The sequence below is a fragment of the Coturnix japonica genome, chromosome 18, assembly GCF_001577835.2.
Source record: "Coturnix japonica isolate 7356 chromosome 18, Coturnix japonica 2.1, whole genome shotgun sequence".
NCBI lineage: Eukaryota > Metazoa > Chordata > Aves > Galliformes > Phasianidae > Coturnix > Coturnix japonica.
Genome location: NC_029533.1, coordinates 2962841 through 3031743, shown reverse-complemented (window position 1 = coordinate 3031743; position 68903 = coordinate 2962841). Strand labels below are relative to the sequence as shown.

The window sequence follows — 68903 nt, the reverse complement described above, 5'->3', positions numbered from 1 at the left end:
CCTATGCTTTACAGCCCCCCAGTAAAAAAAAAACCAACGTTCCTATTGTGATAATCACATAAGACTGTCTTTATCACCTAGCATCTCTTGGATAACAGATGCCAAATAGGAGTGATAAAATAGTTTACATTTCAGATAACATGATCTGAGAACTCAGGCAAACAGTTCTCTGTTTGCAGGGCTGAAGCTGGGTTTCAGCCACCAACTCCTCAAGCAGGAAGGGAAATGCAGTGCTGCCACCATCTGATTCCACTTACACCATCAAGATCAGCCTGACATTGGTGATACATCTAAACCACATCTGCGGTTTTGGACTTCAAACATCTTAGTTCTCAGTGATTACTACTCTGACCTTCAAGTTCAGTTCAGTGTCTGAACCCATCACAAAGGATAACCCACCCCCATCTTGCACTATACAGAAAATACCACACTTTGTAGTTGATTCAGCAGTCACTGAAATTTTTTTACCGATATAAAGCAAAATCCTCTTCTGTGAAGATGTCTTGTATTTTGTCCCCAAAGTACCTGGAAAATTAAATAACAATCTAAAATAGCTGTTACTGAACCAAACTGCCCAGCAAACCATGCTGTATACTCTCCCCATCTGTCCATGTGTAAAGACACAACACTAAAATCCCACAAAGGCTCGAGTGCGAAATTCCCAAAGCATTGCTCAAAGATCAAATGCTAAAAGATTAAAGGATCAAGATACAGCAACTGATAATGGAATTCGCAAGGCATGAAAAATGTCCCCTCCCACAACATGAAATAAGTGTTAAAGAACTCCTATATCTATGCTATTTCATCCGCTGCCAATCAAATATGGGATGCAACTGTGGAAGTGGGGAGGGGAAAAAAAACACTAAAAAAATCCCCCAAACTATCATTTGCTGGTGCATGAACTCTAGATATAAAGATAAGCCCAGTTCAAGAAGAGATAAAGCTGGTTTTCCAGCCACAGCAGCTTGTCAGCTAGCTGTGGAAAATGTGGTAAATCTAAGCAATTCTACAGCTGGCAATGCCAAATCTTTCAGCCCCTGAGGACTGAATACTGAAGGTGTAGGATTACAGGAGGGACAGCAAGTCAAAGGCTCACATTACCTGTACAGATTAACAAACTGCTTCCCTAGTGAAAGAGCTCCAGAGTGCAAGTCCAAAATCGATGCCTGGGAAAGGAAAAAAAAAGTCTGAGAAGGTTTTATCATTATTTAGCAAACTTCAATAATTGTCCTGTTGGCTTTCACTTGCCTTACCCTCCCAAGTATTAGTTTCTAGCTTCACATCCAAAATATTAATGCTTATTTTACAACAAGCCTCCTCCAGTTTGTACTATAAATGATCCTAAGATTAAGGCACCATATGGATAAATCACGAAAGTACTATTCCTGAGACTCAAATCCAACATACAGAACTGCCAGAGCCTTCCTCCAGACTGAAGGTTAGACACTGAGTTCCTGGACCCTTCTTAAAAACATTCCCCTTTCACATAAAGATGACTCATTTTCCAATATTTGTGAAGTGCTCAAATAGCAACACTAATATTTAACTTGCTCAACGTTTGTTATTAAGATTTCTTCACCGTGTGTTGCTGTGTACTTTTCGTGTTTAAAACAGAGAAAAGTTTGCTTTAATGAACAATTACAATTCCAAGGCTTGCCAGAACCACTTTGTTATTCCAATTTCTAAACTGCTGCAAACTGTATGAGCAAACCAAAGAGTGAAAAGATTTTACATATGGAAAAAAAATAGATCAATCCATTTCTCCATTTGACTCAAGCCAAATACTACTGCTGAGCTCCAGACCAAGCCAAAAAGATCAGTATTCAGATATGCTATATAGAAAGCTACCTCTCAGGGTTCTTAAATACTTTCCTAAGCTGAAGGAAGTACACCGTTGGATGTCCTTTGCTGTCCAGAAAATACATGGTTTTTCCCTGTAATTTAAACAGCAATTAAAAATAGGCCTAATTCATAGTTGCCTTCCTTGCTGCACTGAAAACATCAAGTAGCCGCACTGAATTACCCTGACTGACACCAACATTATAATGACATCTTTGAGGTACAGTATCCCGGAAAAAGCATTCTCATCTTGGATGAGCATAAGTTTTACTCAGGCTTCAGAAGTAATATTTTAACTTCATTGATTTCTGGTTCTGTACAATAATCTAAGTTACATCTGGAACAAGTAAAACTGCTCCCTTCTAGCTTCAAAAATACGCTTGTGGCCACGCCAAGGTAGATTATAAGGGGAAGCAGCAGGACATATCTGAAAAGGGAACTTTAATTTAAGAACAAATTGCTTTCCAAAAACATCCAGCACATGTTCCAAATGCACACATCCTCACACTGCAGATGATCACAGCTACGTGGTAAAGATCAGAATGGCCAAGCGGATCAATACAAGGCAGTCCCAAGAATTGGTGACATTCATAGCTGAAAAGGCAATAGCTACAATATGAAGCCAGACAAATATAAATGAAAAATAGAGTCTAGATAAGATATAATATTCCTCACAGTTGTTTCAGACAGGAGAAAATGACTCAGTGACAAACGTAGACAGGGACTTGTTTACGAACACAGAGCAATTTCTTTAACAGCTAAATGGGAAAGAAGCTGAAACATTTAATTTAGTCTCTACGATTCCCAAGTGTTTAATATTTTCTGCACCACTTTTATACTCAGAAGAGTATACCATGGTAAAGAACTGTGTCAACACCATTACTTCCAGTTCAGCTGGCTGACAAAGGTTCATTAGTCTGCACTTCAGATCAATGCTCTCAGTCTGAAAGCTCTACAGAGTTTATCTAAAGATGGCAGGAGCAGTGCAAACATATCCACATGTACCCACGTTTGACAGCTCACTAGATGATCCTGGGGGTCTTTTCCAACCTTAATGATTTTATGAGATGATCCATTTATGAGACATGGTTTAACAGAAGTGCTATAGAGAAGAAATTAAACTTTCCTTAAAAAAAAAAAAAAAAGGGAAAGGAAAGGTTCCTTTGAAACTTAAGTGTAGTTAGTATCACATTTTCCACCCTCTTGCTGCAAAAAAGATTCAGAAAGGCCACATAAATAGTCACCTTTTACAGCATATGGCAAAAAGGACCAATTTCACTACCTCACAGGGCAAGACACATTGCCCAGTATAAACTGACAGCTGTCTCAAAGTGCCTGCTGGTTGCCAGGCAAGAAAAAACGAAGGTATGGGGTCTCAGCAGATGTACATGATAAAGTAAATACTATGCAGAGGCTTTATATTCTCCCTGGAAAAATCAGGACAGCGTTTTAAAAACTCTAGAGTTTGGTTAGTAGGGCTGAAAGCAGAACAAGGAATGATATTACCTGCAGAAATACCATTCCACGCATGGGTGTGTGTGCCTACATCAGAAACCTGTTTGGCATCACAGCCACACATCGTTTGCTTCGTTCAGTCATTAGAACCGTAAATTTCCCTGCAAGGAGGAGGTTTAGGAAGCTACTAATGTCATCTATGCAGCAGTATAGGAAATGAAGTGCCACAGCTGACTACTGCACCAGGGGGTTTCTTTTCCTAGGCTTCAAAATGCCAAACCTTTGATAGTAAATGAGTCAAGTTACATTTATGATGGATGTTCTGACGGCAGCACCTGCAAAGATGCGAGTGAGTCAAACTGGTAACGTAAGCAGGGATCGCATGCAAGAAAATATTAGGTAGAGAAGAAAGAGAAAGGTCATGAGTTTTAAGATGAAAAAACATAAAGTTGAGAAGCACCAAGAGAACCAGCACAAGTGATGTTGTAGAAAGAGAAAGAACACAGTGAAGAAGTTATTTTGCAGTGACCTACAAGGGGAAGCAGTACAGTGGTGCAGAAGGTGCCCCTGTTTAGATACTGCTGGTTTTCTGCTAGATTACATGTCCTCTTCTAGTTCAGTGTGTGTGCACGCACGTGAATGGGCATGTGGGCAAATATACTAATCTAGGAGCACTGATAACAGAATATGGGACAGAAAGCTCAGCACAACTGGGGTACGACTCCTGGGACACTTCAGTAATTCAATGTCAGACAGAATCTTCTCAAAACAAAAGGATGGAGAGGAAAACCAGTTTTTGTGCAACACTTCAGTCCCCCAAGGAAGCAGAAAGGACAGCAAACAGGGAGAGAACTGAAGGAGTTGCAAGTTTAGCTCTTTAAATTATTAAGTTACACACAGCCTCATGCACAAATCTACTTCTATGAACTCAAAATGCAAATAAGACTAGCAAAGATGCTACTTAAAATTGGAGTTAGGAGAAAATTAGAATGAAAATACAGTCCAACACACAGGAGTAATATGAGGAAGTTTCACTTGGAACCGTGGAGATAAAGTCAACTAAGGGGAAAAAAAGAATCAAGAGGAGAAGTGAAGAATTATAGAAGGAATTTCTAAGGAAAAATTTAGTCTTAGAACAATGAACATAACTGGATGGACCCTGAAGTCTCAGATGCATAAAGCAAAGCAGCAGATCTCAGCCAACAGAGTGGCCAGGTGAAGAAAGAGCTGAAGCATTTTGTATGCTATGTAGATCAGAGGTTTGAAAAGAGGACAGAAGGCTTCAGTGAAGAAAGAAGTTTCATCCACACATCATCAGCACAAATCAGTCATTATTTAATGAGATTTGGGAGCAAGGGTTTCAATATCAGGAGCAGATTCACTTCAGGACACCAGGAATCCAAGAACACATATTGAATAAGAAAGAAATAAATGCAAAATGGAAATAACAACAAAAAAAGCAGAGGCTAAGAAGAATAAGGTAAGGGGACTACATTCAAAGGGCTGTCCTGAACAGTATCCTCTAGAAATACTTTTCAGCTCATCTTTTCAGCATCTTTCAGTGCTTACCCACAGTTCTGGGTGAGGTTTCAAAGCAACACTACAGCTCTTTTTGCACCTTCCCCTAAGAAGTCACAGCGTGCAACAGCTTTCCCACATTCACACACTGCAAGGAACCTGAAAGGATGCTGATCACAGACTACAGTTCCGAGAACAATACAGTTTTACTACAGGAGAGTCATTATCCCCCATTTCTCCTCTCCTTTAAAAGATCTCAAAATATTCTTTTGTAGATCTTCCTAAGCAGTCCCAGGAGCAATTACATAAATAGTCTTTTTTCTTTTCTTCCATCACAACTTCTCTCCCTCCTTACAACAAACATCCCAACTCAGCAGAGGGGATATAACACCATCAGAAGCATTAATAGGACATAAAATAAATTTCCAGACAGTTTCCCCAAATCTGTTAACTTCTCTTGCCCCAAAAATGCTTTCATCGTCCCAATGATCTCCTTGAAGTAAGAGAATGTAAAAAGTAAGAGGATGCTGCTCACCCCTCCATCTGATCCTCCCAAGGACAGTCCCCTCTCTGCTATTCTGCAGGCAAAACAAAAACCTCAGATGAGAACTGAAGTCTTGATTACTTTGTTCTTCAATGTCATTACATAAAATACACAACCTTCCAGTAAGAGTTATTTACTGCATCAAACACAACCCAGTTAAGCAGAAAAGAGAAGCTACCTTTTATTTGAAACCCTGAACTATGCACTTTGTCGTGAAAATAAAGTATCTACACATTGCAGAACGTTTCTGGATAAGACCAATAAAACCCCAACAACCTGTTGGCTTTCAGATTCAATCTGGCCAAAATTAAACATAAGCAAAACAAGCAAGTACAAAAACCACCACACATTTTCTAATTGCAGAGTATGACAGTCCTGTGCTATTTCATTAAAACTGATCACTGTGCACATAGAGAACTACAGGGTCAGCGCCAGATCGTAGTTGCCCAGAAAGCAACTCAGCTGAATGGAGATTTATGTTTGGTTTTATTGTTGCCTGCAGGCTCTCTGTTACACCTGAAACGTGGTGCACCATCAGTATGGCAGATAGAAATGTAAAAGGAAGAAGAATTACCTACGGATTCTTTCTGCTTCCTCCCTGGTGATCACCGCATCACTCACACCTCTTCCACACCTCCTGGGAGTGCACCCTGAAACACAAAAGGAAAGACCACCTTCCCAAAAAGCTCCCAACCAGATCCACATTAATGTCCTCCTACTCCCCTTTCAGATTAACAACTGTCAGAAATTACATTGGGAGCCACAGAATATTTTTACACATATCCCTGTGTAGGGTTAAAACAGACTTAGTGATGCTGCTGTGCATATCTAGCACTTGGGGCCAAAGAAGATGCCCCTTGGTTAGTCCTGCTCTGCTGGAGACATCTGTATATATGCATGTGTAAAGAGTCAGATGGAAAGAAGGGCAACATGACTGCATCTAAGTGCAGCAGTATAAACAAGTGTTCTGAATTATATAACTAGTCTCTGAAAGGAAGATGATCTTTGATTTCCCCTTACCTGCTCTGTTTTAGTCTCCAGCCAGTGCAAGAGACAGGAAGTTCAGAAGAACCACATGGATCCCTTCATCTCAGTCTCAGTTCAAAATCAGGCAGCATTTCTACCAACTAAAACCACTTAACAGCAAATATCTGCAAAGGGTTCTTCTTTACAGTATAAGCAAACATTCAAGCAATGGACAGAGATCCAGTGCACACCACTTGCAAAAGGAAGAGTCAAAAGAGGGCAGATCATATCCTGAATGTGGTATCTCCACAAACAGACCTCAAAGGGCAACTTTTTATAACAGACCTTGCATTAAAGAGACCTACAATAAAAGAATTCATTTAAAATTCATTGCAGAGTAACCTAGCATTTGATATTAAAAGCTCGTGGAAAAGGATCAGCAGCAAGATGTGTGAAGAATAGATGAAATTTCTCTTAAAACTACAAGTCTAGTGCACAACAGCCTTTGGGCAAGAACAAGAAATAAGATCATTTCCAAGTCTAATGCAACATCCCAAGGTCTGTATCGACACTTTCCTGGGGAAACTCTATTTATAGCTATGAAGTAATGGAAAAACCTGAACGAAGGTTCAATTTCTGACATTCGCCAACACACTTTCCTGTTGCTGAGCTCCTCTTCAAAGAGTTGTTCCTCAGAACAAAGGAGAGGGCACAAAGCACTGCCACAAGAGGAAAAGAATTCCATTCATCCATGCAAGGCAGAAGCATCCGTCTGCTCTGATCAAAAGCAACTGATGATAACAATAAGCACAGAGTGACAAAAAGAAATCTTGCCACAGCACAAGTGCTCTGCAGGACTTCACACAGGCGCACTGGACTCACTTTGGCTGTTTCAGACACACTGCAAAATCCTGCAATTACAGCAGCACCTTGAGAAGAAAGAGAAGCCATGAGATGTGGGTGAAAAACCTGAGTGCTGGCAACATGTCCCAACTGCACGCTTCTCTTAGAAAAAGTCACTTATTTGATGTGTATTTAAACTGGAGACACCAAGGGCAACCCCAGCAAGCATCTGAGAACCCAGCTATTCTGAAAAGCAAATTTCCCACAGGTATGAAATTCAACTGATGAGGGTTTTCCATGTGGAAAAGTTGTGTTAAGCTACGAACTGGGGAGGGGGAGGGGGAAGGAAGAGAGGGGGAGTTCTGTACCACATCTGAGAATTGTAACTGTCCCCCCCTCTGCAATCTGAAAGGCAGGACAATGTCTTCATGGAAATCCTAGAATCAGTTTCTCAATCTAAAAGACAATTTTCCAATAAAATACTGCAAGCAAGCACTGAAAATGCTATATTCCTTTGTAGCATATAACCTAGCAGTCATGAATGGCAATGAGCAGCAGCCAGTAAACACTGCCAACTATTTCTAATCCCTCCTAAAGCCCATAAAGGTTCCATCGTGTGTGCAGCAGTAGATTAAAAACTGGCTCTTCACTTTTGAATGCCAGGCTGAAAAGCATCTCATGGCAAGGATGAAACATCTCTGCCACCACACTAGAAAACGTTCATCCCTACAATGGGACAAATGGATGAGGAAGAAACAGCTTTCATCAATTTAACACTCACAGGTGTACAGAAACAGCCAAAAAAGGAACCAATTTGGGTTGCCAGAACTGAGAACACTTACGAGACATTCCATTAGGAACCACAAGATCCATTCACCAAAGACATGCAGAATTATTACCATCAATCCCAAATCACACGCCTTGTGTTCCACACCTTATCTAACATTCTATGGGTATAAAGATGCCAACAAATTCATAAAGCACATTCAGAAAGCAACAGTACACATTATTATTCTGTTACAAAACAGGATTTAAAAAAAAAAAAAGACTGAGATAACAGACTGACACAAAAATGAGATTCTGAGACGTTCAGGAGAAAGCTGAGCACAGAAAACCAATGAAGTTGTCTTGACTGATAGATGCAAAAGAGCAGAATGACCTTCCTTTTGCCACTGAAAAGGACTCTTTGATGCAAGAATGGCAAAGAAAACTCTTAGAGAAAAGGGAAAGCACGTGTTCAAGGAGACATGTGGGGAAAAAGGAAATTCAAAGGAGAAATTCAATACTCCAGAGCAACTCATCTGAACAGAATCTTTTTTGCATGACTCCCCTGAAAGGACACTAGCAAAGATTTCCTATTTCAGAATAGATTTGTGTTCTATAATTCTGGTTGCAAACAACAGAACAGGACTACTTACCTTTCTGGGAAGGCTGCTACTGGAGTCAGGATTTAGCAGAACTAGCTTTAGAGAGGATGAAGGTTACACTGTGTAGCAGTTGGATATATCTGCACTCATGAGAATATAGGCCGGCATTACAGAGTAGCCAGTAGCTTCTGCAAAGCTGTGCCTAGCAAACAAAATCACTCAACTTATCTAATAAACTACTCAGCTCTGGATGCAGGAGTACAGAAATAAGGCTGTTTGACACCAACCACTGCTATCTACTGAAGCAAACCAGATGCTCTGTCAGACTGGATCGAGGGGCAGCAGGGGCAGGTGCATAAAAAGCTCATTTGAACTATGGACAGACACCAAGTGGTGATGGCAATGTGCCTCCTGACCCAGCACCAGCAGCTGTGAACGCCACAACAGAGTAAAGATGGAATAAAAGCTCTTCAGTAATAAAAAGCTGTTTTCAACGAAGCGATTAAAGCTGCGGACAGCCTCCCCAAGCTTTAATGCACGCAGCAGGCGGCTCACGGGCACACTCTGGTGGGCACGGACCGAATGCAAATGCACTGAGCACAAACACATCCAATGCGACCTCCCCATGTGTCTCCAGCACATCCCCGCATTGGATATGCAGTCAAGAGAGGGCACACTTGTTCCTTTCACACTGCAAGAACACAGAACACATCCATTCATTCCTCAGCCCTTGAAGTTCCTGCATGAAGAATGGCTACTGGGGCTGCCAAGAACACAAGCCCCCCTTGTGTTTTGTTATCAACTTTTGGGCCAACAGCACCAGGACCAGGACCAGGCAGTTTCCCCTTCCACCCCCCATCCTTGGGGCAGCACAGCCAGGCTGCAGGCTGATGACTGCACTGGAAGAGCTGTTCTGCCCCAAGCAGCTCACTCCAGCTCACACACACCTCCAGCTTCGTGTCAGTAAGCTTTTGTCAGCCACATAACAAACCAGATAAGGGAACAGGTTTGTCTAAGAGCTAAAGAGGAAATAGATTTAGATAACAGCTTTCAAGCAAAGGGCAACTGAGGCACTGAGGAACACAGTTCAGCAGGTGCAGTGGGGCAGGTTGATGGTTGGACTGGATAATCTTAGATGTCATTTCTAACCTAAATGACCCTGTGATTCAAATATTAGGAAATAAAGGCTTTTTTCCCAGGATGGAACAGTTCACCTCCCACTTAACACAAAGCCAGACTTCCAGGCAGGTTGAAACAAGAGCTGAGCTGCTCTTTCACAGGAGGAGTGCTTTGAAGTGGTTCTTAAGATAAGACTCTGCAAATCGGGAAGAGAAATTGAGTGTAGTTGATCCCCAAGAGCACCAATGGGGCTCTCACTGCACTCTGTGACCACAGAAGAGAACGGCAGGCTGAGGGTCAGACCCACGGGAGGCACGGGATGGAGATGAGCTGTGCATGCAGCGCTGCCAGCTGCTCACACACTCTCCATCCCCAAATACCTTCAAACCTGCGGTACCCATCGTAGTCCCCGGAGCACGGCACCTCCACGAACTTGTCGAGCAGCGTCTCCCCGCGTCGGGCCAACACTTCGGCGACTCCATCCTCAGCGCTGCGGGAGCTCCACGCCAGGAGACCGCCGGACAATGCGACCACAGCGGCGGCGACGAAGCACACAGCCCACAGCCGCCCACTGCGCTCCCCCTGCGGGTCCGCGTTCCTCAGTGCGCTGCGGGGAGCGGAACAACCATCACACAACCGTCACACAGCCATCGCACAGCCATCAGACGGCCATCATTCACCCGCTGCCCCTCATCCCTCCCTCCCGTACCTGCCCTGCTGCCGCCTCCTCCTCCTCACCGCCGCGGCCGCCATGACGGAGCGATGCGCTCGACGTGCCGCGCTCAGGCTGCCGGGTTAGAGCGCAGGGAGGAGCGAGAGCGGCCGGAGCCATCGAGCGCGATGCGGCAGCGCCTGGTGCACCTGGACATGAAGGGCGCTCCGCCCCGCGCCGCGTACCTGGCCGAGGTGAGGGGAGACGGGAGGATGGAGCGCTCAACCCGGCTCGGTTCGGCCCGCGCTCACCGCCCGTCCGCTGCCCCCCGTCAGGTGCTGCCGCTGCTCCGCGCTATGGGCGCCACCGGGCTGCTGCTGGAGTACGAGGACGCGTTTCCCTACGCGGCGCCGCTGGAGGCGCTGAGCGCCCCGCACGCCTACAGGTAACATGGGGCGGGGATGGAGGGCACGGCTCTCGGCACGGAACTCACCGCTTCTCCTCACAGCTGGACCGAGCTGACGGAGCTGCTGGGCCGCGCCGCGGAGCTGGGGCTGGAGGTGGTGCCGCTGGTGCAGAGCTTCGGGCACATGGAGGTGAGCGGACCCACCCCACCAGCTTCATCCCAGTGCCATGGCTCCATCCCGCTGCCATGGCTTCGTCCTGCCATGGCTCCGGCCCAGTGCTATGGCTTCGTCCCTCCGTAGTTCGCACTGAAGCACGAGCAGTTCGCGCATCTCCGCGAGGTGAAGATGTTCCCCAACGCCCTCAACCCGCACAAGGAGGAGGCGCGGGCTCTTGTCCGAGCCATGATCGACCGCGTCATGGAGCTGCACCGGGACCTGAGGTGGTTCCACATCGGCTGCGATGAGGTGAGGTGCGGGACGGGGAGCTGCTGTGAGAGAGGAGTGGTGGGATCTTAATAAATCGTAATTCCTCTATGAAACTTCCCTTCTGTAACATCTTCAGTCCTGCGGGTCGATACTTGCAATGTTTCCAGCACCCAAAGGCACTTTGAAATGTGTCTGCTCAGTGTGTTACAGCTGTGATAGTTTTTGATTACTGTATTACTGCATGACACTGTATCAAATGTGTTCCCCCTATTCCTATACAGGAGGTCAGGGTTATTTGCTTGATGTTTCAGGTCTACTACCTTGGTGAAGGAGAGGAGTCCAAGCAGTGGCTGCAACAAGAAGGGAACACGCCAGAGAAGCTGTGCTTATCCCATATAAAAGCAGTTGCAAGTTATGTGGCTTCATCTTACCCCACTGTGACTCCCATCGTGTGGGATGACATGCTGAGAGGGATCAGCGAGGAAACATTGGCAGGTGTGTCAGCTGTGATGGAGTGAGTCACTTTTAACTGTTCTTTTTCTATGATTTAAAAGAAACTCTGCTCCTTTTAGAATCCGGGGTTCCTCAGCTGGTGCAGCCTATGATATGGGACTATGCAGCAGACCTGGATGTGGAGGGCAAAGGTTTGTACTTTTCTAAGCTGCTTGGAAGAGCTCTGTTACCTGATTGATTATTTACTATCATTTTAAGCTTTTTTTGAAGGTTTCCAATGTGTGCCATATTGGGAACAACAACAACAAAAGTCTGATCAGTGCTGATCCCTGAAGGGAGGAGGGAAAAGAAAGTGTTACACAGGCAGAGTGCAGCCCTTATTATGTGAGAATTCTTGTGAACTACTCCTTCAAGGCAGCAAAGGTCCTCCAATGAAAGAACAGCAGCTAATTTTTGAGACAAGTGGAGATTTACCCTCCTCTTATTAAATTGTATGATGCATTTAGTACGTGTGTATTACCAGCAGAAATGCCCCAGATCCTTCCATGCCAGTAGAACTCATGGCTCCCTCTCTAACAGAAACGTTCAGAGCCCAGAGTTCTCATTAACTGGAGCATTGCAGACATGGCTGAAAATTGGAGAAAAACATGTCCTACAGGTATTCTTTTGTGTCTTATTTCAGTGCTTCTTATAGAAAAGTATCGCAGATGTGGCTTCTCCAAGGTGTGGTTTGCTAGTGCTTTTAAAGGAGCTACAGGAGTGAATCAGTCTCTAACACTTATTGGACACCATTTAAAAAACAACCTTCAGTGGCTGAAAGTGGCAAGCAGCATCCCTGCTGATGTGCTCCAAGGTATCGCACTGACTGGATGGCAAAGGTAAGGAACATCTTTGAACATGAAGCTGACTTCCACCCAAGCCTCCCTGAGATGCACAAGGAACATGAAGCTTTAGAAAGGAACATGACAACGCTGGAATTCTTCCTGTCAGTTACTGCTCCACTTCACCCAGCTGGCATGTCTAATTAGTGAATGTTTTCTTTTTTAGGTATGATCACTTCTCTGTTTTGTGTGAGCTTTTCCCCGTGGCAATTCCATCATTGGCTGTATGTCTGCAAGCACTGGAGAATGGTACAATGGCAACTTTATTCTCTCTGAGCTAAAGCCTAACACAGCAGTGAAATGACCTTGTCCTAAGGTTAGCACAGGCTTCTTACATTTTGAGGTGGTTTCACTATCTGATCATGACCCGAATTACAAACCATAGATTATGCATCTCACCTGCCTGCAGTGTGGCAGCAGGGAAGCCTCTCTGCCTACACACTTAAAAATAGCTATGGTATTCCAATCATGTTATGTTTAATCTGTAAATCAACACAAAACTCATACTGGAAAGAATTAAGAATTGCTTTCTTCATAATTAATTTCAAACTTTGCTGGTTCGTGAGACTAATTACATTTAGATGTTATGTACATGTAGAAATTAACTAATGCATTTTCTTTAAGTGCGTCAAGGAAGTAACATGTTCTGTAAAATCCTCCTGTTGTTTCTGGCTTCTTCAAAGGCAGCTGCCAATCAAGCTGTTATTTCTGTCTGTCTGCAGTTCTTTTCAGAACATTAAAACACAACCTGCTTATGCTTAACTAAGACACTGAAAGTCCCTTTTTGAGCACTTGTGTTAAGAAGGCTCTTTTGTCTTATTTCTGATGTCTTCTGCCCAGGTGGCTATTCTGAAAGGGTTAAAGAAAACGTGGAAAAGCTCCTGGGAATGTCCAATCTGGAATTGGATACTTTTATGAGGTAAAATTGCAGCTGCTGGACTCAGACACTTCACAGCACATGGTAACTGCAGAAACTAATGATCTCTTTGGACAGCACAAGCACAGGGACCTTTCCTGGCAGCAATATTCTTACCCTCGTGACAGAAGTTAGCTTCTACCTCAAGTCATCAGTGGATGAACTTCTGGAGAGGAACAGGTACTAAGGTTTACATTGATTTTTCTGTCCACAGGAGCGTGGGGGCTGCATCACCTAGAAATGGACCACAAATGAAGGGAACTCCAAGTCACTTAAACATTAGGCACTATATTTCAGGCATTGCACCCTGTATACTGACATCTCAGCAGAACTTAATATCTGAATTCAGCTCAATTCCTGAACTGTACGTGCTGTTTTATTTCAGCAGTCAGATTATTTGTTGAATTAGAACTTAAAGTGAATATTTTGACTTGTATGGTTACCAAAAAACAAACTTGAAGTGAAACTTAAATTGCAGCAGGTGATCGGTTGTTATTGTCTGCCACAAAGTCTTCTACAAGCCAGTTCCAAAGATACATAGCCCTAAATTTACTTACTCCTTAGTCATTCTCCATTTGTGAGATAAAGCTAAAGCTCAGTCATGTCCCTCTGTCTACAAATACACTATTGCTGTTTCACAGACTGTTCACACTAACATACATTTTCAGGTATGTCACAGGCTGGTTCAGTCCCTACCACAGAAAAAGGAAGATTATTCATCCCATAATAATGCATCACTTTCAGCCAGACGCAGTAAGGTAACGCCATCTATTTTATAGAGGAAGAAGTCTGTCATTTTTCAGGCTGGCAAATTCCTACAGCTTTGAGCCCTCGCCTCTTTACATACTTTACTCAGAAGGATCAGTTAAAAATCAATCAGTGCAATGTGTTCAGAGTGCACATTTAAATAGAAGAGCAGGCTTATTTTTATCTGCCTTCTGTTGAATAAATTTAGCAAGTACAAGTACAGATTCTTTGGAAGACCCTCCCTTGTATATGGAATGACTCCTGCATCTCAAAGTTGTGTGCCTCAGTGTGGGAAAACAGCAGGGGCCAGGATCCAGGCAGAGCTTGGGATAAAACCAGACCCCTTTCCTCTGTCACTGTGTGTGCTTTCCAAAAAAGACTTGCTAGGATTTACAGTACTTAAACACATCAATGCTTTGCCGTTTGTGCTAAGGCCTTTCTTACAGATGCTGCTTCTGCAAATCATCTGAAGGACTGTATCCTCTTTGTAGCCCCTTGAAAAGCCCTAGTAAGCTTGTCCCCTCTTGAGACAAAACTCGCCTGCAAATGTGATCATTTTCTCCTTTCTTCCTTGATTTTGGTCAGTCTCCTGTCCAAGTGGAACACTGTGGTGCAAGACCTGCAGGCAGCCATGGAGCAAGTCTTCCACAAGTGTACTATAGAGGAGTGGATGGAGGAGAATGTCCACCCCAGCTTAGAAAAGCTGCAGCAAGTGGTGGATGATTTAGATAAAGCAATAAAAGCACAAAATTAGACATGTTTTAATTTGTCTGTCTTACTCAGTGGGAAACATGGCTAGTGGACATGCACAAGTAGTCACATAACTAGAGTTTGTCATCTTATGAGTTACCAACAACTGTGATTAAACAAGTGACCTGAGGGCTGACAGGAATTTATCAAGGTAATAGGCTTTGAGTCTATAATAACTGTCCTCTAACACTGCTGAGCCCTGAGTCACCTGCCCTGTAACATTTGCTCTCCTTGCACAATGAAGATCAGGAGTCAGAATTCAGCTGTTATTTACAAGGCAGAAAACATTTCCCCCCCAAACACAGTAAATCTGACAGCAGCTTTGTCTAAATTTTAAGCATGATCAAAGTCTACTGAATACAAGGGAAAAATGCTAAGTTACTTTGTTTTTATCTTGAACCTCCAGAAATGTATAGGAAGATATTTTAGGACTTAACTGGAACGTGAAGATAATCAACACAAGGAAAACAATTCAAAAGTCATGTAGTTAAGAATACTGTATCGTGAATCTTCAAAATATCCTTTACCTCTTTGCTTCATTTACTGCTTCCTTGCAAGTCTTCCCTTGGAAGCACAGGTACCGATATGTTCTTGAACTGTTAGAAACACAAGCATAGCTCTGAAAAGAAAGCATGATCAGGATCAGTGATTGCCCTGCCCACCCGCCTCATATCTCCAGGCGCTTGGTGCCAGATGGTACTTCAGGCAGCCATCAACACTAATATAACTAAAATCAACAATAAGAAAATATTAGCAACACCGAACACGTTAACGTTGATTTTATCAATGGAGATTTTAATTAGAAAAGAGACACACAAGGCCTTGCTGAAATCCTGCTTCCATTCTGAAGCAGCAAAGCTATTTCTAATATTTTCCAGACATGTTTTTGCCTCCCAGCAATCTACTAGTGTCAGAACTAGCACTTTTCATGCAATACATAAGCCAGCGTGGCTTACCTGTGCAAATGCAAGCCATTTTGCCATTTGTGCAGCACTCCTCTCTCCTGCCTGCCTGCTCTTAGCAGGATACTGAGAGGGAGGCATGCACCTATGCATCTAAAAGGAACTGATCATTGGACGTCAACTAAAAACACAACTTATCCCACAAAACATTGCTCACAGAACTCAAGCCATCTAATACCTTTCTGTAGGTCCTTCACCCTCCTAGGTCTCCTTACATTTTGGTTTAGTCCATATAATGGTATTGCATGACATGTATGTACATCATGCTAATGTCAAGAACATACAGAAGGTTGATGAAAAGCTCAGCTGAAGCAGGACACGGTTTAAAATCAATGTAAATACTTATATAAAAAACTGATTTTTAACTGAAAAACCACAGCATTATTTGTATCTTCCCCACGACGAGGCAGAGACTGAAAGCAACGTAATCAGAAAACTTGGAGTACTTCAAGAGCACATCTGCAGATAGAGGTCTGTTTTGATACCTGACACGATTACAAGTTCTTATTTAATACTAACACACCTGGTTCGGTGCCACAGTCAGGCTGCATCAAGAGCAGCTCCCCATTACACTTGGATGAGCCTTTCAAACCAGCAGTAAGAGCGTGTTGGTCTCACAAATGGCTGGAAGTGAGATCAACCTGTTCTTTGGTCAGATAAACGTACACAGTTTCTGTTACCAATGGAACACACGACTGAAATCGTTTCGTAACTTTCACTTCTTTAGAGGTAGAGTGTTTTTTAATAGGAATGTGGGTTAAGTCCTGAAGAAACAGAGGCCAACAGACATTTAACTGCTGGCATGGAGGCAGATTGCTCCATCACCTTGCAGGCTATTCAGACCTCCCAGAGGAAACTATCAGTATTTTCTAATTCAGGTCTTAACTCCATACAACTCCTAACACAAGTTGGTAAACTCGAGTATAAGCAGTTCTAGCACAGGAAAGGAACTTCTAGCTCTTACAATTTCTGTACTTGTAGTACCAGCAAGTTGATAGAGGCACAATGACATTTCAGCTCAAGACAGAACATGTTGACTAAAAGAGGTAGCTTTTACTTCATAGAGTACCTTGGAAAATTCATCATTTTAACCATTTATGAAAACAGTGGTCAGAACAGAGGCAGTACACACAGAGTAGCACACGGGCCCAAGCCAAACACTGAGCCCAGCTATCTTAAAAGCAATGCCTAAGTTACTATTTACTTCCTCATTACTACAGCAAAATACTAAACAAACATAGGCTGCCATGGTGTCTGACATCAGTCTTTTCCCTACCTGAAGGAATGTCTATTTTCTTCCTTCCTAAATACACAGTTAAAATAGTAAACATTTAAGTCTAGAATAAGGCTATTCTTTGGGTAGTCTATTCCCAGAAGTTAAACAGAACATAAAGGCATTGAATGACCAACATGATCATTTGTTGGTTCTTAGTTATGGCTCCTTATTAATTCTAAGTCAGATAAGTTGAGCAACCTGATGTTTAAAAATCCAGACTATCACTCATGATTTCCATTGCTAATGGCAAGTCAGTAGTAGAGAATATAAAAGTGCCACTACCTTGCATCACCTTAGTGCATATATTAAGCTGCTTAAGACCAATTTAGCATTATATTCACTCATTTACAGGATTTCAAAAAACCTCAAAGCACTGTGTTCTGAGTTAAATTCAGCTATTCTGCATTTCATATACTGTACCTGCAGATCTTTGCATTAAGTGGAAGCTTACATCTATAGCTCCAATTCATTAATGGGAAAGTACATTTTTAAACCTGTACAATAATAAATAACTACTCCTAGGCAATTGTGACGAGCTGACAAAGTTCAAAAGACAGCAGTGTCCACATCCAGGAACTAAGATAGAATTTGCTTTCAATTCTACAATTGGGAGCACAGCTCTTGAAGCAGTTTAGCACTAATGAAGGTGCCCTAAGACAGACTGCTCCCACTGTAAGTGCACGTGTGGAGAAATGCCCAAGTCAAGACTGAAGAATTTTATAATGAAGAACAACCGATCTGTCATTTCCAGATCTTTGAATGTCTCCGCTTTCTTCAGCTCATGACTATTAATATTCATCTTGGGGTTCATCAGCATCACTAGGCTCTGTTTCGCTGCTCTCATAGACATCTCCTTGGCTCTCTGCTCTGTCCAATTCCAGAAAACTGGTGACAAGCTTGGCAACTGCTTCCACATCACTGTGGGAAAGAGAAAACAGTGTAGGAGTTAATAGAACTGTGCTGATGAAACTATAACACGTACATTAATTTCTTCTCCAAAAGAGAGGTCAGGTGCTGGAATGGGCTGCCCAGGGAGACGGCTGAGTCTCCATTCCTGGAGGTGTTCAAGAATTACTGAAGTTCTGCACTAAGGGACGTGGTTTAGTGAAAAATAGTGGTGATGGGTGGATGGACTAGGTGAACTTGGTGGTATTTCCCAACCTTGGTCATTCTATGACTCTTGAGAACAATCCTTTAAAGGGCCAGCTGATATGACAGAGCACGACTGACAGCATCCTACATACAGATGCACATCAAGCCAAGCAATTCTTTGTCAGAACACATTAATCCTCTTTTCACAGTTCCTGCTGCAAGTGGTTTGAAAAAGTTACACCAAATAATAATCATATCAGCAGTTCCATATCATCAAGCGGTTCCATGGTGTAATGGTTAGCACTCTGGACTCTGAATCCAGCGATCCGAGTTCAAATCTCGGTGGAACCTAAGAGTTTTGTCAGGGACATTGCTGGGAGACTTCCCAGTCTGATCTGCCCTTCTGTCTACTATCCCCTGCTGATAGTTCAGGCTGGCAGTGAAGAAGTTAGTAAAAAAAGCCTGAAGGCTATCAAAGATGATTTCAGGGGACTGGGGCGGGTAATCGAAGGAACAGGTGTGCAGGTGGTTATTGCATCTGTACCTTCAGTGGCAGGGAGGGATACTGAGTTGGACCTAAAAACCCACCTCTTAAACAAATGGTTAAAGAGTTGGTGCAGACATAGGAGTCTTGGTTTTTTTGATCATGGGGCAATTTATTTGGCTCCTGGCATGACAGCTGCAGACGGAAGCGGCCTGTCTCAAAGGGGTAAGAGGGTTCTAGCCGAGGAACTGTCAGGACTTATTGACAGGTGTTTAAACTAGGTAGGATGGGGGAAGGGGACAAAACGAGGGCCGCTGGGTCTGAGGCGGCAGTTCAAGACTCAAAGCAGAGCTCGCTGGGTGCAGACAATGGAGTTAAAAGGCACGGAGAGGGGTGGGGAGATGCTGCCTCTCTCAAGTGCCTGTATACCAATGCACAAAGCATGGGGAATAAACAGGAAGAATTGGAGTTCTGCGTGCGGTCACGTGGCCATGATCTCATTGCGATCACGGAGACGTGGTGGGACAGCTCGCATGACTGGAATGACAACATGGAGGGCTACGTGCTTTTTAGGAAAGATCAGCTGGCAAGGCGGGGTGGTGGAGCTGCTCTTTATGTGAGAGAGCAGCTAGAATGTATTGAACTCCACCTGGGGGAGAGTGATGTAGAAGTCCAGACCTTGTGGGTGAGAATCAAGGGCCAGGCTGGCAAAGGTGACACTGTTATGGGCGTGTACTACAGGCCCCCTGATCAGGAGGAGGAGGTTGATAAGGCCTTCCATAAGCAACTGGAAGTAGCAGCACACTCCCAGGCACTGCTACTTATGGGGGATTTCAATTATTCAGATATTTGCTGGATGACCAACATGGTACGGTCTTGTTCAACATCTTCATCAACAGCCTTGATGAGGGGATAGTGACCACCCTCAGCAAGTTTGCTGAAGACACGAAGTTGGGAGGATTGGCTGACACGCCTGAAGGCTGTGCTGCCATTCAGTGAGACCTGGACAGGCTGGAGAGCTGAGGCAATAAAGAACCAGGATGAGGTTTAACAAAAGCAAGTGTTAGAGTCTTGCACCTGAGAGAAATAATTGCATGTGCACCAGCTACAGGCTGGTGGGAAGAGCTGTGAGAGAGGAGCTCTGCTAGAGGTAAGATCTGGGCGTCGCAGTGACGACAGAGTTGCATGAGCCACGTGTGACGTAGTACCAAAAAAGCCAATGGAATACTGGGGTCATTAAAAAAGAGCGTGTCCAGCAGTCAGGAGTTGACCCTCCCCCTCCTCATTCTGCACTGGTTGAGGCTCATCTGGAATATCTGTGTCCAGTTTTGGGCCCTCAGTACAAAAAAGACAGGAGATCTCTTGGAAATGAGTCCAGTGGAGGGCACTAAATGGTGAAGGCCTGGAGAGTCTCCCTATCGAGGAGAGAGCTTAGGGAACTGGCGTCTTGTTAGCCCTTGGGAAAGAAGGCTGTAGATGTATAGATTGATGTTATAAATACCTGAAGGCTGTGGGAGCCATAGTGGTTGAGTCATGGGTCTTTTTCCAGTACGTTGCGTGGGGGATAGCCGTAGGGGTAAGGGGCCATTGAAAGTTACAGCATAGGAAGTTCCGACGAATGTGCAGAAGAAACTTCTTTACAGTGAGGGTGACGGAGCACTGGAACAGGCTGCCCCAGGGAGGTGGTGGAATCTCCTTCTCTTGAGATATTCAAGACCCACCTGGACGCCGGCGTGTGCAATGTGGTGTAGGGAGCCAGCTTTGGCAGGGGGGTTGGACTCGATCTCTAGAGGTCCTTTCCAACCCCTACAATTCTGTGATTCTGTGATATCAGCACCTAAGAATGGTGCTAAAATGATTTGTTCAATAGCTGGAAATTAGTGATCCACATGACTGGTTTTCCATTTTACAAGTTGTAATTAAAAAGGAAAATAGGTCCACACTTCACCTTCTGCAGCCCAGCACAGCACTCTGAGTCAGTGGGTGTGAAAATCCAGTGCTAAATCGTAGCACAACCAGGTAACCCTTCCCAAAATATCGCACGGTCTCCTCTTCCACATTCACATCTCTGATCTCATGCAGTAGGGCAACAACTGTAAGCAGATGTGGAAAACAAAGCCATCTACTATTAGCATTTCAGTAAACTCCTAGGGAGCAGTCCTAGTCACTGTATGGTGGGATTCGGTGCTTTTGAGGTGCTCTGACCTCACACAACTACCTAGTCTTATAATACTGAAGAACTGCTAAAGCAATGGACCAAAACAAACAAATAATACAGTACATACAAGCTGGTAAAGCCCTAAGGAACAACGTACATCGCCTCCTAAGAAATGGAGACCATTAGTTTCTTACATGGTCACACTTTAAAGATTTTCAGCTCTTTCTGTACAGAGTAGGTAAACAGCTGAAAAAAAGCAACCAGACCCTAAAGGGCAAATTATGACTTTAGCTATTTGTGAACAAAACAGACCTGGAAACAAGTGTGCCTAACTTGAATACGGAATTCCTGAGGGAAAACAAAACAGAAAAACAAACAGTAAACTCTTGGTGTTTTTTCTGCCTGCCAATCACAGCTGCTATCACAGGTACTGCTCTCTCACCTTGTTCACTGCCTCCTTTTGAGAAGGTCAGTATCTTTTTGTAAAGGTTGAATGTTTTTAGGCAGACTGTCCCCTTCTTCTTGTCAAATACAGCTTCCTGTAAAATTGAAAAATTAAAAAAACGTATTAAAAACAATCAATATTCTCTATGTATACAGCTATTTTAATTCTGAGACCAAGCTATTTTAATTGGTGACTTTTGGCTATTACTGGACCATGAAAACGGTAATCTTGCACATGGTTTCACAGACTTTACCATATCTCTTATGTTACTTCTAGAAGGAAGATAAACTGGTTTCCCTGCCTCTCCTGCCACATACTTCACGTAATAAGAGCAAAGCTTGGAATCAAATCTGAACCCTTCCGTGCTGCTCCTGTAACTCTCTTACAGACTTTAAAAAGTCTCATAAAGTCATCATAACGATCAGAAACAAGCCTTGCAAGCAATTTCTTCCTAATTGAAAACAGCCTGAGTAGCCTGGAAGGCAGAACCACCCTATTCAATGGTCACTTATCATTAGGAGTAAGTGGACAAATCAGGAGAACAGCTAAACAAGAATTTTTTTTTCATTCATTTACATGAGGAGAAAAAACCACAAAGAGCAGATCTGCCTGCATGTCTGCCACAAAGGGCAGGTCTCCCCTTTAAAAAATGTGTTCTGTTTACCTTCGTGTCCTAGCATAAGAATTTTGAAGAGTTTCCTAAAAACCAGCACCATAAATTGCCTGTTTCAACTGCATAATAGTAAAGTATATCAGACAGCTGAAATCAACACCTGACAACCATTTTGGGGCTAGCACGATAACCTCATTTCCTGTGCTGAACATCTTACCTCCCACTGCTCCAGATTCTGTGCTGCCACAAAGAAGCATCCAGCTACGTAGAAGAGCTTCCATGCCAAGCTGTCTGAACAACACAAAAGGTAAACAAAGTTAGAACTTCTTTCCTTCTTTCATATTCAAACCAGTTTTGCATGCTTCTTATGAAGGCAAGAAGGAAATAAGTGGTTTCTCTGATGCAGCAGCATTTTTACCATTAACTCCAATGTACATTATTTCAGGGTTAAGGGACAATGCAAATAATTCACTGGAGCTTCACAAAAGGAAGCAGTCAGCCCTTTTAACAAGGCAATGTTTCTATTTTCTGTCCTGGAAAGGTTTACACCTAGCAGCCTATCTAAACAATTTGCTTACTTGAGCTCTTACTGAAAGAAAAATAGAACTGTGCTCAGTACTGTTGCAAGAAAAACCCCCTAGGTGTCTGATACAGGCGGTGTTTTAAGCAGCTTTCACTGAACTTTGCTCTTCAAATAAATACGGACTGTAATGGCAATAAGTTCTTATATGCTAGTAAACTTAGCTCAACAGGATGCTGCAGGAGAATCACAGAACAGCTTGAAAAATAAATTCCATGGGTGGAAAAATACCTATCACGTGGTGCATTCTGCTCTACTGGGGGCAAGCAGCACCAGCTGCCTGCTCTCAAAAGGTGCTTTTCTATGAGTAATCTCTGCCAGTGATGATCTAACTGTTTCCAGAGAAACGGAGCACTCGTATCAAAGTCAAAGTAATAATTTCATTATGGGGACAGATGATCCTGGTACATCCTTCCAGGAGAGCTGTGGGGAGCAGCTAATCACATTCAGCATACTGAAAGCACAAAATGCTACAGGACTAAGTGTTATTACTTAAGATACTCTTGCAAATGAGCAGGGAGACTAAGAAATGCAGCATTCAAGCATGAGTCACGCAGAGGGGAAAATTATTATTGGATTCTAATATGCATATCACAAAGCATGACAGGTACATACACTGCCTTTGTGAGGCTGCACAGAGCCACATAAAGGAGTCAACAGGAAAAACAATTCTTGAAAAATGATAGGCCATTACCTGCACTGTAATAAGCAGCAGCCAAACCTATGGAGGCTATTCCTAGAATAAGAGGAGAGAATTAGAATGAGGAACTCAAACCTCCAAAAACTCCCTGAAAATACTGAGCACTCATAAATTAAAGCCACAAGGTCTTGTGATTGCAACACTCTACAGAAGACAATTATATTTCTTTGAACTCAGTATTAAAAAAAACAATAATAATCTCCTACACTGAATATAAAGAAATTAAATAGCAAAGGGAACCAAAGTCAGAAATAAAAGGTAGTGACAGAACTTTAGAGAAACTCAGTCTAACCATTACATTATACTTCCCCTCAAGCACAGTACAACTTCGAGCACTTATGCTTATCACGTTTACATGATCAAGATTATTTTCCCCCTCTAACTGCTGTGGAGCCACAGTACAATTTGTGCAACAAATTGTGTCAGAAGCCACCAACTGCCTTCCTCCATTCAGGAGGAAGCTGTGGCAGCGTGACTCTGCAACTGAGCGTTGCTACAGTGCAGATTTTGCCATTTCTGAGAACCCAGACTTCTTTTCAATACAAATGTGGACCTGTATGCTGCCTGGCATAAAGCATAAGTTGTTTCCCAGCCCTTTTGGGACTTCCTGAGAATTCAGTCTATGAGTCTGAGGTTCTGCAGATGACAGACTGAAAAATTATCAGTCCCACTGTGAAACTACTGCAGTGAAGAGCAAGTATCAGGTCATTTAGGGGCTCTACAAAAGGAGGAGCTCAAGTCACGATTCTTCTTCCTCAAAGAAAATGCCAGAAAGAATCACAGAATTCTCAGGTTGGAAAAGATCTTAAAGATCATTGAGTCCAACCACAACCCAACCACACTACCCTAACTCTAACAGCCCTCTGCTAAATCATGGCCCTGAGCACCGCAACCAACCCCACTCTCAGTGCAATCACCTTTCAGGTACTGGAAGAGAGCAGTAAGGTCTCCCTCAGCCTTCTCTTCCTCGGACTAAGCAGCCCCAGTTCCCTCAGTCTCTCCTCATAGGCTATATTCTCCATTCCTGATACAAGCCAGGATGCCACTGGCCTTCTCAGCCACCTGGGCACACTGCTTGGCTCATATTCAGCCAGCTGTCCATCAACATAACAAGGTCCCCTTCTGTCAGGCAGCTTTCTTCCCACTCCTCCCCAAGCCCATCCTCACTCCTCCCTCTTAGCACAAGCTCTGAAATAAAAATGAAGAACACTACCAACAAAAAATTTAATGAGCATGGGGGACTGAAGTCAGAAATAAAAGGCAGTGGTGAGAACAGAGTGACTCAGCCTTTCATACAATACTTACCAACAAAAACAGACCAAGACCTGATGCCAGGTGACCTCATCAGATGAAGAAGGGAACTCGTGCGGGTTTCAATCAACATGTACATCTTCAGGAGCAGCTCCCCACAGCCCAGTCTGACTCATGTAACCTTGCTGGAACAAAACAAAAATAGAAAGTAGAATTGTTGCTGACTCCAACACTCTCCCTTCCTACCATGTTCTAACTTCTTACCAAGCTTTTATCTGGACTATATTGGCACCCAGAGCAGGAACATGACCTTTTTCTCACAAGAAGAATAGCACGCACATTTGTAAAAGGGCAGACAAACAAAAACAGTCATGAGGAGGAGACTTGCACAACAGGAACCTGATCTATTTTCCAAGAAACTCTGCATTTTGGGAATAAAGCCTCTATTTGTTTCTACCACAACCCACTTGCAAAAGTCAAAAACAAGAACCTGAAACAACATTAGAGATGCATTAATTAGCAATTCTTCAGACTAGTAAAACAGCAAGTGTAATGCAAAGACATTTGATGGCATTTTTGTGCTGCGTGCAGCAGCAGCCACAGACTGTGCTGGCAGCTGAAGCAGGACATCACAGCCTTGTGCACCACAGAAACTGGGTCCTTCATTCTCCAGGCCAGAACAGCAGGGTTACAGCCTCAGCAATCTGACAGCAATGTGTCAGATAAAGCCGTATACGGCAATCCAAGCTTCCCAGCCTATTTCAGAATAGCAACATGAATTTCCAGCAATGCTCCACTCCCCCCAGCAACACCAATGCCTTCCACCTAGACAGTAACAACAGACAGCAAGAAAACAAATGCCCATCTAAAGACAGTTAAAAGCTGGATAATTTCATGTAGTATTTAGAGCATCCATTTACACTCCACAGCATGAGACAGTTTTAACTCTGACATGACTGAGAGCTCTAGTGCAAATACATCCTACCTAACACTATCTTCACAAACTAAGAACAGATGTGTACCAGGTGCAAGTGCCATAGGAACCAGCTGGGCTCCTCAGAACTGCCCTAGAGAAAGGATTGCTGCTTCTCTAGCAGTAAGTAGAGATGCTTGCTGTTGTTGTTAAGGAGACTACAGTCCAGGAAAAGCTGAGAAGGGCCCAAACAAACACACAAAGTGCTGCACAACCCAGGCTGCGTTTCACAAAGACATACATTTAGGTGAAAGCAAAACTCAGTCCCGTTGAGAGAAATCCATCCACCCCGCGCTCCTTCAGCCAAGTCCCGCTATTCAAACCGATGAGGGACATCGAATACAACAGCACAACCACACAGATGGGTGAGTGGGGGTACAGAAAGCACAGAACCCCCAGCAGGGAAACCCACCCCTCGCTCCTCACAGAGCCCCGGCTGCTGAGGTGCCATGGGATGCAGGGAGCGCCTCAGCTGCCGCCCGGGGCAGCCAACCCAAAGAGAGCTGCGCCTCAGCCCGCAGCCCGACCTGCCCGCTCCGAGAGATGCCCGCTGCCGCCGCTCCCCGCTGATTGCCTCACTCGCCCTAATAACGGAGCGCACCGAACGCCGTGCTTACCGAGGACAACCACAGCACTGAACTCACCTGCCCGCCCCGGGATCGCTCCCTTTGTAAGGGAAAGGAAGAGCCTCACCCAAGATGGCGGCGCGCCACCCGCGTTCAAGATGGTGGCGGATCCTGGGCGTTGTGTTGCCTAAAAGTCATTATTTCCTGAGGCTGTGTGGCTTAATGCGTTCAGAAAGGAGCAGGGAAGCTTGTGTTGGTAGAGATGGGAGCTGTGTGCTGTTGGGCTAGATATATGGGGTGGGAGAGCTCCACTGGATGCAGCTGGTGCTGGTTTGCTGGACCAGCCTGAGGCTGAAGGGATGGGAGGGTGAGCTGATAGAATCCTGGAGTCATAGAATGGTGGGGTTGGAAGGGACCTCACAGCCCACAGCCCCATCCTGATGTGCCTATGACTTGCGGAATCAAACTCTATAACACATAGATGGGTTATAAAGCAGGTATGTTTATTCCAGTGCTGGGTGCAAGGGGGATAGCTCCACCAAACTTGCACATGGACTTGTAAAATCGTGACACAGATATAGGTACATCTCATACATAGTCAATGATTTCTCGGAATTCTGATACATATTCAATAGTTGTTTAGCATGCAGACCCCCTCTTGTTCTTATCAGGGGGATGCAACTCCTCTTCTGGTATTTACAACATCTATTCTCCTCCTTGCCTGATGACTTCCGTGAGGTCTCACTCCTTATCTGCATCCTTCCTGCTCTCCCAGGCCCCTTGTTTCCTTTACTTGTTTTCCTAACTAACTAAATCATTCTTCTATAAACTACCTTTAACTATCCCCCTTTTAGCCCCCCTTTATTCTGAATTCCAGCAGAGCATCTGTTTCCTGCTTCACTGTTCACCTACAGCCCAGCTGTGTCCTCAGGTACCTCCAGCGATGGGCACCACAGCTCTGCACAGCGCTGCAGCCTCACTGCCATCGTTAGGAAGAAGTTCTTCCTAACACCTCATCTAAATGCCTTGAGCTACCAGGTAGGCACCGGTAGCTAAACTTAACTTCTTACATTCCCTGTACATAAATCAACTCATCCTTCCATCCATTAGATCTGTTAGAAGTGATTTTAATATGAGAAACACCACACAGATGCTCCAGCATTTATTCCGTGCCTTGCAGCACTGATGCACAACCCTTAAAGCTTGCTGAACTTGGTTACAACGTGCTGTTTTCACAGCGAAACACTTTGTTCCTCCCCATCATCCTCACTATTGATGCAGGTGTAAATACCAGATACAGCAACAGCTTTCAACCACAAGAGGCCAATAAAAGCAAGTGATGCTCTTCAGCACTGTCTTTTACAGCCAGTTTTGTTAGGACAGCAGCTGTGCAGTCCCATGCAGGGTCACAGCGCACAGTGATTTCTCCTAGAGAAGGTTGCGGGGTGACCTCATTGCAGCCTTTCAATACCTGAAGGGAACTTACTCCCAGGAGGGGAGTAAACTCTTGGAAAGGGCTGATAATAGCAGGACACGGGGAAATGGTTTTAAGTTAAAAGAGGGAAGATTTAGGTTGGATGTTAGGGGGAAGTTCTTNTAGGGGGAAGTTCTTCACTAGGAGAGTGGTTAGGCCCTGGAACAGGCTGCCCAGAGAGGTTGTGGATGCCCCGTCCTTGGAGGTGTTCAAGGCCAGGTTGGACGGGGCCCTGGGCAACCTGATCTAGTAAAGGTGTATGTTTGGTGGCCCTGCCAGGCAGGGGGTTGGAACTACATGATCCTTGAGGTCCCTTCCAACCCGGCTCATTCTGTTTCTGTGTGGTGCCGTGTTCCCGTGCAGCGGGGCTGTTTGTGCTCTAAGTGACTCAAAGCCGCGGTGAAGCGGGAGCGCGCCGGGGCCCTCAGCTCCGTGCCCGCCCAGCGGCGGGAGCGCGCACGGCGGCGGCTACGTGACGAGGCTCAGGTCCACAATGGGGTGTGAAGAAGCGGCGGGCGAGAGGCGGCCGGTGACGCGGTGCTGAGACGGCTCCGAGCCCCGGAGGGAACGCGAGGCTTCACCGCTCGGTACTGTGCCCCGCGCTGCGGCTTCCGGCCCCGTCCCCTGTCCTGCCGGCTCGGTGGAGGCGGTGGAGCCGGTGGAGCCGGTGCCCTCCCGCAGCGGGACGGAGCCGCGGCACCCCGCGGAGCACGTGAGGGGCGCGGCGGGGCCACCCCGCCCCGGGGGCCGCATTGGCTGCGGGACGGAGATCGGCCCTCCCCGGCCTCGGGAGGAGGGAAGGGGCACGGCAACAAAGGGCGCGGGGACGGAGCGGGACGGGGCGGGCGGTGCGCGGTTCTGATTGCTCCTGTCCCGCAGCCACAGCGGTCAGGCCGCGAGTAGAGCCGCCCCGGAGGGACCGCAAATGAAGTGCGAGAACTGCACCAAAAAGGTGAGCGAGGCGTCCCGCGGTGAAGAGGGTCCTTTGGGCAGCCGGCTCCAAGGTCAGCGGGCCTGTATGTAGCCCCGGGGTGCCCTACGTGAGGTGTTCCGAGTGATAAATGGGCCGATTCTGCGCCCCTTCCCCGTGTGCTGCGGTACCGCCACCTCGGGATGGAGCCCGTAATGCTGAGAACGGGAGAAGCGGTGGAGCAAGTGGATTTCTGAGTGGTTGTTTCCGTTGTTGGGAGACAAAGCGTTACCTGTAAGGCTTCAGTAGCACCATCCGAGCCTGTAGCGTGAGCCAGACGAATCTGGAGCTGTCAGTTCTTCAAACAGGTTGTTATTCAGCTCTGCTCGTGTTTCGTGTAATGTATTTTATGCTTTGTTTCAGGAATGCAGTAAAAAACAGAAAAATGACGATGCACAAAGTACGTCGGTGGATGTGCTGAGTTCTAACGATGACTTTGAGGAGGTAACGGAGCTTCTAAAAACATCCATATGTTCCCCATATATCACCCCAAAGGAAAGAAGTTCCAAATGAAGAACTTCCCAAGTTCTCATGTATTGCAGAGCAGTTCTGACCAGGTCTCTGTATCTCCTGAGAATCAGGAAGTCTTTAAAAATAGATGGTCTGTAAACAGAAAACAAAGCCGAGGGTTTTGTTTGTTGTTTGCAGGTCAAACTCTGACCTCATATCATTACAGTGGGGACAGAGTTTGGAAGGAGAAAAGTGGGATGTTGCCAGTTCAGGTGCACAAATGTTTCTTAAGTATCTCATGCTGTTCTTCCATAAGTAACTGTTTCCCTGGCAATAGGTTCTTAACTGAAGGAATTTGGTCTTTTTACAAGTAATGTGGTCATCTTGCACTTGTATCTAAACATTCCTTTTCCCCACAGGTGAGCTGCCAGTGCTGTTTTAGCCATAAGTGCTGTTGATCTTACAGTAAACAGTCAGCTGTAGGACTGCATTCTGTTCACTGTACCTAGTGGTTAAAAGCCTTAGCCTTCTTATTAGCTGGCTATTAAATAGGCTTAATAGTTGAAATAAGTTTTCTCAGTTACTTGTTAAATGGATGGGGACCGAGTGCTGAAATCCAATGCAAATCAAGTTGCTGGATCAAAGACTTCAGGGCTGAATTCAGATCTGTGTGTTCACGCTTAATTGTTTTGCACTTCTACAGTAATAGTAGCAAAGAATTGATCAAGTTATTGTGATCGTTTCTCTATGATCTTGGGTGTTACACAAGTGTTGTGGCTTGTCTTGTTTTGTGCTGCAACAGGGTCACTGTGGAGATATTGAGTTACTTAATCATTATTAAATATTTGTTCTTTTGTATTTTTCTTCCAGAAAAATGAGTTTTTTACGTTGGCTAATGCTAAAATACTCCTTAGCGACTGCCTAGCGTGTGACAACTGCATGACATCAGAAGAAGGGGCCAGAGTTTTCCAACAGAATCAGAAGGAGTTCTTTCGCATACTCAACCTTAATAAGGTAAAGTGGCACTAACAATAATAACTGCTTTCTGTGAGGAGGAGGAGATTGCAGCATGACTAAGCAGCTTAATTTCCCAGGGCAGATAATGTGAAGATTTGTCAGGGTATACTTTGCCCAAAGGGGAAGTGAAAATGTAATGCAAGATGAATGGGGAAAGTGCTTAAAATACCTTTGCACTTGAGAAGCAGAATTACAGCACTGACCCTCAATGCTGAAGGAAAGTTATTGCATCTGCAATAGTAAGACTTCTGGAAGAGATGATTTCATAATTACTCTAATAATGAATTAGTCTGAGCTTTGTTGTTCATAAATATTCGCACCTTGGTTTACTGGGGCTGTTTTACTGGGAAGTTTCTGGTGCCAATGTGTTGAGATAATACAAGGTTAGTGAGCCTCATTTTTGGAAGTAGAAATGTTTTCAATATACATTCGAGCTGCCTACAGAAATTACTGCTAAAAATCCTTAGTGAAACAGGTAGGTGTGTTCTGATGCTGTTTTCTGCTAAGGTCTGTGTTCCCTGTGACCTATCTGATGTTTGGTGTTCAGATATATCAATCTTGATACCAGTTTGGTTATTTCAGTTCTTTTCTAGTATTTCAGTTCTTTTCTAGTCTTCCATGTCCTTACTTTGTAACGAAAAACTATCAGATTGGGTGCTGTTGTTTTCTTTCATCTGCATGTAGGTGTTGTAAATAAGAGGATTTGTTACATAGTGATTCAGTTTTATTAGAACTAGTTTAACACTCAGTACGACACGATATTATTGTACATGAAAGGGACGAAAAGGGGGGTTTAAAAAAACTAATGGGTCACATAGGGTTCACTTAAGAGAGCCTGAAATCCACACTTGAGAAGCACACGGGTACCTTGATCAGAATTTCACAGGTCCTGACAAGGGTAGTGAGCAAGGGAGGTGCCTTTCACATGGTAACGAGCTCTACTTGTGGAGCCATTGTACAGCATTTAGGAAGTCAAAGTACAAACTATGGTCTCTAACCTGTTCAGGTTAAGACCTGCTTGTAGCATAGTCCTGGTTTCTCTTTCCAGTGTTCCACTGGTGTGGACAACATCCCAGCTAAACCCTGAGATCCATCTCTGAAGTTCTATAATCAGAGCTTTCCAGTGCGCACCACCTTTGGTTTTTTTGAGCGTTCTTCACAAATTCTGGTTTAAGGGTTCTGACTTGTCATCTTCTGCAGTGACAGCCTTAACAAATCAGACTTGCAATTTGCTGGTTTAAATTTGCAACTTGGAATGCCTGTGCTCTGGAAACAGTTCCTTTATTTTAATATATAAACATGCTGCTTTTTTTCTTATTTGATAGTAGGAGCTTCTGTTAGGAATCAGAACTTCGTAGGTGCTGAATGTCTCTTAAATTTCCTCATGCCATCAGGGCACCAACCCAAGATGGATTTCCATGAGTCATACGGAAACATCATCTATAGGTGGTTAGAGATGAGCACTGACAAGATCAGAAGCACATCCTTTGCTGCCCTCAAGAAACACAATTTGTTGTATCGATGCTTACGGTTGGACTGGATGATCTTGTAGGTCCTTTCCAACCCTGTGATTCTATAGTGACGTTAATGCTGAGCATAGTGATGAGTGCAGGTAGAACAATGAGGAGCTCCAAGAGTGGAAGGGGGGAAGGCAGGAAGCATTACCTGATGTAATCATTAATTTGTTTCTTTTGCTTTATTTTGTTTACCAGAAGTGTGATACCTCAAAACACAAAGTGTTGGCAGTGTCTATATGCCCTCAGTCATTGCCTTATTTTGCTGCTAAATTCGATCTCTCTGTGAATGATGCAGCCAAGAGACTCTGTGGTTTCCTCAAAAGTCTTGGTAAGTTTGGGTTTGTTACAATGATGGAGCACAAAGGGAAGTTTATTTGGGGCTTTTGCTTCCTCAGCACAACTGCCTGTTGTTCAGTCATAAAGAGCCATTGCTCAATGTAGTTCAGAGTTGAGTTTGAAATGCCTACTCTGTGATATTAATGATAGCACACCAGTATGACACACATCGGCTTTGGGAACAGATTTGAAGCATTGCAGTGCTGACAGTAAAGGTCACAGAACAGAAGGGCATTGTAGATCCATCTGTGTTCACTACCAAGAAATCAGGGAGGATTTGGTCACAAACTTGAGTAAGATTTCTCCCTTGTTTTAACTGAGGAAGAAGGGAATTCTTATCCTAAATGCCTCCCAGTCCTTCCGTGTGAATGGCTGGAAGATTCTCAATTCTGGTTATTCTTTTACATTTTTAAACGACTCACAACAACTCTTTTATTAGCTGAGTTTATGTTAAAGCTGGATTTCCTTTGTCTTTATATTATTTACACAAAGTTTAATTTGAAAAACTAAGTAGAAGTGTAGCTATAATGCATGGGAGTTTGTTAATGCATCTCTAACATTTTAAATTATTTTTTAAAATGGTTTCTGTGCATTTCTATACCCAGTATATTTTTCTCTATATCCAGTAAGAAAGCAAGTTCTGGTGGGCCACAGTTTTTTTAGCATATGTTATTGTTATTGTTGGCTGGCTTGCTGTGGGGATGTGCTCAATATTACACAGGTTTGTAGGGAGTGTATTGCTAAACAGACAGCTGGAAGGTCTCAGTGTTGGTGTTGTGTTCGTATACCTTTGCCAGCAACATACATATATGTGTGTGTGTATACATATATACACTATTTATTATCCACACATATATATATCCATATATATATATATATGTGGATAATAAATCCAATATATAAATAAATCAAATATTATAAATCATTAATTGAAAATTAAATCATTAATTAAATCAATAATATCATAAATATTAATTATAATATATATAAATCACATATATATATTTGGATAATAAATCACTTCAGCATATTTTATGAAGGATGCTTGCGCTTAAGAGTCACTGCATACAGCCCTGTGGTCTTGAGTTCTCATAGGAAGTTTGTCATAAGGAAGCAAAGTTATTTGAAATATCGCTAGTCAGCGTTAGCAAGTTGATGGTTCTTTTTAGTCCATGGCAGAGAAGATTAACTTTCCAATGTACAGCTTTTATTTTTGACTAATTCTGTAGAGGGTGGACAGTGTGACCATTGATCTTCCAAAGATTTTTTGATTGACGTGGAACATGGAAGGACACCTGGTAGATGGAAAACATTCCAGTAATTCACTTTTCTTTACTACTTTGTTTCCTAGGGGTGCATTATGTATTTGACACCACTATAGCTGCTGATTTCAGTATCCTGGAGAGCCAGAGGGAATTTGTGCAGCGCTATCAGCGGAGGAACCAGGAGGAGCACGCCTTACCAATGTTTGCCTCTGCTTGCCCTGGTGAGAACTGATTCCTCCAACCTTCTTGTACCTTGGTCCAGTCTCATTAGGGCTGCCCAGGAATGAGGGTGGTTACATTTGGGAGCCTTGAAGAACACTGGAGTGTTTTGGCTGCATTGTGAGAGGCACCAAATGCTGTGAGCAGTACTTGTTACCAGTAGTGACCATCCTTAGTGCAGTGCTCCATGAGCCTGTTCTTATGGGCTGTTGGGATTTGCCAGTGTGCACCATGAGCTTTCTGTCAGAACCCACTGCAGCCTTAAATGTCAACCACACCAAGAAGGGATGGATGTGATCATGTTGGACGAGGTATATGCTAAACCATCTGCATCTAATAGTTGTCTCCTGTTGCACTTTTATAAGAGGTGAGGAGTGCAAATTCTGGTTTTGGTTTTTTATAAGGAAGCAAAAAAAAAAAAATCCTTGCTGGTTGTCTGTGGTTGTTTCTGATAGCAAGGATTTGAACTACTGATGTTCAGTGTGTCAGTGTGTGCTATTTATTATCCACTTGTATAGAAGCACTTGTATAGAAGACCATTGGAAGGTCTGGATAATAAAGCTGAGGTGCAGAACCAAAGTTTGTAGTGCTTCGTGTAAGGCCTTAGGAAAAATTGATCAGAACTGCCATTAAGATGGAGGAGTTGGTGGCTGCTGCTCGTGTGCCCAGACCACAAACTTGTGAACGTGGTGTTTCTTTTTGAAAAGAGTCTTTAAGGATTTTTGGCTACTGATGTAATTAAACCATCACCATCATTATCTTATGCATAGTTTTGAACTGTTCACTTTAGCGAGAGACACAACATGCAGCAACTGGGGTGGTTCTGGCTAACAGTTATGAATTAATTTCCACTTGGTGTGGCCCTCTGTACTGAGAATTCTTATGTTATGAGAGAGTTCTGGTCTGTGTTCCATGGATTCCAGAATCTGCTCTTGTCATTGGAGGTTGAAATACTGACATTGGTACTTCTGTTTGTTCTGTATTCCCTCTAGCAGAAGTATCTGGGTCATGCTTTAGGAACTGCATACGTGTAAGAGGGAAAAGCTACTTTTCTTCTGTTAGCGTTATCTTAGTTCTACCTCTTATCTTTAGAAGCAGGCGTGCTGTAGGGTTTGCTTTTGAAGTGCAAGACCTGCAAATGCGTTGCTTATTTAAAAGAAATCCACGGGTTTCAAATTTTAGAACGTCTTCAATTTTATGTATCTAAAAACAGAGCTGAGAATTATGCCCTCCTCTCATGGAGGTAGACTGAAATGTTAATGGAGCACTTGCCTTGTCCTCAGCTGTCCTACAGAAGTTGTTCTTCAGTGCTATGGTGGTGTTAGTTGTCTGCTGTAGCACAGATGTAGAGGTATGGGAGCTTTCCATTTCCATAAAGCTGAGCTGCAATACCACTGTAAATACATTCTAAAAAGGCATTTCATGGCCTTCAGGGATCGAGTTTTTGGTGGTCATCTTTAGTGTAAGGTGCTTTATCAGGAATTTGGCTGCATGCACTTTCTGTTCCTTGCTCATCTTCCTCTCTCTGTCCCCACATCACAGAAATGTTGTTTACTGTATGTGCTTGTCACAGAAATAGTTTTTATATGGCTCTATAGATCACGGTCACTCACGGAATGTGAATTCAAATGTAACTGCTCACGTCATACTTATCTTTGGGTGTAACTCCACACATTACAGTATCAGCCTTTGCAGTAGTGGTCTGCTGCGTAAAATACACCCTAAGCAAAAGAGCACAGCTGGGGTAATCCCAGAACCTGGTGGAGGGGCACTTTATCTCTGCCCAAGTTGTTCTTACCTCCTCCTGCTGTTCTCATGATGTCAGATAGTATTTGGTTTTAATTCCTTGTTCAGAATGTTGAAATGTGGCGTCTCTTCTGACTGTATGCAGGAATAATTGGTTCTTGATGCCCATTGCTGATTGGCAACATGAAGCACTTGCTCTGGGAACCAGGCAGCTTTAATACATTGCTCACCTCTGCTAATTAGTTAATGGGGCGGACTTACAGCCTAAGCAAGAAGAATGTAACTGTTGGGTATTTAAATGCTGTTGTGCAGCCAACAAAACTAGTTTGTTTCTACAATAATGGAATTTTACTGTATTGGATGTTTTCAATTTAGTTTCTATGAACTTTATAAATATTTAGGCATCAATATAGGGTCTATATATGATTTCCTGATGATAAACCACTAGAAATAATGTATCCCAAAGTGGATCTGTAAGAATTTGCACAGTGCTTGATGGAGTTTTCTTTTGGTTCTTTGATGCTAACAGCAGCCAGCACATGGCTGGGGATCTGAGTGAGCTCAGGAGGGTGTGGGCCTGTATGGGGACACATGCAGGCTGATAGCAGAGCTGGGTATCGGAGGCTTCCTGTCCCTGCAGCTCTGGAATCCAGCCCTGCTGATGGAGCAGCTGGTGTGTGTGCAGTGTGGACAGACGCCTGCTGTGCCTCATTCACCACGGCTGCTCCTACAGTTAAACAACGAGTGACACTCGCTGTGCAGCTGGAACTACGGGATGCTGTTCTGTCTGCTGTGAGAAAAGAACTGAAGAATTGCTTGGGGCAATACCTGCCATGGGATTGAATGGAATTTCATTCTGGTCACGAGTACAATATCTGAATTCTAGTTGGGTTCCAGCTTTGTGCTGTTATTGGCCTTTGTGGCAGCGCTCTGGCTTGCACATGTGTACAAACATCTGGCAGTATTTGACCTAAGAATCAAGTGGCTGCTGTAACCTTTCCTGGGCAGCACTTCAGAGCAGTTTTTATATAAATGCTGATGTGTTTGAAGGCTAATAAACACAAACATGAAATGTGTGTACTCCTTAACACCACAAGAAGTTCCCTAGAAGGCTGGGTTAAATTTTTTTGCACAATTTAGTTGTACGATTTATAGTTCATTCAGAATTTTTCTTCACCCGCATGAAATCCTTGCTGTAAATGATGCTGGGCTGTGGTCTTCTCAGTTAGAGCTGTGGTGCCAATGTAAAACTCGCACAGCCTGGGTATCTTAATCTGCTAGTTTGTCAGTTTGTGTTTGGGAAAGTGAGGAATATTAGGGCTGCTCTGGGGAGTGGTGTGAGTGTAAATAACCAATTAGAGCTGAGATGAAGCATCCTGGTGGAGGGGATGGGGGCTGCTGAGTTACTAAGGCTGAGTGTTTAACACAAAGAGACTTCAGTTAACTAGTATGTGTGTGGGGGGGTGTTTCTGAAGAAGGGGTGTCTTAAAATAGTAAAAGAAGTCTTTTTTTTTCCGAGGCTTAATCCATGTGCATCTTGTGGTCATGCTTTCATGTGACTTCTGTTCTAGACAGGGCAGACTAGGTGTGCAGGTATTAAATCTCAGGAAACAGAGAGTTACAGTTAAGCTGCTGAACAGTGCACGCTTGTTGGAGTATTTACTGATCCAAGGGCTGAAGTCTAGGAAGTCAACTTGCTCTTCATTAGCTGGGATCTTGTTCATTCTGCTCTGTTGAATCTATGCATTAGAAATAATTCGATAGGTCATGCATTCACAGTGGTTTCCAGGTCTTGAGTTAATGCTGCAGTGGGTTATTGATAGCCAGTTGTAAAGCATTTCTAACAGAGCCTTCCTAACAGAGGGGTTTTCAATAGGTCCTAAAGTGGAGCTTCCAGCCCATGCAGACTTCATTTTTCAAGGTGGAAATGTTCTCCCTGCTGTAAAGTTGCTCTAATGTCGCCTTGCCATGCCTGTATGTCACCTCATTATCTAATGGTGTCTTGCTGCTGTTCTAGGTTGGATCCGGTATGCAGAAAGGGTTCTCACCAACCTTGTGACCCCCCACATTTGCACTGCGAAGTCTCCACAGCAGATCATGGGCTCCCTGGTAAAGGGCTATTTTGCCAGGCAGCAGGTTAGTCATTCTGCTTTGTTTTTACCTTTTTACTATTGAAAAGATGGGCTAAAATGTTTTAATACAGAAATGTAGATCTCGATGTTTTCAAAGGTGTTACAGAATCTTCTGAGTTTTCTTTTACTTGAAGAATAAATGCTGCTCTACTGCTGTGCAAGGGTCCATGATACAAAGAATGTACAAAGACTCTAATTTAATGCGCTGCAGTGTGAGCTGGCAGTAATCCCTGCCACTGGAATGTGGATTTAGATATGGATAAATTAAATCTGGGGTAGATAAAGAGACCCTTGTAAAATGCTGCCATGTAGTTCTACAGCAGCTGAAATGGGAGTAGGGGAGAGCACTATAGAAATTGCTGGGTGTCCATGGTCAGCAAAAAGCACCACATCCTAGAAAATAATCCTGTTATCTTTTCAATTTCTTATGTTGAAAAAAAGGTTGCTATTCCTTTTACATATTGTACACTTACCCGTATCCCACGTTATATAGAGAAGCATTGCTATTTCTGCATAGATACAGAAACGTCGGTGGACTTGAATCTGGAAGGGAATGAGTGACAGCTAGAAAATAGAATTCTGAAATAGAAAGCTTAATTTGCAGTCGTCTTCAATTCAGTCTAAAGCTACAAAAGCTGCATGTTATATGGCATGAAGGAATAAGTAGAAGCTTCAGACAGAAGACTGACTTGTTGCTGATGCTTTCAACTTCTGGCAAGCCACACATTCTCTGTGCTGCAGCCCTCAAACTTATTGCTAGGGATTGATTTCTAATATTAGTTGTGCGTTATTTTTAGCTTGCCATCCTTCAAGCTGTCTTTTGCTCTTCATGGAATTAACACATGCTCTCTCCTCTGCAGAATTTGTCTCCAGAACAAATCTTCCATGTCGTTGTGGCGCCTTGTTACGACAAAAAGCTGGAAGCCTTGAGGGAGGACTTCTACACTGCCTTGTATAACTCCCAAGAAGTTGATTGTGTTCTAACGTCAGGTTAAGCCTTTATTATTTGTAAAGACATTCCCAAATCTCCTGTGCTAGAATAGCATTTATACAGGCATTGTGATTGGTGGTGGTTGTTGTTCATTTGGTTTTCTTTCAGGTCTGCTTTAGCATTCTCCTTTTACCCAGACTTGACCCCATAGAGAGCCTAGGTAGCGTTATGCAAAGTTTGGGGGAAGCTGAAGGCCCTTTCCTTTAGGGCTGGAAGTGTCAGGCTCCTCAGTTATTGGAGGTAGCTGACCATTGAGAACTGGAGAATGTGGCTGTAAACACATGGGGGTATAGAGCTGTTAAACAGAAGCACAGCATGCATTTTGCTTTGCACTAAAAGTAAAATGTCCTACATTTTTCTACAGGTGAAATTGTCCAAATAATGGAGCAGAAAAATGTGTCTATGAAAGATGTGACTGAAGTAGCTGTAGATAGTTTGTAAGTAGCTTTGTTGTGGATTGCTTCCTTATTTTGATGACGAATAACAAAACCTTTGCTCATATTCAGTATAAAACTTGATTAATCTGAAGTGGAACATTCCTTCTTGAAACTAGTTTTACCACATACCTTGATAGTGTTCAGATACGTTCTCAGTCACTGCTCTAAAACCCCTTTTTGGGGGGGGAAGAAGAGAAGAGAAAAAAACCATAGTGCTACCTCAAAGCAAAGGAATGAAATTGTGGAGTTGATCTCCTTATTGTTTCCTAGGTTTGGTGAAATAAAGGAGGGAGATGTAGTAAGGCATGACGGGAAGAGATCTGATGGATACCTGGAGCACATCTTTAAACATGCTGCAAGGGAGCTTTTTGGCATGGATGTCAAAGAAATCACCTACAAAGCATTAAAGTAAGCAAGCAAGCTTGTACCCTTGTTGCCTAGGATGGGGTAGCAAACACTACATTATTGCTAACCTTGCTCTTTCATTATGTGTGGTTAATGTATTATAAATACATAAGTTTGTCACTATGAAATAGTTTCTGTTAGCTTTTGTTGTGTTAATAACTTACTAGGTCTTATAAGTTTCTATCTACTACTGCTGTCCTGCAAATTCCACTGTGTCTTCTGTTTTACTCAGTTTAGAAATGGGAAGTTTGCACTTTGTTATCCTTATTCTGTGCTCTCAAGCATCTGAATGTGAACTGACAGCTGGATCATCCCTTTGGTAACGCAGGGCTTTGAAAACCTTCATATCTTCACAGGAACAAAGACTTTCAGGAAGTTACCCTTGAAAAGGATGGTGAGACAGTGCTGCGTTTTGCAGCAGCTTACGGCTTCCGGAATATCCAAAACATGGTTCTGAAGCTGAAGAAAGGAAAGTTTTTATACCATTTTGTAGAAGTCCTTGCCTGCCCAGGAGGTAAGAATGGTAACGGATCCACAGTCATTGCACGCACAACTTAGATCTCAAAGGCAGCTTGTCTGACAGCCAGGCACTTCATTTCATTCCTTCTTAATTCTCTTCTTAATAACCCAAAGCTCTTAATACTTACTAAATGGTCCAGAACGCCAATTATGCATGTTCAGGATTGGCTGAGAAATAGATTGGGTTTTCTAAAATTAACCATAACATTATTTGCTCTCTTCTGATCTATAAATAAATGACAACGTGGCTTCTGCTGTGATTATTTAAAACTTCAGAGGGAATACTCTGAAACAATGGTTGTCAAGGGCAAGAAAAGACAAGGAAGATAATTAAGATCATAAAACCACAGAGAAGGCAGGGAAAGACTGATGTGGAAACTTCACTTGCATCAAGATGTTGATATTGAAGCTACATGAAGTATTACAGAAATTCATGCTACTTTTTGTAGAGCAGTATGGGGAAAAAATAAATCCAAATTTCATATCAAATGTTGATCAGCATTGTGGTTTACTCCTTTTTTGTTTTAATAAGGGTGCCTAAATGGAAAAGGCCAGACACAGACTGAGGATGGAAAACCAGATAAAGCTCTGCTTAGCCAGATGGAGGACGTGTATGCTGCAATACCTGTCAGGCTTCCAGAAGCCAACGTGTACGTACAAAAGGTGTACCAGGACTGGCTGGAAGGGATGGATTCCAGGAAGGTCCAGGAAACTTTGCACACTAAATACAGTGCAGTAAATCAAACAGCGAGCAACTTGGATATCAAATGGTAACAAATCAAACTTCCAGAATATTTGCTTAGATTAGTTACAAATTGAGCACTGGAAACATTCTATGCAATCGCAGATGCTATGCACTAGCCAAGTGTATGAATGAGATGCTTTCCATATTGTGGATCATTAGCTGTGAAGAACCATTGCTTCTTGAAAACAAAACCAGAAGTCTCAAAAAGCCCTGGATCCTGCCATTGTCTGTAAGCTCTTATTGCTTGTTGTCTCCTGTGTATAATGGATTTCTTTGTTCAAAACCATCATCTTGCAAGGTACGTGAGCACTTCCTGCCAGGTGCAGGGAGTGTAAGTCTAAGATACTCCAGACTGAGGGTTCCCATTACTTCACAGATTGGGTTTTTGCAGGAAAGTGCAACTTCTCCTACTCCAAAGCTTGCAATTTTCTCCTTTGGGAGAACAGTCATCATGAACTACTATATTGTTCCAGTTGTTATTTAGTAACATGGGATTCACTTGTACAGGTTGTGGGGTTGTTTTATTAACAAGACAAGTGCATACATGGAGAGATGTAAGGAATTGATACATGCCTTCTGTCCGTATTTGAACCAATGCTTTTCAGTTCCAAGCTGGAGTTGCTATTCTTTACTGATTAAACCCTTTGGTAAGGAACAAGATGCTTCATAGAACCAAACATGAGAAATTAATGTGAAATGGTTGTAATGCTGGCCTTCACGTAAAGCTACTTGCAAATTGGTTGGTACAGAAAGAGAACTTTTCCTCTTTTTATAAACTCACAGCTAGAACGAATGCTGCTGCTTCCTTGCAGTTCTTTATGGAAGCAAAACATGCAGATGTGCCACCATGTGAGCCCGTGCACACAACAGCTTTGTTAGATCTGCTGAGCCAGATTTACAGCACTTCCATCTCATCTTTCACTACACAGAATGCCACGTTATTCCTTTTGATTTATCCCCATGATGACGGACTTCTGTGAGAGTAACAGCATGGAGTGCTTCTGGAGAACTACTTAGCAGCGCTTTTGAGGTCAGGTTGTTTTGCATTGCTGTCATTCATTTTGGTGTCCTTAATTTTTAGGTATGCCAACAAGTTTTTTGTTTAACAAACATCTGCAGGCGGTGTCTGTGTGCAGACATTTCTGCAGCTTCATGGGGTGCTCGGAGCTGTTTTGTCCACCATAATCTCGAACATCAACCTGTTGCCAAACGCCTTCAGATTATCCCAGCAGCATCAAACTTGTTCTTGATCAATGGATCATTATTACTCTAAGGTAGCGAGGTTTCAGATTGTTTTCCAGTCTAAAAAATATAGATTGACTTTTGCTTTTTTTCCCCCCAGTTGTTTCAGGAAGTGTTTGAATGCACCTTGCAGATTTCCCAGTTGTGCAGCTGCTTCTGTGCATCACTTCCAGTACTGCAGAAACCTGTGTCTGTTTGCAACCAGCATTTAACTTGAACACAGTGGATGTAATGAAGGCATCAGTAAAGGCAGTGCAGGTGCTTGCAGTGGCAGAATAGAGGCTCGAGGAGGGGAGAGAGAGAGACTTAAGTAGGTTGCCCTGATTACAAGAGAGAGCTGGATGTGAGGCTGTTAATAGAACTGATCTCTTAGTCGCACCTCCAGCTAAACAGTTTCACTTTGAGGGATATTGTTTCAGATGCACATGAATATCTATAACTATTATAACTGCTGCCTGAATGCACACAATGAGATTATTCCTGTAAATTAACCTTTGTAAGTTGTTCCTTGTTTCAAGAAAAAAAACAAACAACCTTATTCTTACGTGGTGCAATATCAGGACATCTACAGAAATCTACCTCTGTACAGGAAGGGAGCCCAGACCCATGGGAAGACCCACGCAGCCAAATGCCCCTAAATGCTAAGGCCGGGTGCTGGTGTTGCATAGAATGTCTGAACAGCCACATAACAATGGGATGATCTGCTTCTGGAAGCAACACCTCACCCGCTCAGTCTCCTTTTCTTTCAGTCACGATTTCCTCCAAAAACTTCCCTAGAAAGAAATACCTTGTAACAAAGTGGTCTCGTTCTGTTTGTATAGGCGTATGTTTCTATGTATATATGGTTTATAGCTCGATGGCATGTTTAAATTATATCGCTTCTATTCTTTGTATAGTGTGCTTATTTTTTATGTGCGTATACTGGACAAAATGGTATGATAAAGGTCTTGACGTGGAATCCTCATTGAATTTCAGCCTTGCAGTTCTGAGCAGGTACCATGGGTTGTTTGCACAATGAGCAGCACAGCATTGCTGTGTGCGATGGGAGCAGGGCAGTGCCTGCACTCAGCCTGTGCTCACACTGCTGAGGAAACCACATGGCTCAGAACATTGAAAAACCAAACCTTCTCGTTGAATCCACCCACCGCTCCTTCCCTCTATGTAGTGCTGTAACATATTGACAAATCCAATAGGAAACTCCTGCAGTCGCCTTTGGAAGATGATAAAGGCATTGAGCTGAGCAGCTTCTAGTGGCGCCATGGAATGTATGTAATATAACAGTGATGGTGTCTCATGCTCGTCCCTTTTTGTCAGCTTTTCTTTTGTAAGACTTGGAGTAAAACTGATTTTTAAAGTTTTAGAACTTTTCTTTCACGTGCCAGTTTGGGGTTTGGTTTTTAACGACCTTTTAACTGTAATTAGCCTTTGCCCTCCTGCCTTCATTCAGTGAGATTTTAACCTATACTAGACAGCCTTGTTGCAGCTTTGCATATAGTGGAACACTCGCCCGGGGCTTCATTCTGCCCGGTAGCTCTGCGTTTCCATGTCTGTTGCTGCTGACAATACGTAGTTTTAGCTGTGGCATCACTTAGGTCTGATCAGTTTTTGCTTACTAATAACTTGTGTTGCTGTTGAGCAGCGGGAGCAGCTCGTGGTGGTGGCAGCCGTAGTGCTTTACTTCTGCATTGAATGTTGTGCTGAGACCATCTGTCTGCAGGGGATCTTTGGAAAGAGCCCATTGAAGGGATGGGGGGAGGTTGACTAGAAATGCTGCATGTCAGTTTGGAAGCTGTCCTAAGGCGTCTCCAACCCCAGTGTACCACATGGTAGGAGCCTTGGGTTGCATCAAACCTGATGCTGAGACAACCACAAGGATTATAAAGTCCTTTTATCTGCCTTTTCCAGTAAGTTTGCCTCAGCCACAAGAGCATCGTGTTGGTTTATCCATGTGGGTAAAGGAGATGGAGAGAAATTGTACGTAGCAGTGTCAGCTGGGTTATATCTGGATAATAACGTTCAGTTAAACGACAGTGCTTTGTGTTCGGATGGAGCATGACCATGAATTGTCCTAATAAACCTTGATACTGAATCATGAACCGATGGTCTCATTCCATGTAAAACCAGCCTCAACTTTAAGTTCTCTTTGTCCTAATGTTCAACCTTTGAATTTCTATCCGTCATCCAGAAGCTCTGGGAGGCAGACAAGCACCCGATGGCTTTGGAGCGCTCTGAGCTCTGGAATTATTCGAGAATTAAAGTCCTCCCTGTTCATGTAGCCAAAAATACGCAGCCCATCTACACACGAGCTCAGCCCGGCGTTCAATCCGCACCACGAGGCGCCCCCCGGCCTTGAGGCCGCTTCCCCCGCCGGGTCGATCCGCTCCGTGTCCGCCTCCCTCCGTCGTGGAAAAAGTGACCCCTGCCCACCAGGTTCTACCGAGATTTGAACTCGGATCGCTGGATTCAAAGTCCAGAGTGCTAACCATTACACCATAGAACCGCGTGGTGGCACTCGGCTCTGCTGCGCTGCATAATAAATTACCTGAGCTCTGCGTTGTAAAACCCCGCGCTGTCCCCGCCGCCTTCTGCTGGGTACATCGCAGCACCTGCAGCGTCACAGGTAACGAGTGCAGCACTGCGGGAACACGGATGCAATAAACAAATGCAAAAATATCGGCGAAAAAAATGCGAGAGTTCTCCTCTATCCATTTCTCCTTTAAATCCAATTTCCGAATGTCCGTAACCCTCAGCGCTCCAAAAGCCACGCGGAGCTGCAGCCCTTCACCACGCCGTGACCATTCACCGGCTGCTCCCAGACAAAAACTCTTAGGTTCCACCGAGATTTGAACTCGGATCGCTGGATTCAGAGTCCAGAGTGCTAACCATTACACCATGGAACCGCTTAGGAGGACCCTCCCATCCACTCCTATTGAGGCGATGCGGATGGACGCTCCGCTCCTCCACTCACGTCCGCTCCGTTCTCCATCCGCCGTTCATTGACCGAAGCGCCGCATCAAACACCCCTCGGCATTAAACAGAACCGCCGAGCCCTTTCTTGCACCAACGCCCGCACAGACACAGCGTGGACAGAGAGTTGCACCACTGCACTGACTGTAGCTTCATGTTTGTAGGCTGGTTTTGCTTTCACGCATCTTTTGTCCGCTTGTTTTGGTTGCGGAGATGCCCGTACCGGGGTCACAGCCACTGTGAGCTGTGTGTGAACTGACCCACAGCGGGTGAAGAAGCAGATGGACAGAACCACACAGCGCAGGGACGGCAGGACTGAAATACTGCGCCGGGATGGAATAAAAGGAGCGTCCGGTGCAAACGTTACATCTGACCGACGGCATCACGGCCAGCGCTCACACACCGGCCGCACTCGGTCCAGCCGTGCCCGGTCAGCACAAGAGCCACTGGCGCTGACGGCTGTTCGCCATGGAGCGAAAAGTTAAGGCTAGCAGAGGATGGTTTCGATCCATCGACCTCTGGGTTATGGGCCCAGCACGCTTCCGCTGCGCCACTCTGCTCCTTGTGGTATAGAATGCTCCTGGCACCGCTTACAACAGCACAACCCACCGGCTCCCTCCGCAGCGCGCGCCTCCAGCCGCCCCACAATTCCGCGCGCATATTTGCATAGCACCGTGCTCACAAGGGGGGATTCACCCCTTTAATTCCGCCCCCCGGCCCCCTACCGCTGCCCTGACCCTCTACCAACGCTGTGCGTTGTGCGCCTGTCCCAACACATACTTTGTGCTTGAAATCTCGAGAGCTCACCCTATCCTAAGAGGTTTCGATATTTTAGGCTATAAATACCGCCGAAGTGGCAGAACAATTTGTGCTCGCTTCGGCAGCACATATACTAAAATTGGAACGATACAGAGAAGATTAGCATGGCCCCTGCGCAAGGATGACACGCAAATTCGTGAAGCGTTCCATATTTTTTTCTCTTTCTGCCTGGTGGAAACCTCGGCAGCCTGAGCCCTGCTTGGGCTAATAGACATCATTGCTGTGCTCTATTTGTTCTTTTATAACCGTGTATCAGTGTTATTATTGCAGTGAATTACAGAGTGGTGCAGTTTTGGTGCATGGGTCTTTCCGTGCCTGTTCAAGTGCTTTGGATTCAGCTTCTGGTGTTCAAACTAATAACTGGAAACTGACAATATACCATGATACTTTCTGGAAACAGGCTGCTAAAATAGATCAACTTGTAAGTATTGTTTGTCTAAATATTGTTTATCGAGACATTTACCTGCAGGAAGGGGATCATACAGCTGAAATTTGACAGCGAGAGGGGAGGGAGAAAGTGAGAATGTTAAATTAACGCAATGGATGGAGCGCCATGCACTGTATGGAGCTCTGCCATCCTTTCATACACAGAATCACAGAATGACCCGGGTTGGAAGGGACCTCAAGGATCATGTAGTTCCAACCCCCTGCCTGGCAGGGCCACCAAACATACACCTTTACTAGATCAGGTTGCCCAGGGCCCCGTCCAACCTGGTCTTGAACACCTCCAAGGACGGGGCATCCACAACCTCCCTGGGCAGCCTGTTCCAGGGCCTCACCACTCTCCTAGTGAAGAACTTCCCCCTAACATCCAACCTAAATCTTCCCTCTTTTAGCTTAAAACCATTTCCCCGTGTCCTGCTATTATCAGCCCTTTCCAAGAGTTTACTCCCCTCCTGGCAGTAAGTTCCCTTCAGGTATTGAAAGGCTGCAATGAGGTCACCCCGCAACCTTCTCTTCTCCAGGCTGAACAAACCCAACTCCCTCAGCCTGTCCTCATAGGGGAGGTGCTCCAGCCCCCTCATCATCTTCCTGTCCCTCCTCTGGACCCTTTCCAAAATCTCCATGTCTTTCTTGTACTGAGGGCTCCACACCTGGACACGGTACAACAGATGGGGCCTCACAAGAGCCGAGTAGCGAGGGACGATCACCTCCCTATCCCTGCTGACCACCCCTCTCCTGATGGAGCCCAGGATCCCATTTGCTTTCATGTCGTCATCATCACGAGACGCGCCATCACAGCGGGTTGAACGTCATCAGTGCGCGCAGCTCTATATGTCCGGCGGGTGGAGATAACGCGCCTCGGCCTGTTCGCTGTGAGGGGGCTGCGCTGCTATGGCGGCTGTGGGAGCTGCTATGGCGGCTGTGAGTGAGCGGCCCCACGGCAGGAGGGGAGGTAGGAGGTGACAAGGTGTCAGGCCGGCTGGTGGTTCCCCTCAGGGGTCGCGCTGTGGAGGGACCTTCGTGCGGCCTGAGTGGAAGCGTCCAGCAGAGAGTGGAGGGGGAGCGGGAACCGCAGCTCCTGAGGTGAGTGCACTGATCTCACTGAGCTCTGCGGCCTTGACTTGGTGGAAGTGAAGCGTGTCCCTTGTTTGGTCCCTAAATGATCTCTTCTTTAAGAGTCTCTAAATGGTCTCTTCTTTATTACCAGGCTTACGATGTCACTGCCAACAAAAAGGTGTGGGGCACCCCCGGTGTTGTCTTCTTTGGGGAAGAAAAAGAGGAAACAAGGTCTCGATAGGAGCAGAGGGAAAACCAGGATTTATGTGGGGAACCATATTGACTGATGGCTGACACTGAAGGGAAAACTGGATTTCAGAAATGATGCAGAAGTTGCTGGATTTTTATTGGACTTGTGAGTAGATGGTCACCATATTCTTTTGTTTCACAGTACCACGTAAATTCCTTTTATCTCCTCCTCATGAACTGTATGTTCTGTCTTTAGGTCTGACAGCTACGACCTGCTGACAGAAGCTCCCGTCTGTTCCCTCCCTGGGGGTGTGAGAAGACTTAACATGAGAGAAGGAAGAACATTGTCAGACAGCACTTGTTTAATAGCAGCTGATGGAATGTTATTGGTGTGATCTCTTTATATGTAGAGGGGGCAAATGAAATAATTTTCTTACAGTACTCCAAAGATTGCAGTTGAGAGGAGGATGTGGAAGGAACGAGAAAATAAAATCAAGTGTATCATTTGGCAGTCATCTCCAGAATCCTTTCTGTTCAATGCTGTGTTTGTATTGTTAAGGATGTAATGGTGGTCTAGACAAAACAAAACATCTTCACAGAGAAATACATTGCAGTTATAATTTTGGGATGGATTTGCAGGTATGATGGTGGTGACCAGTCGTCTAAAGAGGCTGCTTGTTCTGAATGTGGAGACTTCAGAATTGTCACTGTGAAAGAAGAGCGAGAGATGCCACCTCATTGCTCACCAGTGGAGGCAGATAACACGTTAGTGATACCATGGGGTTCTTTTTGCATGCTTTACGTTTGAAAATGTTTTGTATTGACTTTTATTATCACTTTTAATTTAGCTTATCAGAAACTCACATCATTCACGCTCTGATTCATTACTTCAAAGTTAATAGGGGATGATCACAGTCACTGTGAGGGAAACATCTGGGAGAGCTTTTGGAAGAGCTGTTTCTTAGAGTGTGCGCAGCAAACGTCTTGTTTAGTGACTTGTCTACCTGAAGTCTGCAAATGGAACAAGAAAACAGCTAATACATGTGGAATATTGGCTACCTTAGTAAATAACGAGGTTTTCAGTCATGCAGTATTACAGGCACATGTGTGCTTTAGCTTTTTAGAAAACAGAAATGTTTCTTTCTTGACTGCTCAAGCAGTAACACATACAGAGTGATGTGTAAACCTGCTTAGAAGTAGTGCTGTGCTCAAGGAGGCAACCACGCCATCAGTCGACTGCTGATGTCTTCTACTGCAGTGTCATCAGTAGCTGAAGCATTCACAGTTGAGAGATCAGAGGAGCCTCAAGTAGGTGTGCTTGTCATTTACTATCTATTCAGGTTTCAATTATCCACAAGTGTTACTGAGTAATTATGATTTTCTCCATGTTTTGGTTCAGACCTTTACAAATGTATCTTTTAATACACGCAGGGGGACACTGAGAACGTAGGACATTGCATTGGCATTGCATGGTGTGTCCAAACCCTTCGCTCATATGAAGTATGTAACGTGTGTAGCGTGTTTGTCTGAATTTTGTTTTTCATTGTTTTTGTTCTTTTTTTTTGTTTTGGTGTGTGTTTGTGTGCCCTCCCTAATTCTTTTTACTTTGAATTTTAGTAGGTGAATGTGTTGGTGTTCTGGGAGTAATTCACTGGCTCAGAAGAATTAGGAGAAGCTGGATCAGGAGAAAACCAATAGCAGTGCTGGTTAAGCTGAGAACTTCAAGGGCATTCTTATGACAATATGGTTTGGGGTTGGAGTGCTTCAATACTTTAATTTCTGAGACTGGCTTTCTGCAGGTGAGACAGAGATTGTTCTTAACTGATTGCTTCTTTCTACCCTTTTTTAGATGTGAGCAATAATTAGACAAGTTGTTCAGGGCGTGTGTGTGTGTTTGAATTCATGCTGATTGTATGGACGAACAATCAGGTAGGTATGCAGTGTTAGTTGTATAAAGATAAGGAAAGACAACAGTTGAAGAACAAAAAGATCAGAAATAAATAGTATTTTATAGGTAAGATATCTGAGGACATACCATGTTATTGGGTGGAAGATTAACCTGCCTGAAGTGGAGAAGTAGTTGCATGGTCTGTCTATGAGTGTAGTAACCGTTGTGTGTTCCAGTCTGTGGTCACCACGTCATCAGTCATAGTTCTGTTTTTCGTTTATAGTGTGTTGCTGAGGTACAGTGATAATGGTACATGGGGGTTCTTTGTAGCTGTGGGAAATTCATATAGTGATTAAGTCATTTCCATAGGGTCGTGCTAATAGCTGAACTTCAGCCTTAGAAGTAAAGTGTGACTCTGTGGCTTTAGACAGATGTGCAAATTCTTGGTTCTTTTAGAAAATAGTGGGTTTTCTTCTGAAAAGGGACAGTGTTAAAGGAAAATGTCAGAGACCAAACCCTTTAAAAATCCATTGTTTGTGAAGGTGTGGCACTGTGCTTCCTGTTAAAGGGTGGAGATGAAGCTACTGCTTTTCAGGCATTGGAGTGTTTTGTTTTTAGGCTGATATTATTGTTTCAGAAAACACAGAGCGTGTCTTTTTTATTTGTGCAATGATATAAGGGCCAGGCAAAGAACCACATGCAGCATTGTTTCTGCAGAGAGGTCTTTTTGAAGGTGCTTTATTGAGAAATTATGCATTAATAATCACAAAGCAGCTGTTTTATTCTAGGCCATTTACAATCTAGTCAGGTAGGCTGGCTGAAAACATTGAGGAACTGTAAGTAGCAAATATAATGGAGGAAAAAACACTTTAAATTAATCTGATTTTTTAGTGGCGTTAATGTTTGGTTTCTGTCTTGCTTTTGGAGTCTTGCCCTGTGGTGTTTGCTTTCAGAGCTTGCTCCTGTTGGAGATTCTGGAATGGAAGCTCTTCTGTTATTAAGAAGAGGACCTTTATAGTTTATATAGTTTATATGTAATTTAGGACCTTTATAGTCCTATGTCCTATTTTTGGTTTTCAGTGTTCATAGCTTCTTTTTTCAATAACATCATAAGAAAAGACAAACCACCATCTGTGATTCTTTCACTGATATAACTCAAGGCACTGCTGCACATTTGCTTTCTCCTTGCAGAAGATGAGGTGATTAGTCTGAGACATAATGCACTTAATTAAGTGGTTTATTTTGTTGCCATGCCTAACGTTGATCTGTATTTTGCTACAGTGAAATCACACATCAAAAGTATAAGATGTTGTTCTGATTGTATCTATTGCACGTACAAAAGCACAAACAGGCTGATGACATCGTTTCAGAGTCAGAAATTATTAGAAGAATGAATGTGCTGGTGATACTTGTTGAAATAATGCAGACATTTCATGTTTTGGTATTTAAATGTCACTTTATAATCATTATTATTGTGTTACTTTTCAGGGTAACCAGCAAGAAGAAAATCAAGCACTTGAATAATGACTCTGGGGCAGTTCTTGGTCCTCTTTGGTTTTGCTGTGTTATGTGAGTTACAAAGAGTGACTGTAAGTTCTAGTATGAAACCCCATGTAACTTGTTGAACAATTAAACTTTAATTACCTAAAGTTCTGTTGTGTTACCTTAACATTAATAAAGCGCGTGGAGTGGATTTACTTAACTGTGAAGTTCTGTGTATAATTCTCTTGGCAACAGGGAACAGGCTGTAATGCCGGTAGGTACGTCACAGAGTTATTCAGTGTCAGTTACTTCTTGTACTTTGTATTAACAAAAAGGTTCCTCAACATTTATTTCACACTCCAAGGGTTAAAATAGAAACAGCTTTCTAGTAGCAGTTGCAGCATGAAGCATGTTTCCTGCCTGAATGCTTTTCTTTCAGTGGTTTTGCTAGGGAGCAAAGTATCACACATAATGGAAGGTATATTTAGAGGCTACTGAAGCACTTACTGGTGGTTAAAATAACGAGGTAAGTATTGTGTTGTGTTGTTTCCTTCTAAAAATTGAGTAATTGAGATCAGATGCAGTTTTTTATTTCACTGAATAATTTGGTTGTTTGGCTCTTGATGTCATGAAGGCTGATCCATAGCGTGTTTTATTATGCCTCCCATAGTGTGCATCTTAACTTGTTCTTTTTTTAGAGAAAATAATTAAATATGGAGCACTTTTTGTATCGCGTTCAACAGAGCAGTGTTGGAGGTCTGCATTAGTTTTGCAGTTAGAGATGAGTAATCTGGAAAGTTCTTAACTGAAAACCTGAAATTAGTGTGCTGCTGTTCAGTACGTGTCTGTCAAAAGGGCAGAAACTCCCAGTCTTCAGATTTCTTTTCTCATTTAAACCACAGGCTTTCATAATCATTTGGGTTGTGATCATTATTCAAACCAATTGGGTTTTCCCACTGACTTCCATCAGAACAGCCTCTTTCTATGGAGAAATCCCCCTAATTGTATTCAGCTTTTTCACATGCGATAAGTAGCTGCTGCTCTTAAATATGGCTTTTTTTTCTTTTTTTTTTGTGTTTTGAATAGAAAAATTCTGACTTAGCTTATTCATATACCTTTTGTCAAGTGTTGGGTAAAGAACTTGTAAGAAAACAGGAAAGGATTATTTGTTAAAGCCTTCCCCAATTGGAAGTGCCATTTCCCCATGTCTTTGTCCATGTTCTCTCTGCTCTGTACCTTTCAGTGTATTGACTCCTCAGCAGTCACTTGTGTAAGCTGACTCAGTTTGACCCATGGAAAATAGTAGGGTAGGTGGTGTGAGTTGTCAGTTAAGTGACTTCATCTCTCTCAGGTTGTATCTTTCACACATGTCACCACTGTGAGCAGGGGAAAGGATTTGGCCTTCAGTATAATCACTTGTTTACCTCTGAAGCCAACACGAGCAGCAGAAGAACTTGCTGCTGCAGTAGCTCTTTTCAGTGAGGAGCTGTGTCCATCAGCATCCTGCCAGCCTGGTCCTTGTGCTTTTATAACCAACAGTCAAAATGCTGTTGCACCACTCTATGGCTGCATAGCAGTGATTCTGACACGGATATTTGCTCCTGCTGAGAATTAGAGAAGCGATGCCTCTGTGTTTGTCAAACATAAAACAGCACAGTCAGTTTTTCTGCAGCTGTGGGTCTATGGGAATTGCTGAACTAGATTGTGTTCAAATGTAAGAACTAAATGCTGGTCACGCTGCTGCTCCAATGATGGAGGAATTAAAATGTAGAATAATTAAGCAAAATCATTGGGCTCTTAGCAATGCTGAGTATAGATTTCTAACATAAGTACTAGAAGGAAATTTTCCACATGGATTTGTAGTGAAAGGTAAATAGAGGCTGTAAACTATGCAGGTTTGGTGTTGCTGTTATGTCTGTAATGTGGGCTGACTGTCCTAGCTTTTCTTAGGGCTGCAGCTCTGTTCCTGAAATGTGATTAACTACATGAGCTGAGGGTAACTGGGAAACGTCTGTCCACATAAGAACAGATTTTGTGTTGGAGTTTAAATTTCAAACCATTGGCCAAAGAACTTACAGTACTTACAGTGCGCTCGTTTTCATACTAACCTTGTGTCTTATTATTTCACCTTGGCAAGAAGTTGTTCTGTTGTGTTTTTTTAAATAGCAACAATTACTGTGCTCTTAGCTCAATAACTGACAGTTATATGAAAACTCGATGTGCTTTTGCCTTATATCAGGAAAGGTGATCTACAAAACTTGAGGTAAATTTCTTTCAAGCAGCTCTTGTGGGTGTCTTGAAGCTGTGAGATGAGCAGTTCTGTAGGTGGCTACAGACACCGGAGGGGGAGAAGGAGAACTAAGATGTGACTGTGGAGCAGGCTGCTCTAGAAAATGATCACATTTCAATGTGCTGTGTTCTCACTGTGTTGAATGGCTGTTTAACTCTTCAGCTCTGAACACCTGTATGAGGCTTCATCATTCAACCAAGTGTTGAGCGAGCAGAACCATGTTATTTAGGAATGTAAAAGGAATGCAGGAAATCTGCAGTTATTCTGAGTTCAGCAGGATGAGGAGGTAATCTTTTGCAACTTGTTTCCTTTTATCCTATGGTAAAATAGTTGATATATCCCAGCATCTTCTCTTTTTTCACGGTTACAAACCCTTATTGCCTCTTAACATCCCGAAACTTGCAATTCATTGTGTTACTGTGGTTTCAACTGTCAGCTTGAACAAGTGTAGATCTGAATACAAATTCCTCCAGAGAATGCCCTTTGTTTGTGCATTAAGGCAGCTGCACACACAGCATCGTGTTTTTTTCATGTACATATAGAAATGTCATCTGTTGTATGATTTGTAGTTTTGAAATGGCTTTTTAAGTCTGGCCATAAGATGAAGAATTGCACGATTTTATTTCAAGGCTGAGTTTAGAGCAAATGCACAGGGTTTTTTTTCCTCAGTATAGTGAGTGTCGTAGGGTCTGGACAGAAGATGATCCCCGAGCAAAGGCTGGAAGCAGTGCAGGCAGTGTACATAGTGTTCCTGTAAGCTTCTCATATCAGCAGCGTATGCTTATTACAAGGCTGTCTATTCATGGTAACAGGAATACGGGCACTGAATGGAGGCTGATGTATGTTTGCAGCAGCTCGCCAGGGCTCACATTTCAGCAGCACTGCTGACACAGCTGCTGTGCTCCTCTCTTCCTGCGCATGGCTTCTACCTCTGTTAGCACAGTTTGTGAGTCCATGGGCTGAACTGAATGGGGGAACTCACCTGGCTGCAAAAATTCACCCCCAAAATGGTGCTTGGTTTTTTTCCCCCCCGTTTGTCCTTTTCTTAATCATGTTCCTCACTCATACAAATGTTTGCTGGCACAATGGGAGGTGCTGTAAGGATGGGAACTAGTGGCAAGAGCAGGAAATGACACGACCATTGAACTCCTGGCTAAATATTTGTCTTAGACAAGAAATACTTCTAATCTCACACTCATTCATAAAAGCAATGAGGAAAAAAACCGACCCAGTTACTTAAACTATTATGTCAAATTATTCTGGTATTTTTTTAGACAAATAGTACCTACGTTGTGGCAAATAAAAAGCCGGTTGTGCATTAGAAGCTGGAGATTTAATGTTTTGACTTACAACTGAGTTTCCAAAATGCTGCTTTTAAGAACCTTTTAAAAAACCAATTACCTTTGGGTGCTGTTAACAGGACAGTAACATCTTACTATCTGGATATTTTTACGTTGTGGAACATGGCAAAGCAAAGGTGACTTCTGAGATGTGAGGTGATGTGGTGACAGTGCAGTTAATGGTGTAGGGAAACAGCGAGGTCTCAAAGATGGCAAGTCTTGTATTTAAATGTGCATTGGGACTTGAAAAGGCCAATAATGATGATTAGATACAACTTTGGCTGGCTGTCCAGACGTTCTTCCTCCTCTCTTTCTCCCTTCCCTCCATTCTAATCTTGTTTTATTCAATTGTAGTTCCTGTTCTCTGAGTTGTGCTTTCTGGATGTTTCACTAGCAGGTTTTTTTTTTGCCAACTTCAGCCCTTCTGTTGGCTCACAAAGGAGTTAAAATGGGTGAGTGATGAATAATTGCACACTTTGCGTCTGTGACTGTGGGATGTGTTTTTCTTCCCCTCTTGTTCTGTTATTTGCCTGACTCAGTGATTCCTGTCACTCCCATATTGAAAATACCAGCTTTGGGTCTGCTCTAGCAAATAAAAGACCATGAATGGAGTGAGATTTTGAGCTAGGTTTACATTTTTAGATTTATGTAAGGATGGAAAGTGTCACAGGTGTCAGATCTTTAGAAAGTGTTGGAACTATGAATGGAAAATGGTATCTAGGCATATTTGAGACTTAATGGTGTTAATTATTGGAAGTGTGCTCTTACCTGTATTTCATTTTTGAGTGATTAAAATGGGGAAATGAGAGAATGAGGGTGTGTGCATCTTGTGACTTTACAGAACCGTGCTGTGGTTATGTGTGGGATATTGAAAAGAATGAGGCCTCTGAGCTGATGTGCTACGAGCTTAAGGGTGTTGTCATATGAACACAAACTGAGTTCATAACGCCAACCATCAGAGCATGTCCAGCCTGAAAGCGAGCACAAATATTTCTTGGGAGTACTGTGAAATTAAATATATATATATTTTTTTTTTTAAAAAAAGCTTTTATTGTGTATTTTGATCAGCTTTTCTATTAAAAGAGGAAGTAAAACACACAGACACCCTCCCTTGTTCAGTCAGGCAAGACCAGCACTGACCACAGAGAAACATCACCGAGCATCTCTGTAGGACTGTATGACAAAGTAAATTCACAGAGGGATTGCTTACAGATCAGTTTGTAACTGTGCTTGTATTGGTAGCGTTTGATTCCTGATTATACCTCTTTCATTACTTGTTTTTGGGTGGTGGTTTTGTTTTTGTTTTTTCTTTGAGAGGGGGAGGGGGAGGGGGGGGGGGTTTATTGACCAAAATTAATGGTGTTTCTGGTAGAAACTGTCTCTGTGGTGTGATGGCAATAATAAAACAGCAAACAGAGACTCACTGGATCCTGCCAGTGCGCTCATTAAACCACGGAGCTGCTGGCATTGTATGAGCTGAACTTCATTGTCCTCTACCAGCACTGACCAACCACAAATGAGAACAGCCTGCAGTGTGGGGCTTCTGTGCAGATTTATTTACAGGCACGTTCTGAAATTAATATTCTCATGGGGAGATGTGTTCGGAAAAGAAATATTTTGAATTAGATAATAGGTGTGTGAGAGCTGATTGATTTCAATCCTAAGAGAGGGAAATAAACACACTTCAGCTGCAGCCTACCGATACATCACAGTTATTTCTCCTGCTTCATGTTCTGTTCATGCCTTAGGATCCTGTTAGAAAATTATTGTGTTTTTTTTAGTATATTTAGGTGTTTGCTCTGTTACCATCTTGTGTTTCCAGTAGTAAACCACAAAGGTTTTGTATTGAGCAGTTTGCAGTTTGCTTTGATGCATCTTCCTCGATGGATCTTTGCATCTTACTCAGTTATCAAACAAGTAAAACAGCTGTACAAGTAAGTGAATTGCTCCATGTTCTCCTGCTCAATTTTGTCCAATTTAGTGCAGTTCCTCTTGGCCATGTCTGCACAGTGCTGTATAATAAACGTCACACAGGAACTCAGGTACTCCAGCTCCCATTCACAAAGGCTGCTGTTTATTTGCTGATTTGAATATTGCCTGTGCGTAGTTCCTTTTCTAGGAATGAAATGCAAATAGAGCAGTATCATCACATGTCAACCACAGACTAATTCAATTAGCAAAATAAACTGAGGTTGAGTCGTTGAACTATGGGGAGGTCTTTGTGAGTGCACAGACAAGAAAACTTTACTGCTCTGTTTTAAGTCTGTCAGTAGCTGGTGGTCACCCTGTTGCTGGTTGGTTGTTCTCTAACCCCATCACTGGTCTGAAGGCTGAGAGCTCATTTTCTGAGTTTCGTTTTCTCCTGTTCTCACTATGCCAGTAATTGTGTGTTGGTGTTCTCAATACCTAAAGGAGGAAACTGTTCTCCTCATGTTTTGTTCTGGTTTTCTCTTAGGGACTGACATCTTTCCTCCTCAGCGTTCTTGATTATTTCAAATAGTTATTAATTGACTTGTTGCCTTTTTATTTTTTCCCCAGACAACCCTTCTTGTTAGAGTTTATATGTACTCAGTAATGGGATAAAAATATACTATTAGAAGTTTTTTCAGGCTTTGGCTGTGTTATTGAAAATAACAACATCTGATACTGTATATGAAAAATATTGCAGTTATCCTGTTTTTTTTTTTAATAGTATCTATGAATCATGTGGTTTTGAAATTGGGTCATAAGCCAGTTTTCTACCATATAAGAATCTTATCAATGTCTGTTAATGAAACATGAGATTTTTCTCACTGCTTTTGCCATGTTATGTTAATTGTCCCTTCACTACTGAAAGCAGTTTCTTAACCTTAGTGTGAGAGTGTGGCTAATCACTCAAAACATATAAAGATTTTAAGGTATGTTCATCTTAGTGGTGCAGATCACACTTGGTGCTGGTTGTAATTTGCCTCTGGCTGTTTTGCATGGGTTCCTCACATTTCTGTAACTCTGGGCTCATTCTGACTAATGTAAACCGTTTTATCATTTGGTTTCTGTGTCTTAATCTCTCCACTCCAACTTCCTTGGTTGTTTTATCTGCCAACCCCAACTTGTGTTACTGTTCTGGTAGAGCTCCTATCTGCCATGTATTATAGGGGTACCGTGGCAGTTTCCTCCCCCAGATGTCAAAAACATCTGTTCCAAATAAGCTGAACCTTGGCAGCTTGATCTGCCTCATTTATTTACATTACCATATCATAAAGCTATGTGACATGGGAGGAAGGATGGAAGGAAACAGAAGTTCAGTTTGAAGCAAAGGACGAGTGCAAATTGTATTGCTTTGGTGAATAGACCGGTGTATTCTCACAGTGCTGTTTTGCTGTTAGAGTAGTGCAAGCCTATCTTAAGTTTTCCCATCGTTTGACCCGGTGATGCCGCAGGTCTGAGGTATCCTGACAGGACAAATGGAGGTGGACAATGGTTGTGTTGTAAAGTCCCACAACGAAGCGCATGAAAGCAGTGAGAGTTGTGCATTCCCAGTTACTATTGCAGCTGCTGCTGCGGCTTTTGCCAAACCCCGTTGCGGTGTCGGTTCGCAGAGCTTCCTCTTTGTGAATAATCCTCCTCTGAGGGCGCAGGGGATGCTTTTAATTTACAGCGTGTGTCTCAATTGTCGGCGTCTGCCGTTATTGACGCGAGGCGGTTCGGATCGCTTCCCAACAGCGTCAATCCCGTTGTAGTTAACGGGAATCGGCTTCTCGTTTCCCAGAGAGTTCGATGATCTCGCCTCAAAAGAAACCTGCTTTTAGAACCCGACGTGCCTTGGCCTCAATAGCCAACAGGATGCTGGAGGGCGCCGTGACCCTGTCAGCACAGCCCGCTCCGCCCCTCCGCTCTCCCGGGGCGCTGAGGCGGGGCCTGGCGGTGTTTACAAACAGCAGCGCCGCCATCAGCGCGGGGCAGGATGGGAACGAGGGCGGGAAGGCGGGAAGGGCGGTGTCTCCACAGGTTGCGTCTCCACAGGTGGAGCGGGTGTCATTTGGAAAAGGCCTTTCAGTAAAAGTGTTACACTTCCAAGTCTTTCTGTTATTATAAGCTCTGGAAGACTCCTGGAGAGGAAAAAAAGCCTATAAAAATCTATTCTGAAGTAAAATATATTCTTATTAATCTTTAAGTCACATATTGATTGCATATTTGACCAGGGAGCTTCACAACATCTCGTCATTTAGTATTTAATGCTTTCCCGTGGCAAACAAAAATGGCATATGTGAGAAAATGACTGAAGCTCCTATAGCTTTACACACTGATCAACATGGAGTGCTACATGGCTGTGTATAGCAGCCGCATTGAGGCTGTGTTGGAAGAAGTTTTACTGCTTACAATATCATCCTCACCTAGAAAAAAGAAAACACAGTGCTTGGCAGATGTTGAGGAAGGAGGTGCTGGTGTTTGAAGTTTTCCTTGTTCAGTTGAACAGGTTTTGATAAGAGCTTGCCTTGTTAAAAGCCAATGCTACCAAAAAGTGGCTTTGCAAGTTGACTTTGTAGGGTTGTGTTTAACAGAAATCAAATCTTGCTGGAAGCTTGTGACACTCGCTGTAATAAAAAGATTATGAATAGCCTCTAATGGCCTTTAAAAGCTGTTTTAATGCTGGTTGTGTCAAAGCAAGCAATTAAGGTCATTTAATCTACTTGATTATTCATCAAGCCGCTCTAGTGGTATTTCGTGTGTTTGGATCAGTGTAAATGTGTGCCTTGAAGGCTGCCTCAGCGCTTTGCAGAGCAGAACATACGTGTAATACAAAGTAAAGCCTTCAGTTATGGGACACTTTAGTGGCCACAGGCACAGGCTGTACATGGCCACCTCTGTGTTGGTACAACGTGGGCTTCAAGAAAAAGCATCACATGCAAAAAGAAGTCATTTAAAGCAAGTTTGGTAATTCAGATGTTATTCATGGTGTAGTGTGAATGGTTCTACTGCTCTGCTTCCTGCTTTGTACAGCACAAAACTACAAGTGGGCAGGTTGGAGTGACCTATAAGGACTGTTGTGGGGGTGTGTGGTCAGTGCTGTTAGCAGGAATAGCCCCTGAGCAGCTGTTAGAGCAGGCACAACATCGCTATAGTTACATGGAGCCAATTGATTAAAAGTTGAGAATCTGGGAGCCATAACCGGCTCTGTGATGCTGCACATTTTCCGTGCCAAACATATGCTGGTATAGAAGAGTCTGATTCTAAATAACAAAGTGTGGGCAACATTTAAATGAAGTTTTTCCATAAAAGAAACCAAATCTCCCAGCGTCGCTATATTTTACCGTGACTGATGGCTCAGTGCAGTCAGATAAAGGGACTTAACCAACGTGTTACTGTATTGCGGCTGCTTATAATGAGTGCGGATTGAAGCCTAACAGGGGTTCTCCTATATCTCTGTGTCATTTCCTGCATGCATTACAGGACCCTCAGGAGGGATCTCACACTGTCGTGTCACATCACTTTTTGGTGCCCTACTTTAGGAGAAACGAGGACTGGGGCAGCTCCGCTCCCCAATACACCAACTTACCTGTGACTCTGGATTGTGTGGATGTTATAAACTGGTCAAGATGGGGCGTTACCTTTCTTTTAAACTAATATCTACAAGGCTTTCAAATATGTTTGGTTCATCAAACCTTCCCTCCACACACACACACCTTTTGGTTGTATTCTTCAAATTTAGCCCCGATCACGGCTTTCCAAGCTCTGCAGCACTGTTTGGGTTCTTGCATTATTTACTGTTATTACTACCCGTGCTCGCTGCCGTTTCTCACAGTGACGCTAACGGAGCCATGTGCCCCAACAGCCGCATGGAAACACGCGGCGCTGCGGGCGGGGCAGCTGCTGCTGCGGGGCTCGATGCGGGCGCTGCCCCCCGCGGAGCGGCCCATGACAGCGGGTTGGCGGCATCCCGGCCCAGCGCAGGTGCCGGAGCCGCAGGGGGCTCAGCGTGCGGCCCGGGCCTGGTGCGTGCAGGGGCTGCGCGTTAAGCTGGCAGTGACTCTCAGCACGCCGCGCTGACACAGCGCGCTCCGCTCCGCTCCCGGCCCGGGGCCGCGTTCCCCCGGCGCTGCTACCCCCGCTGCGGCGGACGAGGTTCGCTCCGCTCCCGTCGCTCCGGATCTGCTCCGCGTTTTCCGGGCCTTTCCCCGCGCTCTCCGCGCCCGACACTCGAACGTGCTGCGCGGCGCCGGCCGCGGCGCCTCTCGCCATTGGCCGCTCCGCCGTAGCCCCATGGGCGTGCGGGCCGCGCATTGGCCCGGCGCCGCCGTCCGTCATTGAGCGGCGGACTGCGTCACGTTGGGTTGAGCGGCGGCCCCTGCCCTGCCTGTGTCTGGCGGCGGCTGCGGCTGCGGGGCCGGTGCGGGCGGAGGGGCGCAGCGGAGGGCGGCCCCGCTCCCTCGCTCGCTAAGATGGCGGCGGCGGCGGCGGCGGCGGCCGTGGCGCGGCTGGAGGGCCGGGAGTTCGAGTACCTCATGAAGAAGCGCTCGGTGACCATCGGCCGCAACTCGTCGCAGGGCTCGGTGGACGTGAGCATGGGCCACTCCAGCTTCATCTCCCGGCGCCACCTGGAGATCTTCACCGCCGCGCCCCCGCCGCCGCCACCGGCCGGAGCGGACGGGCCGCCGCCTCCCGCTCAGGGGGACCCCGCGGCTGCCGGCGGCGGCGGGGGAGATTTCTACCTGCGCTGCCTCGGCAAGAACGGCGTCTTCGTGGACGGCGTGTTCCAGAGGCGGGGGGCGCCGCCGCTGCAGCTGCCCCGAGTGTGAGTACGGCGGCGGCCGGGCCCGCCCTCCTTCCCCGTCGCCCCGGGGCCCGCCGGGCCCACCCGCCCGCTCCTCGCCGGGCTCCGCGGGGCTGGTGCCGCCGCTCGGCCGCGCCGATTGTCCGTGCCGGCCGGCACGCGGTCCGTGTGACAGGCGCGGAGCCGTGCCCTAGGCCTCCGTGTCCGCCGCCTCCTCCCCATCCGCCCCGTACCGCCCGTCCTCGGGATCGGACGTGCCCTTCCCATGGGGCCCGGATCCCGCGCTCCCACCGCCCGTTCCGTGCCCCCGGCGCTGCGGCCGCGCAAACCCCCCCCCCCGGGCCGGCGGGGACCTGCCGTGCTGTGTCTCGCACACAGCAGCGTCTGTTGGCAGATCGGGAGCAAACAGGGCTGCGGCGGTGCTCGGAGGTATTGTAATTAGCAAACAGAATTGGATACACCCTTGAGTATTGTTTACGTGCTTCAAAGGAAACCAGTCAAGTGGTCGTCCACATATCTGGGATTTTTGAATGTGAGACCGGTTCCGAGTAGATCTTGTGACACCATCGTGCTTTTACAGAACGTTGAGGGCTTGTTCTGTGTGTGGGATCGCCTTCTGATTTTTGTTGCAGTTTCTCTTTGCCTGATTGTTACATTGATTTTTTTATTTTTTTTAATGACTAAACTGGATCTTCCACATGAGATGCTTTCACTGGCCTGGTGCTTCATGTTCCCGTACGTGTCAATAAATGCATCAGGAGGTTTTAAGTAGTAATACATTCCTATAGCATTAGCAAATATTAACTGTCTATACAGAATATTTTCCTAGAGCACTACGTGAGGCCTACTTACTGCGCTTGGGAGTTTATGGGGCTGTAAATAAGTAATCCTTGTTTTGAGGAGTCACACATGGGACAAGTGAAAGTGTTTTGGTTGGAGCAGTGTTAGGTAGCTGGGCTGAGATCCCCTCCAGGTTCCAAGTGTGCTCCTTGACAGATGCCTGCTGTCAGTGACAGGCTCTTACCACGCCTTGCAAGTTTTTAAACTTCTCGGAGGACTTTGATGGTGTGTATTTTCCACTTTGATGTCTTAGCATTTGTTTCCACAACTTGTTTCTCTGTAAAAAACCAAATTCTTACCTTTTTGCTTTCTAGGAAATGCTTCTGCAAGGCGTTAGCAGTGCCAGTGTGTGTGGAGTTGTATAATCACCAACACACTTGGATGACTTGTTTGACCTTTAACTGTAACTTCTATTCTTGCTTTCTGCTTTTTAATGTTAATAGTCATTTGCCATGTGGTTAATTGATATTTTGATCTAACACATTTATGAGATGCAATTTAAATACTGTTTTGTTTTCTTTTTTATAAGAGGTTTGGTATTTAATACACTAATTGCAAGCACGACCTTGTGAGTTATGTATGTTCATTGCAGACAGTTTGAAACTGGTTTGAGGAATGTAGTCAGGAGCACACTATGAAATGCTTAATTCCCTAAGGAAAGAGTATGGCTGCTCCATGTTGTCCATGCAATCACTCACTTGTAATATTATCTTTTTTTCTTTCAACGTTGTCACTTTATACGGAGAAAATGAACATGATGAAAACTTTTGTGCAGTTAATTTCTTATCTGTCATGAATATCCATAGATGGTGCTTCAAGGAGCTGCATCTGCTTGAAACATACTGTGCTCAGTGCTTACAGCATTTCTTAGACTGCACCTTGTAGCTTTCCATGTTGAGATCTATAAGCTGTTTAATGTGGTTATCTCCTGGTTACAAAAAGTAGGTGTGATCTTCCTGTAAATAATAGGTGGCAATACCTTCAGTGCTGGCTGGAACAATGGAGCAGTGTGTGCTGAATGAAGGAGGATTTCTTTGGTCAACAGGCTTAGGGACGAATTTTATCTTGGAGGGCAGGCGGAATCAGTGGGGTCATGGGGTTAAATCGGGGAGTGAGATGGAATGCTCACTTACTGCTTTGTCAAAAATATAACGTGCTGTGACAGAGTTTAGCAGGTGACAGAGAGAAATTGTAGATTCTTATTTTCAAAGTGGCAGTTTTTTAGCATAGGAGACTACAGGCAAATTCAAAACAGACATTATCTGTTTATAGCAAATCATTACTGTGAACTATGGATGACTAATATCGTGTGTAGCTCTGTTCTTGATTTTCATTGTAGATTCAAGTGTTCAAACTGAAGATGATCTCCTGGATTTTAAGACTTAAACTTAGTTACGCTGTAACGTAAACATTAACAAACAACTGAAGGTGGCTGGAAAGAAAGCAGTTTGAGTGCGAGTTGAAGATTGATGATTGCTATCCTCAGCTCAAGTAATCACCGCATCTATTTTGGTTGTTGTTTATTTCTGCTGTGCTGCCAGTAGTGTGCTGTGCTTATGACTACATGATCAGTTGATTTTTATTTCTTCTAATGGCAAGTGAGGTTAAAAAAAAAGCCTGTGTGGCCTGTTCTTTGTATTTGTTTGCAAGTGATCGTGGAGACTAAGAATGAAGAGCCTTCTTCTGTCACTAATAAATAGGCAAAATAGTGTTTCAGACTTGAGGTACCTTATTTTTAACTGCCCCTAATAATTGCATATCGTTTGTGTTTCCTTGGCCGCCTTTGGTTTCAGCCAGGGTTTAAACTTGATTTCATGTAATGGCATTATTGAACTTCCTGATTTTGGAAAGGAAAAACAGAAATACAGCTTTGTGGTCTCCTGCAAACCACACATTGTAAAGTTCTGGGGGAATTAAGTTATCAGAGTCTACTTATATATATTATAATAAGACATTTTTCTTTCTAAAAATATGAATCCCATAAAACAGAGTTGCTGTACATTAGGATGGCTATTTTGGTTGCTATTTGTGATGCTTCCCTGCAAACATCGCTGTCAGTGCAAGTGTTTCAGTTGCCACGCAGGAGGTAGCAGCAGTGGGAAGCGTGCTTTTGTTTTTCTAATTCTTGACAGACTGACACACATCCTTGTGTGGATACAAACCAGCTGGAATCTCGTTTGAGGAAGAAAATGGAAGCTAGGGGGAAAAAAAAAGAATAGCAATTTTTTTTTGTTCGTGTCCATGAAGTAGCTCTGTGGTCAAGGTCACAGTGCACCATGGCATGGGATAGAACAACTTCTATAACCTCATCTTAAATGCACACAAAGCCAAGCAGGTCAGCTGGTCTTTTTACAGCTACCTTCAAGGTCCATGGATTATCACTGCTGCAGTTTATAAACTCCACGTTTTTAATTGGTTTCACTTGATTCTTTTCACATTTCCCCTGACTTCGTTAGGGGCATTGCTCGGTAAATGATAACATCAATACTTGACTTTTGAGGTAATAGGTTTGAAAAATACCTTCTATGCTGGGCACAGCAGCTGTTGGTGACGGCGCTCTTGTATACAGCTTTTGGAGAGGCAGGGCTCCAGGCAGATAGAACAGCACAGCTGGAGAAAAACAGACAGACTTTTGAGTACAGCTTCGCTATGAAAAAGGTTGGTTGTCTGGGTGCCACTCACCCCCTTCCTGTTTTTTCCCCCCTTCGTGTTGCAGTCAGTAGTTTGTGTGTATGTTGTATGTTGGCATTAGAAACTAGAAAGGCCCTGACATAGTGAGCTCGTGTCTTCCAAGAGACAGTTTGTTCATTTGGAAAAAAAAAAACAACCAAAAAACACCCACATAATTTGTATATTAATGATTACTTTTGGCTTTGATTTTGTGGAAGCAGATTTGGGAAACGTAACCAAGGTACCACTTATGCCAGAGCAGTGTGTCTAAATTGGAGCAAAGATGCATCTGGCCTGTTAGTGCCCTAAGAGCAGTCAGGAGCCAGTGCCTGGGGAGCAATGCAGAGAGGGGCAGAGGCACGTGGCTGTGTGTCCTCTGCTTATTCTTCTGGATCCCAGTCGCGTTTGATTTATTTTAGGTTCAAAACCACATAATCTTTGCATTGTTTTTCAGGTGAATTGATGGTAATGGTTTTTTGCATCTCTGTAAACTTGTGTCCACATCATCCCTCACCTTGGTGTCAGTGATGGGGGGGGAAAGTACCTTCTTTCCTGAGCTTTTTGAACTTTACACCTGGTAATTTCATTTGATACAACATGGTTTAGTTCCTTTATAATAAGAGGCAGTAAAAAATTGTTCCAATCATTCATTTTATAGAGTTCTTTGTGTTTGCTAAATATAGGAGCTTTTAGAGTAAACCATGTAAAGAGTGTCTCACTTCAGCTTATCATCTGTTGACTAATAAGAAGTAGGTTTCCAACTGGTGGAAGCCAGTAGCTTGTGAGTAAAGATCAAGTATATTCACTAAGTAAACTCTTCGGGAAAATGTATTGCGTTCAACATTACTCAGGCAGGAAATACTGCAACAGATTGTGAAGAATCTCTAAATAGCTGAGTACACTTCTTTTTTAGTTGCTTAAATTCCATGCAGAGCTGTCTTTGCTGTACGCAGTGTGGTCGCATGCGTGCTCGGTGAATGTTTCACTCTGGAAACAGCTCAGGTTTGGATTAATAGTTGAGGAATGGATTGTAACATCTTAAGCAGCGTTAGCAGCTGATGTGGGAGGAATGTTCTTTGCTTCGCTTGCTGTTTTTTTGGGTTTTTTTTTTTGTTTTTTTTTTTTTGCTTTTGAGCCTGACTTGCATTATAAAGATTTGCTTTATGTTTATAAGCATTAGATGCTTAGGAAATCAAACAAAGCACATGTATTTTTTCTTTTCACAAGCAGCAGAGTTCCAACAATAGCTTAATTACCCCAGGCTGGATTGGTACCTGCTTTTTGACTTCTTTGATAACACTTCTGATACATACAGTTGCTTGTAAGGAAGGCAGCTGGCCACATGGAGACATTATGATTGATTTGTGTTTAGAGGAATACGATAGAGTTCCTTACTGGTGTTAAACTATGAATTACTTACAAGTTATCTCAAAGCAAAGAATTAAGAAGTATTGAACTTGGCTGCGACTTACGAATCAGACTCCAGAAACTGTTATTTGCTTTACATAGCAGACACTGTGACCCACAGCATAACGGATCATAACAGGAACTGAACGTATTCCTGGGTGTTTTGTGGGTACTTTAAAGCCAGATTCTCAGATTTCATGCTCAGGAGCGATAGAGTTCTCCCTGTAGCCTGATTGAAAAGCAGCATAAAAGGAAGAAGGTGGAGTGTGTGCTACTTCAAATGAGAAAAGGTGAAATTTCTGTAGTCATTATTTGTGTAACAGTTGTTTCTATCTCTTTTTTTCCACATTCCCATCTGAACTGGCCGTACTGGATGAGCAAAATGGTTTTTTGCTCCTGAAACAATAGTACAAATTGTCAGATGCCAATCAGGGAGCTGGAGGAAAGCTCGGTTTTAGATTTGGATGAATTGGTGATTGCTTTGCTTTTTCTGTTGGTTTGACTGATGTATGGGAGTGAGTAAGGACATCTTTTACAGCTTTATTCATCTTGTTTGTATTCGTATGCTTGGAGTCATCTATAGAGGTACAAGTATGTTGTCTGTGTGGTTATATGAAATAGTAGAAACCAGGAAATGGTCTTAGAAATTGGTGGCTTCTCTGTTGTTCTGTTGCAGTTCTGTAACAGAAGCACGGTTAGTGAATGTTGTTTTGATGTTAAGGTGCAGATGAAGTATTTAAACTGTTTGTTTCATGAATCTGTTGTTGGATGCAAGTTTTTATTTCCTTACCTTCAGTTATATTAGTAAGGCAAGATATACATAAATGAAATCATTCTTTCCTCTGTACTAATTAGATACAAATACAATCCTGATCTTAAGTTGAGAAATGCACAAGTTTTGAGTAAGGAGAGGCAGCTTTTGTATCAGGTGGATAGAGGGAAAGCAAGTTAATGTTTCACCTTCGCTTTTCAAAATGAGTGCGTATGATTAATTTGCTTATAATGAGGAAATGACATTGTCGTATAAATATTCGTCCTTCATGAACATACATGTGTTTTAGAGAATGATTCTGCTGGGAAGGAATTCTGCTGCTGCTGCTGCTTATTTATTTTTTTTTTAAGCATATGATTCTCATGCACAGAGCAAGTAATTTATTTTCATGGTCAAGCTTAAACTATTGAATGTGAGGCGATGGTGCATCTGGTCTTCTGTATTTTCAGTAAGTCCAGCAGTGCCCTTAAGACCTCAAGGCCCATTACTCTGTGTAGAATTACTGGACAAAAATCAAATGTACTGTCAAAGGAAGTTGCATATTTGTCTCGTAGTAGTGTTAAACCATCCATGGCAGAGTGTAATGTGTTTCCACAATGTACTTGATTTTAGTAATAAACAGTGTTCTGTGGGAGTTCAGACTGAAATATTAGGAAGGTGGTGGTTATATCTTCTGTCTTGCTTGTTTCCATGATAAAAAGTTGATGTGTAGTGACATTTGTTTTCTGCGACTTCCTGCCTTTAAGGAATTTTTTGACCTAGATAAAGCAGTTGGAGGGGAGGAACTGTATTTATCGTACAGCTATTCTGTGTTGGAAGGCTAGAAAACAAAAATTACATTCTTCAGCTGGAGATTTCATTGATGTTGTTGTATCACTGAGGAGTGCTGGAGTTGCAGTATTGTAGAATCATAGAACGGCATGGGTTGAAAAGGACCACAATGCCCATCCAGTTCCAACGCCCATGTTATGTGCAGGGTTGCCAGCCACCAGAGCAGGCTGCCCTGAGCTACATCCAGTCTGGCCTTGAATGCCTGCAGGGATGGGGCAATACGTGATGTTTTATGGGAGTGAAGAACATCCATGAGCAACGACAGTATGCATTTCTTTGCATTTGTGTGGTTGTGCTGCAGCTATTGATTGTGCTCCCCTGGTGTTCTCAGCTTATCATTCACTTATACAAAGAAGCATTTTCATGTATCCTGTAGATTTGAGTATTTGTGAAAGTAAGATTTTCAACATTCAGATTGTCAGACTACCCTCATATGTTTACAAGCACATCCACTTCTTGTTTGTGCACGTGTAGCAAACAAAATGAAAGAGGTGAGCGGGATGGCAGGCAGTTGTGTCCATGCTGCACTGTAAGAGCTGCTGTTGGCTTCAGCAGGGCAGCTCCAGCGGGTGGGTGAGGGTGTGTGTGTAATTCAGCATTGGTAGAAGCAGAGTTGTAACTTTAGTAAAAGAGGAAAGAGGAAAACAAACAGTGGTCATTAACGAAGCTTTGTGAAGCATTACAAAATCAGTATCAAGTCGACTGGAATTAATTTTAATTCAGTGTTAATTTAGGGTTTTACATTAAGAATTATGAAAGGGACTTGCAGCAAAACCCCTGCCAGAAGCGGGGATGGCTTCAGTATCAAATAAGATTGCTGAGCACACCTTGTCCATTTCAGCTGTGACTATCTCCAGGGATGGGGAAGCACTAACTATGGAATGTGTTGTGTAACAGCTGCCTCACTAATGAGTTTTCAGAAGCAGACTTGTGGGAGTTCACAGGTTGGTAAAGCATCATGTGCCCCTTACCACTAACTCATGAAGAAACTACCCGATTACTATTTGATGTTTCTACTTCATACTTTCTTTGGAGTTCTGAGGAAAAATCAACAGCAGATGAACATTTACAAATGGGACCGATGGTCATAAATCACAATGAGGACAAAAAAAAAAGGACTTGGTCAATCCATTCAGAAAAGAAAAAGCACATTTCAGGGGGTCTGCAGGTCAAATCTTCAGGGTGGGATGTGAGAAGTATTGGCGGGCTGCTTTGGAAGTGGTGACTTGAGGCAAATTGTTCGATATGTAACATGAGGTATGATTTGTCAAAGCAGAGTGATGTGATGTGATGACTCTGTAGAAATAGAGGAATGTTGCTGGAGAGCACTGATTGATGCTGGAACTTTGTATGGTTCCAGAATCAAAATTTATATTAAGGAATCTTGAAACAGCAACGGTTCAGGGAGCTGACCTCTGAAAGGAACTGAAGGATGAGGGAAACACTAAACGCTGAGGAGTGTAAGGAGATCAGTATGTTTTTCTTATCCAGAAGGAGCGCAAGATGGTGCAGTGTGTACGCTTTTATGGGGAGGAATTAGACTGAAAGGTTTGCTAACGGATCAAGCACAGGATGAAACCCCGGAGGCCATAAACTAAAGTGTCAAGGTTTGAACTCGGTGCGTATTTTTAGCAGTGTTGGAAGGCAGCTTAGAGAACACTTGCATCTCTGTTTTACCTTTCTCCACTGATGAGAACCTTTTTGGAAAG

The 68903-nt window shown here is 43.8% G+C and overlaps 4 protein-coding genes, 2 long non-coding RNA genes and 5 other non-coding genes across 23 annotated transcripts in view; 6 read left to right on the top strand and 5 right to left on the bottom strand.

Moving 5' to 3' along the window:
* The first annotated feature begins 8388 nt into the window (after positions 1-8388).
* Positions 8389-14893, top strand: HEXD (hexosaminidase D). 5 transcript variants are annotated; one of them, XM_015879916.2, is made up of 12 exons: positions 8390-10557; positions 10639-10748; positions 10812-10899; positions 11011-11175; positions 11448-11631; positions 11709-11780; positions 12272-12467; positions 12637-12719; positions 13311-13389; positions 13601-13750; positions 14055-14144; positions 14719-14893. In XM_015879916.2, the coding sequence occupies exons 1-12, from the start codon at positions 9988-9990 to the stop codon at positions 14885-14887; spliced, it is 1956 nt and encodes a 651-aa protein (XP_015735402.2). In that variant the 5' UTR covers positions 8390-9987; the 3' UTR covers positions 14888-14893. The 5 variants fall into 5 exon arrangements, 4 of the variants coding, with proteins under 4 accessions (XP_032304101.1, XP_015735402.2, XP_015735403.2 ...); XM_015879917.2 differs by lacking the exon at positions 13601-13750 and adding an exon at positions 13465-13566 and having other exon boundaries at positions 8392-10557; XM_032448210.1 differs by having other exon boundaries at positions 8389-10748.
* Positions 14894-15657: 764 nt separating this feature from the next.
* LOC107322176 (cytochrome b-245 chaperone 1) lies at positions 15658-26345 on the bottom strand. Of its 2 annotated transcripts, none has more exons than XM_015879922.2 (7): positions 26035-26345; positions 24499-24629; positions 23188-23229; positions 22131-22204; positions 21298-21394; positions 20646-20790; positions 15658-18039 (listed from the first exon to the last, which is right to left on the bottom strand). In XM_015879922.2, the coding sequence occupies exons 2-7, from the start codon at positions 24581-24583 to the stop codon at positions 17910-17912; spliced, it is 573 nt and encodes a 190-aa protein (XP_015735408.1). In that variant the 5' UTR covers positions 24584-24629; positions 26035-26345; the 3' UTR covers positions 15658-17909. The 2 variants fall into 2 exon arrangements, with proteins under 2 accessions (XP_015735408.1, XP_015735407.1); XM_015879921.2 differs by having other exon boundaries at positions 26062-26343.
* Positions 18493-18564, top strand: TRNAQ-CUG. The gene has a single exon. It is a non-coding gene; the product is annotated as a tRNA-Gln (tRNA).
* A 1563-nt stretch (positions 26346-27908) lies between the features above and the next one.
* NARF (nuclear prelamin A recognition factor) lies at positions 27909-43544 on the top strand. Its single transcript, XM_015880036.2, has 12 exons — positions 27909-28044; positions 28337-28409; positions 28791-28871; positions 29748-29891; positions 31607-31739; positions 33099-33233; positions 36995-37113; positions 37970-38099; positions 38465-38537; positions 38808-38945; positions 39299-39456; positions 39994-43544. The coding sequence occupies exons 2-12, from the start codon at positions 28383-28385 to the stop codon at positions 40233-40235; spliced, it is 1380 nt and encodes a 459-aa protein (XP_015735522.1). The 5' UTR covers positions 27909-28044; positions 28337-28382; the 3' UTR covers positions 40236-43544.
* LOC116654205 lies at positions 36611-37972 on the bottom strand. Its single transcript, XR_004309216.1, has 2 exons — positions 37583-37972; positions 36611-36716 (listed from the first exon to the last, which is right to left on the bottom strand). It is a non-coding gene; the product is annotated as an uncharacterized LOC116654205 (long non-coding RNA).
* Positions 43545-43876: 332 nt separating the features above from the next.
* Positions 43877-43948, bottom strand: TRNAQ-UUG. The gene has a single exon. It is a non-coding gene; the product is annotated as a tRNA-Gln (tRNA).
* Positions 43949-44276: 328 nt separating this feature from the next.
* Positions 44277-44348, bottom strand: TRNAQ-CUG. The gene has a single exon. It is a non-coding gene; the product is annotated as a tRNA-Gln (tRNA).
* A 555-nt stretch (positions 44349-44903) lies between these two features.
* TRNAM-CAU lies at positions 44904-44975 on the bottom strand. The gene has a single exon. It is a non-coding gene; the product is annotated as a tRNA-Met (tRNA).
* Positions 44976-45283: 308 nt separating this feature from the next.
* Positions 45284-45390, top strand: LOC116654220. Its single transcript, XR_004309279.1, has one exon. It is a non-coding gene; the product is annotated as a U6 spliceosomal RNA (small nuclear RNA).
* A 1089-nt stretch (positions 45391-46479) lies between these two features.
* LOC107322146 lies at positions 46480-50513 on the top strand. Of its 7 annotated transcripts, XR_001558830.2 has the most exons (6): positions 46480-46761; positions 46886-47089; positions 47180-48235; positions 48355-48423; positions 48541-48722; positions 50300-50513. It is a non-coding gene; the product is annotated as an uncharacterized LOC107322146 (long non-coding RNA). The 7 variants fall into 7 exon arrangements; XR_001558829.2 differs by having other exon boundaries at positions 47180-48423; XR_004309275.1 differs by having other exon boundaries at positions 46481-46761; positions 47180-48231; positions 48541-50513.
* A 9753-nt stretch (positions 50514-60266) lies between these two features.
* FOXK2 (forkhead box K2) overlaps positions 60267-68903 on the top strand; it is a 39897-nt gene continuing 31260 nt past the window's right edge. The window contains exon 1 of one of the 2 annotated variants that reach the window (XM_015879854.2): positions 60267-60695. In XM_015879854.2, the coding sequence (XP_015735340.1) occupies positions 60343-60695 (353 nt within the window). In that variant the 5' untranslated portion in view covers positions 60267-60342. Of the gene's footprint in view, positions 60696-60924; positions 61104-68903 lie in introns of those variants that run through there. The other variant, XM_032448342.1, reaches the window with a different exon arrangement.

Excerpts from the sequence above, each read along its gene's own strand:
- LOC107322176 (XM_015879922.2), bottom strand. The coding sequence starts at position 24,583 with ATGTACATGTTGATTGAAACCCGCACGAGTTCCCTTCTTCATCTGATG. Across the intron at positions 23,230-24,498 it reads GTCTTGGTCTGTTTTTGTTG|GAATAGCCTCCATAGGTTTG; the intron begins GTAAGTATTGTA and ends CTCTTATTCTAG. Across the intron at positions 20,791-21,297 it reads AAAAGGAGGCAGTGAACAAG|TTGTTGCCCTACTGCATGAG; the intron begins GTGAGAGAGCAG and ends ATCTGCTTACAG.
- NARF (XM_015880036.2), top strand. The coding sequence starts at position 28,383 with ATGAAGTGCGAGAACTGCACCAAAAAG. Across the intron at positions 29,892-31,606 it reads GCATACTCAACCTTAATAAG|AAGTGTGATACCTCAAAACA; the intron begins GTAAAGTGGCAC and ends TTTGTTTACCAG. Across the intron at positions 38,538-38,807 it reads GAAGTAGCTGTAGATAGTTT|GTTTGGTGAAATAAAGGAGG; the intron begins GTAAGTAGCTTT and ends ATTGTTTCCTAG.
- HEXD (XM_032448210.1), top strand. The coding sequence starts at position 9,988 with ATGCAGCGCTGCCAGCTGCTCACACACTCTCCATCCCCAAATACCTTC. Across the intron at positions 11,176-11,447 it reads TCCACATCGGCTGCGATGAG|GTCTACTACCTTGGTGAAGG; the intron begins GTGAGGTGCGGG and ends TTGATGTTTCAG. Across the intron at positions 11,781-12,271 it reads CCTGGATGTGGAGGGCAAAG|TGCTTCTTATAGAAAAGTAT; the intron begins GTTTGTACTTTT and ends GTCTTATTTCAG.